A 71,370-nucleotide genomic window follows, 5' to 3' on the forward strand; every position below is an offset into this window, starting at 1 on the left:
TTATGTTCCTGGTGAGGGGTGGAGGGTTGGGCAGAGAATTCAGGTTATCAGGAGGGTCAGAGCAGAGATAGTGAAAATGACTGTCAGGGGGTGCCACCTGCCCTCCCTACAGGGTGGCTCCACCAGCAGCCCTCTTGGTTTAAGACAGTGTCATGACATGGTATGAAGGGTTTGGCCTCCAGCAGCCCCTAGGAAAGGGGCTCCAAAACAGAAGAAACAGAGATGGATCAGAGCCAGTTCTGGAACACAAACACCAGTATATTTGATGTGCACAAATGTGAAAAGGAAGAGATGAAGAGACCAATGAAGACAGAGCAGGCAATGGGCGCACAAACCAGTCGTGTGTCCTTCTGAAGAGCTGCCACAGTTGGGAGACAGTCCCACCCACTTCGAAGGTGGGAGAGCCAGGACCTGCAGCTCCTCCATGTCTGGGGTGGCTTCAGGGTGGAAGGTACTCTCCCTGCCTTCACCATAGCTCAAGGGCTGGACCTCTTTCCTTTCTGAATTCCCTGTGATGATGTCTGCACAGCCCAGAGCTTCATAAATATAGGTTCTCAGGAACTGACCCATTCAGTGCTGCCTCCCTAAGGAGACCCATGCAGAGTGAGGGACTAGGACAAGAGGATTTCATGGGCACTCCCTATGTATTATTGCTGTAAATAAGCATAGGCCATTGTGACTCACTGGCATCAGAGGGGACAGGGCATAAGGGACAGGATGCCTAGCAGACGTCAGAAGCGGTTCAACCATGCAGGGCAGCACATGGCGGTCTATAACTCAGAAATGCTGCCATGTCCAGTGGAGAGAGACCCAGGACACCAGAGGTTCACAAACAGCAAGCAGATTCTTCCTGCCAGCACCCCCACTGACAGAGCTGGGGTGCCTGGGCACTAAGGGATTAGGGCCCTGAAGATACCAAAAAAAAAAAAAAAAAGCAAGAGTTGAAATCAGAGCTACTCCTGGTGATTTCTGAGCCTTCAGACCCTGAACTCATGCCCTGGATCATTGCCCGCCTTTGCTGGGCTCTGTGCCCTATGAGGGACAATAAGAGCCACAGGGCACCTGGATGAAGCAGAAAAACAGTGCTCTGTACATGTCAGGCAGGCAGGTTTACTGTGGGGCCTCCTGTACTTGGGAGTTTGTAGGACCCAGAGAAAAGACGGTGCCAGGGAATGCCCATGAGGCAACATCTGGAGTGGACAGACCCAATGGGCCATCCAAGGGCTTGCTCTGACTGAGAATCATGGAGGCCCTATGCTGGCAGACATCAACAAGCTGACCACAGATTCGGTCGTGGCAGGGGAGGGCAAAGGTGGGTGGTGTGGTCTAAGGGCCCACGTGGGGGGCCTGGAAGGGTGTTGGGGTCCAGAAAACTGGGGTATCACAGAATTAAGGGAGAAGGCCAAGGAAATAATTTCCCAGAGGGAACAGGGAAGCCAGATGATATTTTCCCTCTAGAATCCCTTCCACCTGTAGATAGAAACCTGAATCTCTGGATGCCCCAAAGCCCTGGAATTGGGGCCACAGCAAAATCAAAGGTAGGTCTGGCCCTTGCAGAATGTAGTTCATGCCTGGATTTGAGGAGCCTGGCAGGGACACAGAGGCTGGAAGGTGCCCTTCATCCTGTCCTGGACAGGGTTAACCGCAGAAAACAACCAGCCTTTCTCCCCATCTGGGATACCACTCCTGCCCATCCCCAGCCCACCAGCCCTGGCTCACACCCTGACTAGTGCTGTCTGCACAGTCTAGGTAGAGCAGCACAGCAAGGAAGAGCAGATTCTCTCCACAGGCAGTATTATCGTTTTATAATGATCCATAAAAAGGGAAAGGCAAATTTCTATCTAAGACTCCTAGTGCGTCAAGAGACCACATGCCACAGCATTGGCTGCATTCTGATGGACCTCTCCCTTCAGGGAGTGGGGACAGAGCCAAAAGTGGGCTGGAGTGAGGACTTCACCTGTCCACTGCCAGCAATGGACCTGTCACAGAGGAAGGGGGGGGTGCTGGCAACCAAGATGACAAAGCCCATGAGCATGGCAGGGCTAATACTGCTTAAGGAGTAAGCTTAAAGGGTCAGCCTTGCTGGGAGGGGTGGGAAGGGGGTAGCGCTGACCAGATTTTGCTGCAGGGCTGGGGCTATGGCAGAACCAACTGACCCCCTCCCACTAAGGATGCTCCAAAGACCCTCTCAAAGCTGAAAGGCTGTCTTCTTTTTTTCCCTCACTTATTCTCCATGGGTCTCCCAACACCGGATTCCTGCTCCTCCATCCCCTAGAAAGCTCGATTCCCCCTGACTGGCTTGAAAAGAAACCAGATGCCTTTATCACAACCCTCCCCCCTAAACTGATTTGTCTCTAGGTCCCCATTGTGGATCTGGGGTGGCCCATCTTGGCCTGTGTGTTGGGGGAGGGCATATCATTCAATTTTTGCTGGGCCACTGAGGGGAGGGGGCACAGAGAAGAGCACCGGGGCATTGCCACAGCCCACCAGACAGGTGGGGAGGTGTAAAAGGGGAACTTCCCAGTCATCAGGCCAGCAGAAATAGTGGAGGGAAGGCAGCAATAGGGTGGGCAGGGTCTGTCTCAGGGTTCTATCTCTGGCAGCTGCTGTGTTGATCAGGGAGTTGGGGAGGGGGGCCGGTGGGGATGACAGACATGGATAAAGGGGCTGCTAGTGGTAAAAGCCTTGAAAATAAAAGAGAAAGGGGGGAAACGCCACCGAACACACAGGGATTGAAACCTCCAAAAGCCCAAGGTTGGTGGGAATCCAGCACCAGGGTGGGGGGGGGGGGTTCCCCAGAAGGCCAAGGGAGTGTCGGAGCCCTGGGGGAGGGGAGAGGAGCCAAGGGAAGGCCTCCAGCCCTGGCAGACCAGCACTACTGCCAAGCAGCCTCCTGGCCGCCCAGTCTGTCCTTAGGCTGCAGCTCAGCAGGCCCCCGGGGAGGTATTGGTTGCAAGCAAGCACCTGAATATTGCCTAATGGAACCAGCCAAAGCCCAACTTAAACCACGTGAGAGGAGAGAGGAGGCCTCGCAGCAGCCCAAAGCCTCCTCAGGCCTCCTCAGGCTTCTCATCTTCTGCCCCATTCTCAGAGTCCCTTAGCCAGGACAGGACCTGCTGCTTCCAAAGTCACCCAGGTGGTCAAGTCGCTGCTTAGCCATAGGCCTCTGGCCGCCAGCCTCTGAGCTGGGCAGGGATCCACAGACCCTTCCCAGAGTCCCCGGGCTACCTCGACACCCGCCCCCCACACCTGGCCCCGCCCCCGGTCCCGCCCCCGGTGGACGGCGAGGGTGTGTGCCCTAAGGGGCTGAGGCCAGACCCGGGCCAGGGCTTGTGCTGTTCAGAAGACGTAACCCCACCAGCTTGGTACCTCTGTCCACCGGGTCCATGAGAGAGCCCCGGGCCCCACCCACCAGTCCCATTCAGTCTGTCTTGACGTGGCCGTTGGCCATCGCCAGGGGGCCACTGGGCTCCCCGGGCTCAGCGTCCTTGTCAAAGCGGAGGCGGAGGGTGTTGCGGATGATGAACTGCTCCATGATGAGGGACCCGCAGAACCAGGGCACGGCGTACTCCAGGGTGATGAGGCCCATGAAGTCAAAGTCGAACTGGGAATAGTCCCAGGGACAGGCGTTGAACTGGCGCAGGATGAAGCCGGTGGTGAACTCCCACAGGTAGGTCCAGAGCGTGTAGATGAGGCAGCGCACCAGCAGTGGGCAGCGGCCACGCAGGCGCAGGTACATGCGCTCCACGATGAGGATGGAGGTGCCGTAGATGAAGAGAGCCCACACGCTCGTAACCCCAGGGAACTTCCAGTTAAAGTTCACCACGAACTCCCAGGCCGCCGTGAACATCACCTCGCAGAAGTAGCCGTGGATGGCATACAGGTACCAGCGGGACAGCGCTGTCAGGGGCTCGGCAGATGCCATGGCGCCGAGTGGGGCTGGCTGCTGGGACACAAAGGAGACAGGTGAGGGAAGGAGGGACGGAGCCCTCCTCCTGCCTTCCTCGTGCAGCTCAGGTCTCTGCCATGACCAGGCTGGAGGGGATTCCAAACCTGCCTCTACCTTTCTCTTTGGTTGCCAGTCATATTCTTGACGCTATTTCATGTTCATTACTTTATTCCCTATTCCTCACCTTAGCCAGGTGGGCATGAGAAATGAAAGGAAGAAAATGAAAAGTTCCACTGGCTTCCTCTGACCAGCCCTACTCAAATACTATTGGAAGGAGGTATATCCTACACTCCCTAAACTTTGTTTGGATTATCTGTGGTCAGTGGAAGAGCTGGCTGTCCTGGCCTGCCAGTCACCCCCATTTCTAGGCTACTAGCTGATTCATCTCTTCTTGCACTTCTTTTCAAACAACTCCACATCACTCATATTTCTGGGATCTTTCTAAGCAACCTATCGCATTTATCTTGTGCGTGTGTGTTAGTTAACATATACATAACATGTACTGCGTTAGCCATTTTTAGGTGTACAGTTCAGTGACATTAAGTACAGTCACACTGTTGTGCAACTGTCACCACCATCCATCTCCAAAATTTTTTCATTATCCCAAACTGAAATTCCATACTCATCAAACACTCGCTTCCCACCCCCTCCCCCCCGCCCTGGCAACCATCATTCCACCTTCTGTCTCTATGAATTTTACTACTCTAGTTACCTCTTTTCAGTGGCATCATATTGTAATTGCCCTTTTAAGACTGGCTTATTTCACTGAGCATCATGTCTGCAAGGTTCATCCATGTTGTAAGCATGTGTCAGAATGTCCTTCACTTTTTAAGGCTGAATAATATTCATTCCACTGTGATCTAGCTAGCTATCTAGATATGTCACATTAAAAAACATTTTTTAATGTTTATTTTTAAGAGAGAGAGCATGAGTAGGGGAGGGGCAGAGAGAGAGAGACAGAGACAGAGACAGAGACAGAGACAGAATCTGAAGCAGGCTCCAGGCTCTGAGCTGTCAGCACAGAGCTTGATGTGTAGGGCTTGATGCAGGGCTCAAACTCACGAGATGTGAGATGATGACCTGAGCTGAAGTCAGACGCTTAATCCACTGAGCCGCCCAGGCACCCCCTATGTCACCTTTTATTTATCCATTTGTCCATGAATGGGTTGCCTCCACCTTTTGGCTATTGTGAACACTGCTGCTATGAACATGGGTATACAGATATCTGTTCTAGTCTCTGCTTTCAATTCTTTTGGATTTATATCCAGGAGTAGAATTGCTGAATCATATGGTGATTCTGTGTTTATTTTCTGAGGAATAGCCTTGCTGTTTTCCACAGCAGCCATACCATTTTACGTTCCCACCAACAGTACTCAAGGATTCCAATTTCTCCACATCCTTGCCAGCACTTGTTATTTTCTGGTTTTTTGATGATGGTCATCCTAATGGGTTGAAAGTGGAAGCTCGTTGTGGTCACATTTGTCTTTCACTGCTCCATTAAGCAGGTTTTGGTGTTAGCTTCAATGTTGAAAGGAAACCAGTGGGCTGACAGTCCTCTCTTACTTCTTATTGCCTTCCTCTCCTCTCTTCTCAACCCCACCAGTCTTTAAGGCTCCATCCTGCTTCCCTGAAGGCTGGCCCCCAGATCTCTCAGCTTTCTCCTTGCCCTCCATCAGTGACTGTCTGGATGACTCAATTGCCTCTTTCTCCAGTGCCACCCTGTTTGCTGTTATAAGGCATATGCCCTCTGATCCAGCTAGCTAGTACACAGCTAGCTAGCTGTGTATTCCTTGAGGGAAGGGACTATTTTCCAGTCCTCTGTTCTGCAGCCTTGGCACAGGCGTCTCCAGAGCAGGCAGTCTCTAAACGATGCATGTTTGGGTGTGTGTGTGAGGGGGGTGAGGGGAGCAGTTCAGGGTTGCATCAGGAATGGAAAGGCAGATGATGAAAACATGCATCCCAGCTCTGCCAGCTGCCAGTGGACACCAGGCTTGACACTTCTGTCAAGGTGGGAGATGGGACAGAGGTTAACAAGATGTATATGTAGTCTGCATGCCTGTCTGGGAATCCCAGCCTCATCTTTCAGCTAACACAGACCTAGTCACAATTAATAACCCACCTCAATACCCTCCCTTGTGGATTGCTTTGTGGTCTTCCAAGCACTTCCATTTACATTTTGTCATTGGTTTTTACAAAATTAAGATTCATAGGAATGACAGGTAGTTTAACTCCTGTTTTTTAAGAGAGACAGTTGGGGCTCAGAGAGAGGTCATTTGCCCCATATCCCAGGACCAGTAGATGGAAAGGCTAACACTAGGATCCACATCTCCTGGTTTCTGCTTCAGCACCCATCCCCCTGCACACCACTGCCCATCTAGACATGTGCGCCTGATGGTACTCCCCTCCTCAAAAACATTCAGTGACCCCCCATTTCCTAATGAAATGCCACAGCATCCTTGGCCTGGCATTCAAGACTCACTAGGATCTCATGCCAGCCTACTTTTTCAGCCTTATTCTCACAGGCCAGCTCTCCCGGTCTTCCCTCCCCTCCTTGTAGATTCTATCCGTGTATTTCCTGTGGCCTTTCCTCTCACCTCCACAAGCACAAACCCAGCTTCCAGGTTACCTTCAGAACAAAATCTTTTTCATCCTCCCCGCCACAGTCCTCCTCTCCCCCCACTGAATAGCCATAGCACTCACTCTATCTCTCTTTGGCCCAGATGATTTCCTGTTTTATTATGTTGATAACATTCAGTCCCCATCCAGATGTTTTTCCTGTGTTCTGCACCTCTGTATCCCACTCCTTCCTGAACACTTCCACCTAAATGTCCTATAGGCACCTCAAATCCTTTCCTAAATCAGACTCATTATCTTTTCCCCAAAACTTGTCTTCCTCCTGTGACCCCACTCTGATTAAAGGAACCACCAAGCACCCAGTTAGCAGCCAGAGGCTCCAGTGTCATGCTAACTTCCTCTGCTGCGTCTCCACTCGAACATGAGCTCCCTGAGAATAAGGACCTTGTCCATCTGGTTCAGTACTGCATCCCCACTGCCTACAATAGTGTCTGGCACACAGCATTCAATGAAAAAAAAAGACATTTATTACTAGTTTATAATTGCTACGTAAGTCATTCCAAAACTCAGTGGCTTCAATCAACTCTCATTTGTTACTACTACTTGTGTGTCTGTGGGTTAGGGGATCTTGGGTGGCCTTGATCATGAGACTGCTGGTCATTTGGGGGTTCTGTCCTATCCTTGGCTGGGGTGGCTCTTATCTACTTATCTCACATCCCAGGCACGCTTTCTCATGGCAAGGGCAGAAGCACATGAACGAGCAAGCCCTGCTGCACCCATGCTTTTCAAGACTCTGGTTAACTCATGCCCACTAACATCTTCTTGATCAAAACAAGTCACATGGCAAGGCCACCAAGTCAGCCATTACCTCCTGTCCTTTCCACCACTTAAATATCTTTGAAATCATCTCTTCCTCTTCACTCCTCTTTCTCATTGCTGCTGCTCTGCTTTAAGCTGTCACCATCTCTCACCCAGATGCCCCCAGGTGTCTTCCAGGGGGTGCCTGGAAGGTGCCTATTCCTTTCCAATCCACTCATCACACTAAGAGCATGTAGAGGGCGCCAGGGTGGCTCAGTTGGGTAAGCATCTGACTTCAGCGCAGGTCGTGATCTCACAGTTTGTGGGTTTGAGTCCCACGTCCGGCTCTGTGCTGACAGCTCAGAGCCTGGAGCCTGCTTCAGATCTGTGTCTCCCTCTCTCTCTGCCCCTCCTCCACTGGTGCTCTGTCTCTGTCTCTCAAATAAACGTTAAAAAAAATTTTTTTTAAAGAGTATGTAAAAACAGCAATCTTTCTCAAACACGAATTTGATATTTCTCCCCATGTGGGCCTATTAGTGGATCTTTACCATCTATGCAATAAGGCTCAAACCCCTAGGGATGGCTGGCAAAGCCCTTTATGAGCCACCTCTGCCTCAGATCTTGTCCTCTGGATCTTTTCATTACTGCTTTTGCTACCTGGGGTGCCTTTCCCAACTGCTACGGCCACCACCACCCCCAACCCATGGCCCATGAGCCCATAATCTTCAAGGTCCAGCTTCTCTGTGAAGATTTTCCTAAACACCTCCAATTCCAGAGCTATCTGCTGCCCTGTTTGTCCACCTCTGCACCCAGTTCACTTCTGTGACAACAGTTAGCACTATGCTTTGCTATGCACCAGTGGCCCCTTGATGAACGTTTATTATAATGTTAAGAGGAAAAAAAAGCAGGATTCAAAACTAAATAATTAATATGATTTTGATTTTGCAAAAGCCTACATACATGTAAACGTACAAAAAATTAGCCATAATCATCTCTGGAGGGTGACATCACAAGTGATTTTTATTTCCTTTTTTAAACTTCTCGTATAGTCTAAAAATTTTTTCTACCAAATATGTATAAACTTTTACAAAAATAAAATTTAACTTAAAATTGTTTGTTGTATGAATATGTATTAATCATCTTTGTGCCTTGTATAGAGAAGATATTCAACAAACTTGGCAGACAAATGAACCTTAGGACACCTGAAGTCCTGAAAAATTAATGTAGGCTGTTCTCTCCTGAGCCATCATCACCAACAACAAACCATGCCTCACAGGTTTGAATAACATTAAGTGGTTAAGCCCAGGGGCTCTAGACTCTAACTTTCTGATTCAAACGGGCTGGTACCCTTCACCTGTGGGCTCCAGGGCACGTTACCAGACCTTTCTATAAAACGGTTTCCTTTTTTCCTCAGTTTCCTTATAGATAAAGGGAAAATAACAAGAGTAACTACTTCCGAGGATGACTGTAAGGATGAATGAGCTAATAGACGCTACTGAACTTATAGCAAATGCTCAAGAAAGTGTGGCTGTCACTTCTGGCACAGAGATGGGCTTCCTGGTGAGCTTCTCCCACTTTGAGTGCCACCTCGTACCCAAGGCGGGACATTCTGCCCCTGTCCTCACTAGCGGTTGGGCAGCCTTCCTTGCCAAGCAGGTCAGGTTTTCACCTCCACCCAGAGCACAGCCCAGCAGCCAAGCAACCCTGTGAAACCAATAACCACACACGCAGCCCCTGAGGAAACAAAGGTTGCGTAGAGGAGGGCTTGGCCAGCTTCCAGCCTCTGTGTGGCTGGGGAGGTTTAATGAAAAGGGGTGGGGGGCACTCAGAACTAGCCCTCTGAGATCCAGGCTTGAAAAGCAGGGTGGAATGAAAGGGCCAGCATTCCTGGCAAGCTTCTCACACCCTCATTCTATCCTGAACCCCCAACAGGCTTTTAGACCCCTGGAGTGGGAGAGAACAGATTGAAGCTCCAGGGAAACTCACTGAGAATGAGGAGGGGCCCATGACCCCAGGCAGGCAGGGGTGTGGTGGCCTGGAAACCACTTTGTCTCCCACCCAACTCAGGCCCCTCTGAACTTAGGTCTGTCCACCTGACCTGCACTGGCACCTCTGGCCCCTCTGGCCCACAGGATCCTGTTCATCCTATGCAGCATCCTGACATAACTAATGGAGTCCTCGGGTCAGCACCCCACCTTAATGTTGACTTTAAAACCCTGCTCTCTTTGTCCCTTGGGCTCATCTTTAGAGATGGCCAAGGTTTCCCAGTCAGTAACAGCTCGTGGGGTCCAGTCACACCCCCTGGAAGCAGGTGACTTTAAAGAGCTGGACCTCCAAACCTTAGAGCAGAAGCAAGCAAGAACAAAGGAATAGCCATTAAACAGTGGAAGGAGGGCAAGATGTTGAACAGAAGAGAGGGTGGAGAAGAGAGAACAGGGTGAGTCCAAGGCTTGGATTCCATTTCTGGAACCTTCCCTACCTGGTAGAACATGGGTAGGCAGAGGGGAAGCATACCTAGGCCAGGTCAGGCTGCATCTGTGGGGTTTTGCCAGAAGAACATGCCTAGTCCATGTGAGACAAAAAGGAGAAACTGGACGTCCTGGCTGGAGACAGGAGATGAGGGGGAAAGACAGAGAAAGGGGATGTGAGACAGTGTTATCAGCTGGGATGGCAGCTCACACTGTGGTGGGACAGACACTAACATTAGAAGCGGCATTGGCTTGGGTAGATTTGCAAAACTCCACTCCCCAAACCCAATGCTAATACTCATGGGAGCCATGCTTAAACTTTGAGCTGGGACAGGCTCCCTGACCCTCTGCTGGCCCAACAGACCCGTATCCCTGCCCAGGCCTCCCCCCACCCGAGCCCTTTCCCCACATTCTTCCAGTACCTCCTTGCTCGGCACTGAGATCAGAGACCTGGGAAGGCCTGCATCAGGAAGAACCAGTAGCTCACTGGACATTGGCCTCTTTGTCCTGGTGACAAACACAACCGTCCTGAGAACGATGACACAAAGACAGGATGGCCCAGGAAAGAAAACTCAAGGTGAAGTGAGGAGGAGAGCGTGGGCAAGGATGAAAACAAGAAGGAGCAAAGAGCTGTGGACGGTTTCACATGCAGGATATGGAGAACAACACTCATGTACAAGAGCCTTCATACTTGTTGATAAAAGGGCCTGGGAATACGGAGTTCCAGCCAAGGGCCAGAACTCAGGGTGACTTGGCAGAGCAGGGCACCGCCCCCCCCCCAAGGGGACGGGTGATAGATGACTTTGTGGGGAGGGGGTCAGAATCTTGCTCCCTAGGAGTATCTCACCAGCTTCCAGAACCTGCTGAGTTATTCCCTACGCAGAGAGCACAGCAAGTTGAGAGGGGCGAAGAGAATGCCACAAGTCTGAGACAGGCTGGAGGCAAAACCAGATAAGGCAACTGCCTTTGGTTTTACTCAAAACTCTCATCTTGTTCCAGGAAGCTAAGGTGCCACAACACAATGACCCTGGGAATTTCTGTCCAGAGGAGCATCTTGACAGAAAATCGGGATTCCTCTTACATGCAACCAGGCTGGGCGGGGCTTTGCCTCATTACTAGGCCTCTTTCACCTCATTTACTTCCCCATTCCTAGGCACCAATATTGCTACAGTTCCATGTGCTGGGGAGAGACACAGCCCTTATAGGGGGCCCCTGGGAGCAAGGCAGTGGAGGCGGGGGGCGGTGGGGGGGACTCTGAGTCCAGCCCCCTGATAGGCTCTGTGCTGGAAGTGAGTGGAATCTATGAGGGGTGGGCAGGTGTCCTAACATCTGGGTGAAAGATGCAAGGTCTGAAACCATCCTCACCTTGCACTGTGGTAATCAAGTTGGGAGGGGTGAGGGTGGGAGGAACATATGGGCTTGCTTCAGGGCCAGAAAGGAAACAAGCAGATCTAAATACCTGTGGTCACTGGTTAGCCCAGACACCATAGAGTTCCACCCTTTCTTGCTATGGGCATCCCCCAGAAAACTCTTTGGGATGGTCTTCCTGCTACCTCCCAAGTCACAGTAATCATCAGCCACTCTTCTCAGCACTTACCAGGTATTAACTCAGATAATATTCAAGCCTATTTTATAGATGGGGCAATTGAGGAAGGGGAAGTCTTAATAAGTCTTAAGAATTACAGCTATAAAAGCCAGAGCTAGGATTCAAACCCAGCAAGTCTGGCTCCAGAGCCTTCATTCCCAATCAGCACACTGCACTGCCCTTGAAGCTGACTACAGGCTCCTCTATAGGCACCACCACTTTCTGAGTTTCTGCTTCTGGAAGACTAGGATGTTATATGGAGAGGAAACAAGAAGCAAGAGCAACATGAACCTCTAGGTAGATCATCAATGAAGCCCAGAACAGGTGTCAGAGCCATTGCAGGCTCTCGTCCTATTCTGAGAGGCCAAGTTCTGGCAAGATCCACACAATGATCCTCCAGGGTCATAGCGGACCCTCACAGGACCATGGTAGCAGCCACCCCTGAGGGCCTCAAGGTGTGTGCCATTCAAAGACCTTTCACCAAGACACACACTGGTCCCCGTCAGGCTACCCTGACTGCCAGCCCACCCTCATATTGGCTGGGAATCTCAGACGGCCCAGCCCTGCCATGGACATTCAGCCAAGAGCAGTGACCAGCATCACACTGCCCAGAGAAGCCTGGTGCCTGGAGCAGCACCAGGGAGAGTGTCAGGAGCAACCATTCCACACAAAGCAGCAGGCCAAAGAGGATTTTAGAAGGCCTCAGATGCTAAGCAAATCCCAGCTGGCAGACACAGGAGGACAAGTGGGCCTGGGGAACACAGCCTGGCACAGAGGTTCTCCAGGGCTCAGGCAGTAAAGGGCACCTAGCAGTTGGGGCCCTGAGGCTGGGCATCCTGAGTGTTGCCTGCAAGGCTCTTTCCAGACCTCACTTGGCTGCTTCTGTATTGTTACTCAGATCTCAGCTCAACTGTCACCCCTGAGACCTTCTCTGGTCTCGAATCCAAAACAGCCTTCCCATCACTGACATCATCGTATTTCATTCCTCCAGCACTTTCACTTTCTACTATTTTGCTACTTGTTTGTTGTCTGTCTCCTCCAACTAGAATGAATGCTCCATGAGGGCAGGGGCTCTGTCTTGTTCACTGCTGGGTTCCCAGTGCCTACAACAGTGCCTGGTGATAAGACCCACTAATACTTCTGGCATGGATGAATGAATGAATGAATGAATGGGCCCACACAGGCACAGGCTCTTAAATACTGATAAGGGCAGGTGTAAACAGCTAGCAGCTCAGCCTTTCTCTTCTCCCCTTTCTTGGCAGATATAGCCTTTAAAATTTTTCAATGCTAACATTTTAAAATATCTTTATTATTTTTCCTGATTATAAAAGTAACATGTGCTCACACCTGAAATTTAAACATTATGGAAAGGAATGACCTAGAAAGTAAAAATCTTCCATCACCCCACATCTTAGAGAAAGTCACTGTTAATGGTGTGTTGTATATTCACCTGGATTACATTTAGCTTTAAAAGAAGCAAATCCATGTATCATAGAAACAAAAGGAATTCATAATTCCACCAAACTAGCAGCCATTATCACTTCTCCCTTGCAATTTTTTCTCATGTGTTTATTTTACAAGTTGCTTTAATGTACTTATTCTGTAACCTGACATTTTCACTTATTATAAAATAATCATTTCCCCCAGTTGTTATATTGCTTTTGTTCTCATTATTATAATGGCTATGTGATATTCCACCAGGTGGAAAACTATAAGTTACTTAACTTAGGTGTTCAGAAAAGGGAGAGAGAACAATTGTTTCCCACTCTCACTATTACAATGACACCACAAGAAACATCTTTTTTTATGCCTGTAACAAAAGAATTCAGCCTTTTCCTTCTCTAGGAATATATCCTAAAGAAAGATTTCTTTTTTTTTTCTTAAGTAGGCTCCATGCTGGGTGTAGAGCCTAACACAGGGCTTGAACTCACAACCCTGAGATAAAGACTTGAGCTGACCAAATGTCCATCAACTGATGAATGGATAAAGAAGATGTGGTATAAATATACAATGGAATATTACTCAGCCATCAAAAAGAATGAAATCTTGCCATTTGCAATGATGTGGATGAAACTGGAGTGTATTATGCTAAGCAAAATAAGTCAGAGAAAGACAAATACCACGTGATTTCACTCATATGTGGAATTTAAGAAACAAAACAGATGAACATAGAGGAAGGGAAGGACAAATCAGCTAAAAACAGAGAGGAAGGCAAACCATAAGAGACTCTTAACTATCGAAAACAAACTGAGGGTTGATGGAAGTAGGCAGGTGGGGGATGGGCTAGATGGGAGATGGCTATTAAGGTGGGTACTTGTGATGAGCACTGGGTATTATATGTAAGTGATGAATCACTAAATTCTACTCCTGAAACCAATGCTAAACTATATGTTAACTAACTTGAATTTAAATACAATCTTGGAAGGAAAAAAAAGATAAATAATTCATAAAAAAAAATAATAATAAAGACCTGAGCTAAGAGTTGGACACTTGACTGACTGAGTCACCCAGGCGTACCTTAAAGAAAGATTTCTTAATAACTCCAGAAATGGGATCACTGAACCAAAGGGTACAACAGTCTTAGGGATGATGGTGTAGATTGTCCTGGGGAACTCTGTGTTATGTGGGGAATAGGTCTCTGGTCTGAGTCACCGTGCTCCCACAGTGGCCTCTGTGGCCATCTCTGTGCACCCACCCCACACCCACAGTTCAGGCTTGCACTACCCTAGCTACAAATCAACTTCCTGAAAGAGCCTCCAACCATAAACTGATTTTGCAAGCCCAGGCTGAGTGAAAAATAAATGCTAGCCCTGAGTTTTAAACTCCCACCGGCACTAGAGTCCACATCTACCTACAGCTGAGAAATACCTAGTTACCCTTTGCCCTCCCTGCATGCTCCTGTGTGGAAGCTAAGCCTCCCGGTTCTTATATGCCAGTCCAGCAGCTCCCAATAGCCCATCCAGTCAGGAGTGTAAAAGCACTGGCTCTCCCTGCCCTGTCTTCCAGGGGACTTCCCTGCCTGCTGGTCCCTGATCCCTCACTGGGACTGTTTGCCCTATGCAGACAATAGCCTTTAGGCCAGACCGGCCTTTGGGGCTTGGGAAAGCAGCCAATTGTCTTTTTTTTTTTTTTTTTTAATTTTTAAGTTTATTTACTTTTGAGAGAGAGAGACAGAGCATGAGCGGGAAAGGGGCAGAGAGAGAGGGAGACCCAGAATCCAAGAAGCAGGTTCTAGGCTCTGAGCCATCAGCACAGAGCCTGGCGTGGGGCTCAAACCCACGAACCATGAGATCATGACCTGAGCCAAAGTCAGATGCTCAACCGAGACACCCAGAAGCCCCAACCAATCGTCATTTTCTAAAGCCAGAGGTTAAGGCTGGAAAGAAAGCCCGTATGAGGACAGGTGAGACTCCACAGTTGGGGGTCCCCTGCTCTCCATGCAGTTGTCTGGACTTGGGAGGAGGAAAACTTCCTCCTAACAGGCCAAAAGCAGCAGAGAACTTGCTCCTCTTGACCCCTTGGTGGCCACTTTTATGGCAGCTAAGGCACCACCAATCCCTCACCTCCCAGTGCCCTGGGTGCTCTACCCAAGGCCTTCTGAACTGTTCATAGCATCGGAGCAGAATCTGGAATCCCAGATGAGGTACAGTTCTCATTGCAGAGAGGTAAAGCCCAGGGCCCAAAGCATCCACGAGCCTACAGATAAGAGAGAGAATTTGGGAAGATGTCATCTCCTATGTGCTGGGTGTCTGACATCATTTGTGTCAGCCAATCTGGGTCTGGCACAGTTTTTAGAGGCCATGTGGCTATAAGATGGCTCCAACACATGAAACGGCCTGAAACTGCTGGACATTCCCCTTCTATTCCACAACTATAGCCCTGTGACAGGCCCTTGGACAGAACACAGGCTCATAATGAGAACCTCCAGACCTGTGATGTGACCATGCTGCCGAGGCAGGGAGGGCTGGTGATCCCCGGGGATCCTGTAACATACTCACTTATCACACCCTTGAGTGCACAACTCAGAACAGACATCAGGATCACGGTCCAGGAGTGTCCCAGGTTAACCTTTCTCCTGCTGCCTGGCTGGGCCTCGGTGCCATTCTCAGCAGTGTGGGCAAGCATCAGCCCCAGGGCTCAGCTGATCCTTGGCTAGTGGATGGGTGGCTTCCATGTGTCCCTGGGAATAAAAGAGGAGGCGTTCATTAGCTTCAACTGCCCCAGCTCCAACCCACCAGGCTAGTCGGAGGGGCAGCCTCAAGGTGAACGCTACAATGGCCTGGGCTCCGGGTTCAGTACCAGGCAGTCAGCCCATCCAGGCCACTGGGCCCCTGTCCTGGAACCTATTACCTCCTCTGTGCCATCCTGCTTGCTCAGGTCTGGTTAATCCAGCAATGACAGCCTGGGATGGATCCCAGGCAATTCACACTCTAGGGCTAGGACTTAGGGCTTCTTGCACCATGAGTAAATGTGTGCACATTTGTAAATCTGAGAGGGGGTATAATTTTAGAATCCAGTGCCATTCTCATTTAGCTTCGAATTACACTCTCACCTTCACCCTGCAGTGGTTACATCTTTCTCAAGGGCGGTCAAGAACCCCAGACAAGTAGGGCATTTGGGGAGTCAAGCACAACTACACAGAAAAACAAGCACACCAACAAAATGTGTGCTAGACCCTCTCCCTGCAATAATCCCACCACCCTAATATTTATTTCATTCTATTATATCACTGTGATTGTTGAGGCCCTTCCTATTAACATCAATAACATAAGGGTGCCTGGGTGGCTCAGTCGGTTAAGAATCCGACTTCAGCTCAGGTCATGATCTCACGGTTTGTGGGTTCTAGCCCCACATCTGGCTATGTGCTGACAGCTCAGAGCCTTGAGCCTGCTTCAGATTCTGTGTCTCCCTCGCTCTCTGCCCCTCCCCCACTAGCATTCTGTCTCTGTCTCTCAAAAACGAACTAAAAAAAAAACCCACATTAAAAAATTAAAAAAAAAAAAAACAACAGACTACATGCTGATACAAATCTGGCCCCTGGCCACATACATCTTTTTAATATATACCTAATATTTGAACATTTGATAGATATTCCGGCTTTATATGAAAGTCCTGAAGCTTCTCTGAAAACCCCTTGAGTGCAGCACCATCTGCACGAGACTAAGGACAGAAGTCAGGTGCAGCGTGGCTCTATAGCAGGACAGGGGTGGAAGCCGGGACCATTCCCCCACGGATGGCCAAACAGGCCTCCACAGAGGCGCCACCCGAGCTGGTGCCCACAGCCAGCTTCCTCCCTGCCCATACCTCCCAGGCTCTCTGAGCTCCCTGAGCTGGCAACTTGCAAGGCAGCATGGGAGCCGAGGAGAAGTGAAAGGGCAGAATTCACTGCATGCACAGGTGCTTGTGGCCCAGAAGGCTGTGCACCCCTGGGTCACCAGCCGCTGCACCCCCCTCTTCCTGCACTGAGACAAGTGAAGGACGGAGAGCAAAATGCAGTGGGCTGCTGTGCTCCCTGGCTCCTCCCCCAGCTGCTCTACATACAGAAGCCTCAACCTGCCCCACCTGTCGATCCTCCTCCCTTCTCCCAGCCAGCCTGGCACATACCCATTACCTCAAGGAAAGGGCTTTCATGGGGCATGTCCGATACCCCCTCTACCCCCAGTACCACCATGACCCGTGCCTGGGAGTTCAATCCCACCCACCGGCACTTCCCCTTCCCAGGGGAACTAAGCAGGCCACATCAACAAGCACGAGACAAAACAGAAACAGAAACCAAAGCCCACATCCTGGCAGCACAGCCTGCTGGTCGCTGCAGTCAGCCCTGGGAGCCTGCCGCTGCTGGCTGAGATGCCGCCCTGGCAGATGAAGCCGCTGCAGTCAGAAGAGGCTCCTTTCCGAGGCTGGCCTGGCACCGGACACCTCCTGCTTCCTGGTCTGAGGCTCTTCCACCAGGGAGCTGCTGGGGGCTGGACAAGGAGGCAACAGTCTAGCAGGGGTCCCACCCCTGCCTCCAAGTACACATGTTGTCCCCAGCCCCCGCTGACACTCCCTGGCCCCTCAGAGCAGGTCCCTGGTGTAGGTGGCATGAGGCTCCTTTGTGGACCACAGGGCGTGAACTAGAAGTTTTTGGAGCATATGAATGTGTGAAGAGCCCTTATAGCAACTAATGTGGGCAGAACTTAAAACTCTTTTTCCAGTACATCATCCCTCATGATTCTCCCAAGACTCCTGCAGGGAGGGCAGGAGTTATCACCACCCACCCTACCCCACTCCCACCCCCAGAGTGGATCAGAGACGAAAACTCTGAATCTCAAGACATTAAGAGATTAGGCCAAATCTACACATTTGACTCAAACCCTGGTCTTTAGGCTCCAGAATCACCCCTCTCCCCATACATCATGACTTCAAGCTGCTTCCCATACGTCTGCATGCACCTGTCCCTCATTCACTATAATCTACTTAGTCTGTTCTGTAAGCCGCTTATTTGTAAGCATACAGCCCGAGTCTGTCTGTCCAGCTTCATCAACATGCCCAGGCACTCCTCTGAGACCTGCTCCCTCCTCATTCCTTTGTGAACCCTCCTAAGCCCCCAGCTATTCCATCACTGATGTTCCCACAGGACTTTGAACATCCTTCCATTGAAACATAATGTCCCATCTTAAAGTTATTATTGTCTGTTTCCCCCTCCACATGATGAATTCCTCGAGGCCATGGAATTTCTTTTGGATGGATGGACAAGCAAGGCTGAGAAGGGCCCAGCTAAATGCTTGGGTGATTGCACCATCCAGTGTTATCAACCAAACAGTGATGTCTAGTGTTCTTCCCTAATTTTTAGGCCACCTCATCATGGAAGGGCTCTCTCCCACAAAGCACCATAAATATTGGTTTACAGCAGCCAGGGCTATCTTTGCAAATGAGGGAATAAAGGATGATGTTCACTCTCCTCCCACCTCCAAGAGCCATCACCTGGACAGAGGGGTCAGGACAGACGAGTGGATGCCTTGGGTAGGGATAACAGAGAAGACATGTCACACGAGGAAGGCTAGGGAAGGAACAAATGTCCCAGGCATCCCAGGAGAAACTGCAGGCTCCTATGTGGGCAAGGGTCCAAGCTGAGGCTCAGGTCAGAGAATAACAATGCCTATTCTGTTATTTCTACAATGTGCTGGCACTCTCAAAAGGCACATCCAGTTTTCATGCACATAGCATTCATTTCCCAAAGAGGTTTAACCAGCAGCTGCTGGCAGGAAAGTCCCTCTGCATCATTCTCTCCCCTCCACTATAACTATTTAGGGTAAGCTGGACTTGCAGGATTGAAGCTCTACTTCCCTGACCGGAACCTAAAAACCAAACCTCCCCCCACTCTCCGCCCTCTCTCCATGGCCCAGAACCTAAGACTGGAGCCAGGAAGTGGCAGGCAAATACATCCCTTTGTCCCTCTCAATCTCCTCGTCCCCAGATCTCCCCTCAACCCTAGGTGCCTACAAAGTAAAGAGTAAATGCCCCCCAAAACCCACTGGGGGAGCCCTCTGCTTACTCAAAGTGTCCTGGTTCTTTCTTCCCACGGGATGCAGAATTGCTTTTACTTGTCCTGTAGTAAGACCAGCTCAGAACACAAGCAGATTTGGCAACTTCTGGAGTCAGCGAGAGACTATGTGAAAGTGCAAATGCACCTGTGTCTACTCAGCTCCCTCAGGGGAAGACCCAAGCCCTTGGGCCTGACTGCCATGGAAGAGGTTGGTGTACCTGGGAAACAGGCTGCCCACACGCTCCATTTGACCCTGTCCTTCCACTCCATGCCCCCTCGTTTAGGGCTTAGAGTCTAGGTTTCTCTGCCTGCCGGACATCTCACCAATCTGTCTTCTTCCTCACTTGCAGGCTACTCTGTCCTGTCACCCTCCTCTCCTTCCTTCCTTCTCCCCAACCAGCCCCTCCTGCCTTGCGTGCCTTTCTCCATGTCCCCTTCTAAACAAACCCTGACCACCCATCCCCTACACCTTGGAAGGTGGTCTCTGGCCCTGTGCCCCTCCTCTTTCCTTCCCACCCCACCCCCTGGCCCTGGGTAGCTGCTGCTGCCTGCTGCCTGAAAGGCTGGACAGCTGCTGGGCTCTCTAATTAGCTGCCTGGCTGCCGTCCCAGAGCAAGGCATGTGTTACAGTAAAGAGCTGCCTCACCTCCCCTTCATCAATAATCCCCTATGCAGATCCCATCAGGCAGCAGCTGAGGGGCCCTGGAATCCTGGTCACGTGAGACCAGCAAGGCTTCTCCTGTCATCTGGAAAAGGACAGTCAGTAGCCTAACAGCATCACTAAGTGACCAGGAATTTATTTATCAAGGTTCTCCCTATTACTGCCCATGTCCTTAGGGTATCCCATAGGTTACCCCACCACCTCCATACCTTTGGAGCAATGGGAACCCTGCCCTGCCCCTTAGTTGCCTCACCAGTAGAGGCAGAAAGATGCCCAGTGAGCCTTTTGGAGGATAAGCGTGAGCCCTCTGAACAGCATGACACCCAGTGGCCTGCTTTTCACAGCTTTCTATAGCCAAGCCACCCCCAGAGATTTCTAAACAACCAGAGACTTAGTCCAAGAAGTCCCGTGAAAGCTAACATGTTTATTCAAGGTGTTGTATTCCAGTGGTCAACAAATATTTATCAAGCACCTGCTGAAGGCCAGGCACTGAACTGAGTGTGAATAAGACAATGCTCCTGCCCCCTTGAAGCTCACATCTCTGTGGGGAGACAATGATTAGGCTAGCTGACATGCCGTAATGTCTGATAATATGCCACAAAGAAGGGGAGATGCCTGGTGAGGACAGAGAAACTGGATGTGGAGAGCACGTCTTAAACTTCTCTAAGGAGGTAGCATTTGGGCATAGATGAGAAAGATGCAAAGAAGCCTTTCTTTCTTTCTTTTTTTTTTTAAAGTGATTTGTGTGTGTGTTTGAATGTTTATTTATTTTGAGAGAGAGAGCTCAGGGAAGCAGCAGCAGCAGAGAGAGAGAGAGAGAGAGAGAGAATTCCAAACAGGCTCCACACTCAGCATGAAGTCCAACGCGGGGCTCGACCCCACCACCATGAGATCACGACTTGAGCTGAAATCAAGGGTCAGACACCCAATTGACTAAGCTACCCAGGCTCTCTGCAAAGAAGGCTTTCAAAGCTTTGGGAAAAGCATTCCAGGCACAGGGAATAGTAAGTAAAAAGACCCTGAGGGAGGAGCAAGCTAAAAAACAAGTTTGAGAAACAGCAAGGCCAGAGCAATTAAAAAGTGTAATTAAGGGGTCAAACGTTCCCTGCCCCTCATTGCAAAAGTCATCTGGTGGTCCCTACAGTGCCAGCTGGGCCATGGCAAAGCCCCAGTTGCCAAGGGGACATGCCCAGCACAATTGCCTTGTGGGCAGGGGCTGGAAGGTGCAGGTCCCAGTCAGCTTTGGCAATATATTTATTAACAAATAAAAGTAAAGTTAAATCTTTTGTTGACTGATGGCCTGGATTTTCCACCTGTTTCCCATCAAAAGAATTTAAGTAAATTTACTAGGCCTTCTCTAACCTGATTATTTCACTTTAACAAGAAAGTAAATGTTCCTTTTTAACTCCACCTAGTTTGTTAAGTTTTCTGTCATCTGAAGTCAAGAAAATCCTGACTAACACAAGTAATTTTCCCCCACCTGGAACATACCTTTTTGGCATGAGAATCACGTATCTGAGCACCACCTGCCCACCTCTGCTGCCATGCAGACCAGTGGCTCTGCCCTTGCACACAGTTAGGAGAACTGAGAATAAGGTCAGATGCCTAGCTAGCTGCGTCCCTCTCAGCAGGATGTCTATAGTTTTGGGGGCTCCAAACCTCCCTTCTGGGTGCTGCCCAGACTTTGTCATTTCCCCTTTCACCACACATGACCCTTGCCAGCAACCTAGCGTGCCTTGACTCTCTTCCACAAACTGGATATGGGAAAACTAATAGTGCAAGAACAAGTAGTGCACAACTAGATTGTTTTTCTATAAGCTCTAGAACAGCATTGTCCAATTTGATAGCTACATGTGGCTATTTAAATTTAAATTTACTAAAAATGAATAAAATTAAAAATTGCATCCCTCCATTGTACTAGCCACATTTCCAGTGTTCAACAGCTACATGTGGCTAGTGTCTACCATATTGGACAGTGCAGATATAGAACATTTCCATCATCACACAAAGTTGTATTGAGCTGCACTGCTCTGGAGCTTATCCAGGGTGACCAGAAGGCTGCCAAACATACAGACCTAAAACTCAGCTACATTTTCTTGCTCTTGGAAAAGCTTTTCTTGTGAATAGATACCCCTCTCTTCCTCAGGCTCAGGCCTAGTTAACCATTGTTAACCTAGTTAACCATTGTTAAGATGGGGGGGGTGGGGGGAGGGTGAACCATTGTTTTATGAAAGTCTCTGTCCACTGTGACTTATATCCAAGAACCAGGAGAGGGCTCTTGCTGAATGAGGTCAGCCCCTGCATCTCTGGCTATAACTCAGTCTAGGGGTGCTGCCTGGAGTGTTTAAAAAGTCCAGAGTGTTTATTGGGCACCTCCTGTGTGCCAGGCAGCTTCCACACAGAACCCCTCACAAGTCTGGGATGGAGGCATTAACTCAGATTTACTCAGGAGGGGTTGGGAACTCAAAGAAGTTAAAGGGAGGGTCTTTTTACTAGCACTTTTTTCTCTTACACCACTCAGGAGAGATGGGGATGTATGGACAGGAAATAGGGGACTTCATGTACCCACAGCAATGGGCCACCAACAGTTGACAGTGGGTTCTCATGTCAGCTGCCCCTCCCAGCATATTCAAGTCCACCAGGGCCTTGGGAGAGCTGCCTCCAAGGGTCTGCCCATGAAGGCCCAGTTATTGAAAGACACCACATTGGGGCGCCTGGGTGGCGCAGTCGGTTAAGCGTCCGACTTCAGCCAGGTCACGATCTCGCGGTCCGTGAGTTCGAGCCCCGCGTCAGGCTCTAGGCTGATGGCTCGGAGCCTGGAGCCTGTTTCCGATTCTGTGTCTCCCTCTCTCTCTGCCCCTCCCCCGTTCATGCTCTGTCTCTCTCTGTCCCAAAAATAAATAAAACATTGAAAAAAAAAATTAAAAAAAAAAAAAAAGACACCACATTGAAACCACAGGAAGGCCACAATACAGAAGACAAACCTGAGAAGGTGGTAGGGGTCGGAACACAGACATGTGGCATTTCTCCTGGGCAAAGAAGGGAGGGGCATGAGAAAATTTTGTTACAGAAAGCTATATGAACCATGAGTTCCTTACCTTTGCCTCCCCATGTCCTGGGTAAAAACTCAACATATAGTAGGGACTCAACATCCAAGTGCAGAATGAGGAAAAAGGCAAGGCGCAGGTACTCCATGAGTGAGGGAGGAGGCCCGGCCAAGACAAGACTGAACAGCAGATGCACTGGGGGAAACACAGGAATGAGATGTACTGAAGGAGCTGTGACAGTTGCTGTCTGCTCTACATGTGACCCAATCTGAATGTCCCCTTCATTTAAGTAATGGCCCAGAGGAAAGGACAGCATACACCTGGCTGGGTCCTGACTGCAGCCAGGCACTTCCACCATGAGCGTAAGCCCTGCAGCCCTGGCCCTCCACTCAGCCTCTCGCTGGACAGCTCTATCTACTGTGAAAGCACTGAGCCTTGCAGCATGTTCAAAATATGGCTCCAAACAGCACTTAGGCAAGAGTAATTAAAGGGATGTTATCGCAGTCAGTCTCTCATTAGCCACATAATTAGACTGCTGAAAATAATTAACATTCCTTTTGACAAAGGAAACAGAGGGCCCATTACATTCATTAGGACAACCTCAAACTAGCCTGAGGAAGGCTGAGAAGAGAACTCATCACCTCCCACCTCTGCACAGGACAGAGTCAGCATCAGGTAACACAGACCTGGTGATGAGTCCTGGCTGAGGCCTGGATGCCCCAACGTATGTGTTACAGATAAAAAGTAACACCCACACATATTCAGAGAAGAAAGACTTGAAGGAAATGCATGACTATATCACTATTGCAGGACCAGGGGAATATACCTGCCACCCCCAAGGCCCCAGAAAATGGCAGAAGAGACATTTTCTAGGAAGAGTAAATCCATTACAGCACCAGAAAACAAGGAGTGATATGGGGTCCCTGAAGATGGAAGGCAAATGGGAATAAACTGATGGAGAAACCACAACCCCCAAAATAAAACCATGAAAAAAATAACAATATTAATAGTAACTGACACTCACACAGCATATAAATATGACAGACACTATTCTTAGAACTTTGTATTACTTCATTTAATATTCACAATAATCCTTTGAGATAAAAACTATTACCATCCTCACTTTATGAATAAGACTCAGAGTTACACAGCTTTCTCAAAGTCATGGTACTAATAAGTGCTGGGTTAGGATCTGAACCCAAGCAGGTGAGGCGAAGGGTTTTGTGCTCAGTCAGAGGAGCAGCTCTGGGGGCTCCAAGTTTGGAGCCAGCACACTGGGGGCTCATGAGAAGCCCTGAGTGATGGGTGATTGGATTTGGAGCAGCTGGGCCCCTATCCCACCTCTCCACCCATGTTTGTGTCCTGGAACTTGGGGCAGGGGGGCAAGGAACACCTAGACACCAGTCCCTAGCAGACACATCCCACCCCCTGTTCACAACCAGTGATTGGCATGGAACTAGGGTTCACAGAGTGGTGACTGAAAAATCTCACAATACAAAGAGAGGAACACATAACAAAGACTCACCAAACATTTGACAGAAACCAAAACTGCCAGAAAAGCACCAAATTTGAGAACAGAAGGTATAAAGAAAGCAAAATAAAGTTGACAGAATGAAACGTTTTTAAAGCACAATGAATATCCCCTGAGGGATGGGAAGGGCTACTGAATCCATGAACCAAAATAAGACTGACACCAGAAGAATGATAAAGATCTTACAAGTGAAGGAAATACACCATGGCTAACCCATTATCTGGGGATGAAAGAATAGAGTAACCTCATTAAAATTTTTCTTTATGTATTTCTATTTTTCTAAACTTCCTATACTGAATATATATCCCTTTGAGTACTGGAAAAGTTACTTTTTAAAATGTCTGGTGTGAGGTGGGCGCTCAGTAAGATTTGGTAGACCCTGCCCCCATGTCAACCCTTAGCCCTATCCAGGACGACCCATGATTCACTGCTCCCCAGTCACACAATCCACACCCCCAAACTCCCGGTCTCTGTGCACATAGCTGCCCTCCCAGAGTGCCTTTATCTCTCCTCCCCATTTACCCATATTTGCCTTTTCTTCAAGGCCCACTCAAAGATTACTTGCATTAACAAAAGGTCCCTGAATCCCCCTCAACCCAAACTCCTAAGGGCACCTAATTCTCCAGGGTCATGGGACAGGTCTGGTTGAGTGCCCTATGGGGTCATAGTGCTGACAACTTACCTGCCCTTTACCTTTCAGTGAGTCCAAGTCTGTTCTCCCAACTCTACTGTAGGCTTCTTAAAGACACCAAGAGGCATGAGCCTTCTTTTTATATCCCCCTGTGCCCAAGAGAAGCTGAGAAGCTTTCACAAGAACATGCTTACATGTCAGTTGAGTGAATGACGAATGAATTGCTCTTCCTGGTGGGAGTAGAAGTGGCAAACTATTGTGGAGATTTGGTTACTCAACAGGGTAGGGCCCAGCATGGCACATAGGTGGGGTGCCCCAAATGGACCACCAGGTTTCGTTCCAGACAGCTTTGAACTCCTACCCCTTGCCTAGGATCCAGAAATACCTGTAAATCCAGAGGGTATGATTGGTAAGTCCAAGGTCAAAATGTTGATGAGCAAGATATTTATATGGTCTTAAGGTATCTCCCCACAGATTGCTTACTAGTAGTGAGGGAAAATTAGTAAGTGCACAGTGAAGAAATTGGACAACACCTTAACCAAGAGCTCTAACTTAACACCACATCATAAGGGGCAAATGGCCAGCCAATGCCCCTAGATGTAAGACATTGAAAAAGACGCAACATCACTCATGTAAATCCCAGTCAGGAGTGTATAACCCAGAGTCTAAACATGAGGCAACATCAGACAAAATCCAAGGAGAAAAATATTCTATTTTTTTAAAAATGGGGAGGGGAGGCTATATTCTTCAAAAATGTCAATGTCATGGGGGCGCCTGGTTGGCTCAGTCGGTTAAGCATCCAACTCTTGATTTTGGCTCATGTCATGACCTCACAGTTCTTGAGCTTGAGCCCTGCATTGGGCTCTGCACTGACAGCACGGGGCCTGCTTGGGATTCTCTCTCTCCCTCTCTCTCAAAAATAAATAAACTTAAAAAAAAATTTTTTTTAAGTCAATGTCATGAAAGACAAAGAAAGACTAAGGAACTATTCTAGAGGCAAGGGGACTAAATGCAATATGAGATTCCAGAGTAGACCCTGTACTGAAGAGGGGAAAATGCTATAAAGGACACTGTTGGGTCAGTTGACAAAACTGGAATACTGCCAGCAGATTAGATAAAGCATTGTATCAATGTTCAATTTGCTGAAGGTTATATAAAACAATATCTTTATTCTTAGAAAACCCACACTGAAATGTTTACAAATAAAGGTCCCTCATTTAGGCAACTTAATCTTAAATTCCAAAAAAAAATTTAGACAGAGAAGGAACATAAATGATAAAAAAAAAATGAGGCAAATGTTTAAAAAAGTGAATCTGGATAGAGTATTTGGGTGTTTTGTACTATTCTGGCAACTTTTCTGTGACTTTGAAATTACTTCCAAATAAACAGTTTGGAGAAAAAAAACAACAAAAGAGCCCCTTCCACTAGACAGCGTGTGGGGTAGGAGTGGAGAAGACATAGAGAGTAAATCCAGGGAGAACATCGGTCATCACATGTCTGCACTGGGCACAAATATAACCTTTTGGGACTATTTTTATTACATATGGTTAATATTTTCTGGAGATGTTTTGACATCACTTCTGTCCACAAGCCCACCATAATGAGTCAGGTTGTATTTGTTAAACCACAGCCTTCTAGGTGTTTCACGATATTTCATTCCCCCTGCCCCATCACCACCAAATTTGTAGCTAGTCCTATCAGACTGCCTGACCTTAGGCCCTTAGGCCATATTCCTCCCTTTGGAGATCTCGTGCTGGGTTTCTGGGGTGCATGTCCCATTTCCCACACCCCACCACCATCACCACCACTGGACTCCAGAGTAGACTTTGCTCACAGACACACACACACACACACACACACACACACACACACACAGAGACTCCCTCCCCAGGTGCCCTGTCATAGCTGGGTGTGGTCACCTTTAACACAGCCAGACAGCTGACCCAGTCTCTTTAAGCAGGCTCACTGCAGGCTACAGGGAATCAAGCAAACCATCACATTGTACAAATTCATTTATTAATTCAGAAATTAATATGATCTGATATGCATCTTTTATGGGCAGACTCCTCAATGCTATGTAGGTTGGAGTATGAAAGCTGAAACACCAGAGTGGGGCCAGTAGTTTTTAAAACATTGGAAATATACAATCTTGGAAATTCTACCAACACCAAACACCAGAAAACTAGTAATAATAGTAAATTACACTCCTACAGTGATTTTTACTTAAATGAGCCCCTTCAAGTTCATCTCATTATTTATGCATTCATTCACACATTCATTAAACAATCACTCAGGATCTGTGTTGTGCCACCAGGGGCAGGCAAAGGCCACAGAGGTAAAGGCCCAACCCGGGCCACAGGAAGCTGCCATTCTACATGGCCCTGAATTGCCCAATTGGCCTGTACACATGTGCTTAGGGTGCCAGCCTTGATGGGGTGGTGAAGAAAACTATTTGAAAGGACAGAAAACGAGAGAGTCAAAGAGAAGTTATTGTGACTTTGGTGCACCAATAGATTTTGCTGTTTCTAAAAACATGACTCTATATGATGACTCTATACTGATTTATGTGTAATTATTTATAGGACCATAAGCCCATGAGTGCTAAGGGCCTCTAAAGGTCTTATTCCAGCCCAAACAGTAAGTAGAGGTTGCAATCCTGAATGCCAACAAGGGTCAAGCAGCCAACTCAAATTAGTTAAAACTCAAGAGCTATTAAGAAAGCAGGACTGACAGGTGACTTTTTTGCATGGTTTTAACATATACTGAATTGTCTGGGAGTGCCATCACAGTGCAGTTAGAGGGGATACTATACTTTGTATTCTTTGAAATGTCACCAAGAGCGGCTGACCATCTGGGAAAATCACGTCAACCTAAGCAGCACCTCTCCTGGTATCTGAGTCACCCACACAACACACCTGGATCCTGTGGGTATTTGTGGCTGTTACATTCTCAGTGATTCTCTGCACAGGTTCCAGCATCTGACTTCTTCCTTCTGTTTTCTGTGTAGTTGTGCCTGAGCAATTACATACTAGAATACATGACACTGTATTATAACTAACTTTTCCTTTATTTCTCTGTTATATTACAGTTAGGGCATTATATTGATTTGTTTAAAAAACATGTATATATGTGGGTCATATTATTTAGGAATTTTATTTAGGGTGATCAGAAGGCATTGTAAATATTTGCTAGATAAAAAGGGGGCACCATTCCAGATCATGTGCCCTTAGAAGCAAGAGAAACTATAGTGCCAAGGGGAATCAAGGGGGAAACAGAATTAGGGTGGCTTCAAAAGATAAAACCCACAGAAGAAACTCAATGGTCTCTTACAGATATTGACATGAGGATCCTGAATGATGGGTATATAGACAATGTGGTCAACTGATGGGGCATAAGAAGAAAAGTATTCAATTGGGCACCTTTGGGAAATTTCATCTCCATATTTAATTTAAATTATACTATATCTCAGCATTTTCCTGCGTAGTGACTATAGGTAAAAGACCACAAGTCACCCATAGGGGCCAGGGAAATGATAAATGGTTTAATGTCTGGAGGCAAAGATGTATTTAGAAGAAGTCAAAGAAACAGGTGCCAAGCTTGGTCTGGGGAATATCTTCTTAATGGATGAGAAAATGAGTAAACAGTATATAAGAGGATGCTTAAGGATATTTATGGAAAATGCTACATTGTGAGGAATCATGGACAGGAATAGGGATAGAGAAATGATCTCAGAGGACCTCCAATAGGTTAAAAGGCAGACCAGAAATATTTAGGGCTCAGATTCTGAGAGGGATGGTTATTTAATGGGGGGGGGGGGGGCGGGGAGGATGTGGTCTAAATTCCCATAAGCATGCCCATCGCTGTCAAATAGGGACAAAGGGCTTAAAAAAAAAGATGTCTTTCAATCAAGAGGGGATACCTAACTGATTCATGAGTCGTCCCCATTCTGAGGACACCCAGGGCCTGGGAAGAAAGGAAGGGAGCAGCCTGCCAGCTTGAAGTGCCAAGGGAAGGTCCAGAAGCAAGGCTTTCTGAGCTTGGCTCTTCTACAAACACTCCCAACTCCATTACTTCTCAGTTTCCTCATCAAAAAAAAGAGAGAGAGAAAAAAAAAAAAAAAGAATAGAACACAATGGAGTGGCACCTGGCTGGCTCAATCAGTAGGGCATGTGACTGTTGATCTTGGGGTCCTGAGTTCAAGTCCCACACTGGGGACAGACATTACTTTAAAAAAGAAAAACCACAATGGAACACTTTAGATTCCATCATTGTACATCTTTCTATTGTTTTCAGGCTATTCCAGGAGTGTGTGTGTGTGTGTGTGTGTGTGTGTGTGTGTGTATACACACACACATATATATATATATATGTATACATATATACATATATATATTTTTTTAATGTCAGGTCAAAGCAGATGTAGGGATTTACAAGCATTTGACTCTCACATGAGAAGGTGTATCACTTCCTAGAAGGAAGTAGAGGGACCAGGCTCACTTGGACTCCAAAGAAACATCCAGATGTAGGAAGTGCATCCAGGAACCAGTTTACATGGGTCTCTGAGAGCTGATTCAGCCGACAGGGCATCAGATGTTGAAATGAGCTGCAAACACCCAGTAGGTAGCTCCCACTTTGAGGACACACCAGTTCATGCCAGAGTCAGGGAAGGGGGAAGAGGAAAGCATTCTTGGTTCAGGAGTCATGCAGGGTGTCTAAGTGAGGCAAGTGAGGCAAGAAAGGCCCTTGCCTCAGACACAAACTTCAATGTGGTGCCAACAATACTTACAAATCAAGATGAATGATCTCATAATGCAATATTTTTAAAAAATCAAATTGGTAAACGAAGGCACTGGCTGTCATGTTGGAATCAGGGCTGGGATTAGGGCAAGGCCAGAGGCAAAGGTAATGTGAGGTTCTCTGATGTCAGAAGAGTCTTGCATAACAAAGGCCAGTCCCACCCAGAATGCCAATAGCACCTCTGTGGACTAACACCAAACAGCATTACAATCCATTTTCCAAATTCAGAATTCAGAATCTTTTAGATTTTCTAAGAAGTAGTATAGAACACAACCCATGCATTACGTAATCCCCACAGCAGGGTCTGGGGCAGCACCCTCAAGTAAACACATAAACATTTTTGTGGCCACATCTATGAATAGTCACACTCTGCACAGCAGATAAGTCAGATCAGGTTTTGCCATTACAGGAGTTAAAGAAAAGCTTTTGGTTTTTGAATGTTTTGGATTTTCAAACTTCAGATAAAGGAGTGTGGGCCTTAATGGCATTACATTAGGTCTCTCAAAGATAAAAGGCAGCAGATTAGACCCAACCTTTTGTTAAAACTTGTGCAGAATAGAACACTGCAAAGTCCTCACTGGTGATCACCCAGAAGAAGGTGATTTCTAAAAGTCAGTCAAACTCAGAGCAGATTTACAGCAGCATTTCCCATCAGTCAACCAACTGATAGTAAATCCATTTTGTGTGTAAAACCCTGGGCAGAATCCTGGGAGGTAAAAAGACATACAAGACACAGTTCCAGCCCTCAAGAGCTTGAAAGATTAGTGGGGACAAGAAGGTAAACATAAATCATGATACACTGAAAGCTGAAGGGAGTTAATCCACACCCACAGTTTAAAAATGTCGAAACCATTAGTGGGTGGGAGGGGGGATGGGTTAAATGGGTGATGGGTACTAAGGAGAGCACTTGTGATGAGCACTGGGTGTTGTATTAAATGATGAGTCACTAAATTCCACACTTCAGAAGAGATTCATAAATATGGAGAACAAACTGAGGGTTACTGGAGGGGTTGTGGGAGAGGGGATGGGCTAAATGGGTAAGGGGCATTAAGGAATCTACTCCTGAAATCACTGTTGCACTATATGCTAACTAATTTGGATGTAAATTTTTTAAAGAATAAAAAATAAAATTAAAAAATAATAACAAAATAAATTCCACACCTAAAACTAATGTTTCACCATATGTTAACTAAGTGGAATTTAAACAAAAACTTGGAGAAAAAAAGTGTTGAAACCAAGGTTCAGAGAGGTCTCAGGTCTCGCATAAGTTAGCAAAGTTAGCAACAGGCATTTCATGGCACAGATCAGAATCTGGGTTTGCTAACTGCCCTCCACTGCTCTTTGCCGAAAAGCACATAATAAACTGCCAATTTAGTGATGAAATCCCAAGAGGAGTATAAGATCCCAGCTGAAGTGGTTTGGGTCCAATATACCTTTGCAGCAAAGATGAGGTCTGACTTTGAAAAAGGACTTTGATTTCGGGAGGCAGAAAAGCAGAGGGCCCTCTGGGCAGGGAAACAATATATGGGCAGGGTAGCCATGCAAGAGTATGAGCCTCCTGTAAAGGACATAGAAGGAGCTATTGGGAAAGGGAAAGGGAAAGGCAGTGCATGGAGACCTTGAATGCCGGAATGAAGAACCTACGCTGATGCCCCTAAGGCAGCATTTGCCAACCGTTTGCTTTCCACCTCATGACTTGCCATGACTGCCCACCACCCTTGTGGGCAGACAGAGTGGAGTGGTTTAAAAGAGCATGCTCTGGGCTCAGATTCTTTCCATCTGAATCCTGGCTCTGATGCCAACTGTGTGACCTTGGACAAGCTGTTAGACCTCTCTTTGTTCAGTTTACTCATTTGTAGGATAGAAATAATATAAGTGTCTCTCCCATGAGGGTTAAATGAAAGAGCATGTTTATGGTACTGAAAACAGTACCCTGCATTAGGAGTACTCAGTTAAGTGTTAGCTGTTGTTAACTATTTTTATTTAAGTTAAATTTTTAGTTTAATATGTACTGCAGCTGTATCCTGAGCAATAGTAGCCATGAAGTCACGGGCTTCTCATGACAGTTATGGTTTTGATGACACACATATATCAGGAGGTTGAATCTAAAGTCCTAATTAAGGCACTGAGGATAGCAGGTCTGACACTTCCAAGCCTGTGAGAGGGGCTTCAACAGGACGGCTCAGGAAGCTTGATGTCTGACCCTGCAACTAGGAGGGCATCTGCCTGGCACAGGACCAGCATCTAATCACCACCTGAGGCACATAAGGTGAGAGACACAGACTGGCCATTTGCTATCAGAGGAGCCAAGGCAGACGGCTGAGCTGGGGGTTCAGCCTGCATTCCCAGCTTCACTGCACCAAAGGCCACACGATTTCTTCTTCTGGCTAATGGGGCCACATGCAAGAGAAGGCTGGCACGAGACCAGAGCAGGTCTTGTCCAAGAGGGCCAGGTGGACAGACTGCAGGACCTTAGCTGGAAGAGGCTGGAGGCAAATCACTGGGTTTTAGGAGCTGAGGAAAGAACAATCATCTAGAATAGAAAGGAAAATTTGCTCTTTTCAAGACAACTGGAAGTGACTGATCCTAGCAAGTGGTGGGGGAGGAATCTCTGAGAAACCCATGAATGTGGCCATAAAGGAGAATCAGCACTACATACCTGCTCTGCCCAGGAAGCTGGAAGCCAGCAGACCACAGGCCTGGCCAAGTGAGCCCTTTCCTGTCCCTCCCAGTCCAGTGACAAAGGACTGGACATATTAACTACTGATCTGAGACTACGTTTTGTGACTTAAAGTGACCACAGGACCTTCTACCGCCCAAGAATGACCCAAAAAGTTATGGGGTCTGACTGAGTTTTCATCCCAAGGCCGGGAAAGAATGAATCCCACTGAATAAGCATAAAAGGACAGTGGAAGACAAAATAAAGTCACTTTGTAAGTACACCCCCGATGAGTCTTGTTTCTTTACACTCATTAGAAACATAGCTATTAAAATGAAATGTTTTGTCCCTGTATCAACTGAAACATCAGTTTCTAATTAGTTTCTAACATCTCTCACATTCCCAGTGGTATGGTAACCACCACTGGAAATAACTGGTATAAGGGCAGTAAGGAGTTAAGGGGGAAAGCAAGGTAGGCAGAGGCAGAACCTACCACTGGTTTGGTAGGTTCAGTGGGAACTCATTTGCTCTTCAACCTTGAATACGATTAAATGAAAATAGATGTTGTACCAATGGATAGCAGAATCCAAGGATCCTTGGACAAATGGCATTGTTCAATGAGAAATCAAGATGGCCCAATTCCATGAAGAAAAAAGCTGTGACTCCCTGAGTTCCTAAACTGGGTTTCCAGGCAGAGTGAAGGCAGCAAGAGGAAGCATGTTCTCACTAACACTGAGTCACCTGGAAAGCATCAGCCAAAGTCCCCAGGTCCTGGAGGCTTAGGGGGGGTCCTGGGTTGAAACAGGCCCTGGAGTCTGCCAAATCCAAGTGCAGAATGTGAAACATACACCAATACACAACTTCCCTGCTGCCTTCACTTGGGAACAATTGGAGGATGAGGGGAGTGTGAAGTTTAAGTTTTAAGACAAGATAAAAGGGATGCTCCCCTCAGTTTAGGGGATGGTGTATACAGGGTAAAAAGATGCCACCTCTTAGCTGCCTGACTTAAATGGTCAAAGGAGGAATGACCTGACCCAGTCCCGCTTTACAAGATGGGACTTGCTTCTGCACTGACTTTGTCCCTTAATTTCCAAATTGGCTTCTTTCTCCTTCAACTCCACCTCTGTTCTCCCAGCTCTGACTTCTTACAATTCCAGACCAGCTAAGTTATTTCCGAAGAAAGGACCAAATTATCCAGACTCTACTGGATCAGCCAGCTTTATTGCTGGAGAACATATTATAGAACCTCTCTTCCAACATTCTCATTTTACATATAAGGAAACTAAAAGCCAAAGCACTCACACCATGTGCCCAGAGTCACTGAGCTGAGAGAACCCAAATGCCTGCTCCATTATACACCATCATGCTAACTTTCAAAGAGAGGTAAGCTTACCTCCATGGGCCACCATCTCAACCTTCGTTCCTCTTCCACAAACACCTCAAAATGATAGAAGAGTTCGAATTAACTTGCATGGGCGGGAGGGTGGGGAGGGGGGCGCTGCCTGGGTGGCTCAATCAGTTAAGCATCTGACTTTTGATTTTGGCTCAGGTCATGATCTCACAGTTTGTGAGATCAAGTGCTGCACTGGGCTCCACGCTGACCGTGTGGTGCATGCTTGGGATTCTCTTTCTTCCCTCTCTCTCCACCCCTCCCCAACTCTCTCTCTCGTTTTCAAAAATAAATACATAAACTTAAAAAAATTAACTTGCCTAGAACAAACAAGGATGAAAATGAGGAGAACCACCTCAATGAACTAGCTGGTCACTTTGAAGAGAGTAATCAGTGGCCACAAATACTTTCTCGGAAGAACAGGATAGTCCAATGCTTGGTACGCTTTGAAGAGTATACCTGGGACCTCAGAGTCATTATCAGGTCTCCACAGCTGGAATATAATGATGAGCAGAGGAAGGTCCAGAAACCAGGTTGGAGGATGCGATCTGGAGTCGAGCATCTGCGAAGGTAAGCTATTATGACTAGTGGCAGTAGGGTGACAGAAAATGCTGCCCAGAGAGTCTGTTAAGCGAGAGAACAATTTTGGCATCAAAATGAAATGGGGTTTATGAGATATATTCTTATGCCAAGCAGAAAGTCTGTTCCCCTTATAGTAACTCCCAGGCCATCTGGTCTACTTCCTCAGTGCAGGGTACCAACATCTCTCTCCTTCCTGAACATTCACTGGGATGTTGTTTTTCAAATAAGAATCTACTTCCATCTCCTTTTAACTAGCTGTGTTTACTCCACATCAGCTCTCCTTCTTATGTCTAACACTATCTCCACATTCACCTTCTCCTCAACATTTGTTCCATCCTTTGATCCAAAGCTATAGAATGCAATAGAATCAGACTGATCTCGGTTCAAATCCCAGTTTTGACACTTGCTAGCTGTGTGACACGTGCAATCACTTTATCTTTCAGAGCCACAGTTTTTCCAGCTGTAAAATGAAGATAATTAATAGTAGCTATCTCAATGCTGTGAGAAAAAGAGAACTTATGTCAAGTGCTTAGCCCAAGGCCTGGCATACAGTAAGTAGGGTGGCTGACACTGTTATCGTTCTTGTGATCACTGAAGCCAGCTGAAGCTCCATTTGTGGAATTAAGGCTCAGAGGGCTGCAATTGGCTGTCCAAGGTCACACAAGTGAGCCAGGGAGGGATCCAAAATTCCCTGATTCTGGAAGCCTTTGCCAATCATCAGCTCCTGCACAAACGACATCATTGCCCAATGACCTAGAAATCTGAGTATCTGATCACATCCAAGTACCACAGCTGATGATTTAACAAGCACTCACCATGTGCTAGAAAACGGATCAGGCTTTATGAAAGCCTCAAGGCATCTACAGGTCAGCGTAAGAAAGCCATCTCCTTGTTTGTAACAGGTAAAAACACAATTACAACACAAAAATCTGAAGCTGCTCCTGGTGTTACCCAGTGCCGACAATATTTCTCGTCCATGTTTAAGAGGGTAGTTGAAAGTAAGACCAATGCCCTGGATACCTTACCCCTGGCTTTGGAAAGGCCTCTTTGGGAATGAGAGGAAGGGGGAACCTACAGACTAGAATGGGGTCTGGCCAACGCAAGCTATAAAAAAGGAAGATAGGGGTCGACAATAGGCTAAAAATAGGTCCCTGCCATTGCTCCAAAGAACAGCGATTATTGTCTCTAAGGTGGGCTTCTTGCTGCACCAGGGCCTGTCCCTCCATTGACCATGCAAGCACTGAAACCGTGGGGCCCAGGAAGCACATTTTATCTTGAAGCATGAATCACCCTTCAGAAGTCCAGAAAAGAATCCTCTCTTTGTGGTTCTTCAATCTCCTTCTTGGCTGGCATCCCTAGATCCTCAGGGCTGGTATCAAGGCCTTATGAAAATTCAGGGTGAGTGACCTTTCTGATGGAAACAGACCATTCCAGAAACTCATGTGATGGGTTGCCTCTTAAAAACTGAAAAGAAACAATGAATGAACAAACCAGCTAGAAAGCATTCATCATTCAAGTCCAACTGCGGAAGCAGTCAGAAATGGCTAATCCAGTGTGTTCTGAATGCGGGGCTCCCAAAGTAGAAAGGAATGGCAGCAAGTGCTCTCAGATTATGCCTCCTGATCTATTAGATCTCCCTACACTAGGTAAGGATTTGACAATGCGAGTCTTATTTTTTTAAACTGTTGTACTTCTAAAGGATGGAGCAGCAGGAAGGAGCATTCTGAGACCCAAGTCTTGTCCATGTAGACTGTTGGCCCTAATTTCAAGGATGCTGTCCCTTCTACAATACCAGTCACACTAGAGCCAAGAGCCCTGAAAGGATATCAAACCCTCTGTTGGGGAGCCAGCAGAGTAAAGGATAATGGGGAGCTGGATGTTCAGAAATTGGCAATAGCTTTGGTTACTCCTCAGATTGCCAGACAGGACTGTGACTGACCCCAAAGATAGAAGCACCAACATCAGAGGAGGGTAGAAAGCTACCTTTCAGAGCCATCCTTTGAAGGAGCAGGGGACCAATACCACTCTGTGACCTCAACCCCACGAAATTTATATATAGGAGGATTGATGTTAAAATGAACATTGAGGACAGCCTTAGGGTGGAGGAGAGTGGGAGCCCACACCTGCAGGAGGGGTGTGAGCACAGGGAAGGGAGCAGGCCCTCCTTTTCATCTGGGGATGAGACATTACTTATTCAGCTTCAGCTCTATCTATGGATGTGAGTTGCAGGGGTAAAAGCCACTTCCTTTTCCTTAAATCACAGCAGCATGGAGCATCCCACAGTGCAAAGTCTGAAGCACATGTACATCTAAAACAAACACATGGACACCCAAACTTCATCTTCATCTCATAATGAAAAAATATAAAGTTATTAGGGTCTCCTCTAGTACCTGAGCCTAAAACACCATTAGATCCCAGGAAAGGAAAACTCGCCCAACACAGACATTCACACACAGCCACTGTGCTCTCAGTGTGACTCAGTTTTCCTCAAGGGAAACCATAACCAAAAGTGTTGCCTCCTAGCCCTTTCCCAGAAATCCGCTCCCACTTTACTTTTAAAATACAACGTCTCTGGTTTCTGAGAGGTGGTGGTGGAGAAGGCCTGGCCAGAAAGGCTGTATTTCTTCCTGTTCGGAACAGCAGAATCCCTTCTGACATTCCCTCCTTAGCCAGGTGTTACCACAAAGGGAGCTGAGAGTTTGCCAAGTCAGAAATCACCACACCTTAAAAGGAATGTGCTTGCAATGAAAGAAAAAAACAGAAAGAAAGAAAAGAAAAAGAAAACCCAAACCGTAAATTGGGAGTGAGGGGAGGAGCTAGGAGGAAAGTAAAAGGATATAAATTTGAAAATAGCCAGGCTGTGCAAGGGTTAGATTTCCCTTCCCTCAAGGACAGCCAGATCTGATACGGTCTCTGATAAGACCAAACGGCTTCGCCTTACCGCCCGTACCGGGTCTCAACTTATAACATCAGAGTCCCCAACATCATTGGAGACCCTTCTCAGAGCTTGGAAGGGGACTTCCACTGACGTCCAGGCTAGACACTGTCTAACCAGGAAAAATCCTACTAGGAAGGAGCTCGAAGATACCTGGAAAGCAGAGACAGACAGAAAAACACTTGCGGCCTGTGTGCTTCTGATTAAAAACTACACTTTTAAAACCAACGCTGAGCTTTGTCCATCACAAAAGCTGTAATTTAGCCCTTTCCTGCAAAATGACACCTTTCCCTTTAGAAACAATATATAAGTCTGATACAAATGAAATAAACACAGTACAAGTTTCCCTAATTCATTTAACATCTTTCAAGGACCCAAGGCTCTTAAATCACTTTACAAATTGTAAAACTTCATGCCTCATCGCCTTAAGAGAGGGAGTCAGGGGAGTATCATTTTCCCATCTTACTGTCAGTACATCTGAGGAACACCATGGAATAGCCCTTCTCTCACCACTGGGGGTGGGGAGGTCAGGCCTCCATATCATTACTCTCAGCTCTGAATAAATAGCTTGGAATAAACCCAGTGGGGGGCTAAGCAATAATCAACCCTGCCCATTTAGAGGAGAAAGGTCCCTACAAGTGGGCCGGTGGTGGTCTCTGGTCTAGCACCTGCACCTGACTTCAGCCATAACTTCCAGGGCCACAGATCTATGGTTCAGAGGACTCCATTTTCTCCTGCTACCCCTTACTGGTCTTGGAACCTCCCTTACTCCAGTGCCTCTGAGTGGCCAAAGTCAACACTAAATCAGCTCGTCATCTGGCCTCCAAGGACCTGTTGTCTCCCAGTTACCCATCTCTCTCCCCAAATACCAAGCCTTGGGGTGGAAGGCCAAGCCTCATCCCAGCCCGCCCCTCCATGTCTCTAGAGTAACACGGCCCACCCTGACCCAAATACTTGTATCATTAGCCCATTTACAGGAGCATGCAAGAGTCACCCAACAGTCCAGCCCCCACCCCCACCCCCAGTGCCTTCTGTCTCCACAGGCAAGCAGATGTAGCACTGCCTTGCAACCAGGGGGAAAACTCGACTCTCAAAGGTCTGTCCTTTCTAAGACGAAGAAAGGCAAGGGGCAGTCCTGTCACACATGGAAGCCAGTGGTCATATGCAAACCAGCATGGGGCTGGAGACACCTCATTCCTTGAGACACAAGGTCAGGGACCAGGGATCTGGATCCTGGCCCATTTGTTCTACAGAGAGAAACACAGTATACCACCCTCAGGGGAAGCCATTCAGCCCTCACCTTCACCCCTCTTCCTGGTTATAGCAAAGAGGGAAACCCAGGCCTCCTGATGATCAAAGTCTGAAGACCATTGTTAACAGCTCATTTGTTAGTAGGTGCTCAAAACACATGAGAATTGGCAGCAGAGCCCCCAAGGTTACATTGGCACTGCTCTCTGGGGCCCTGTTCTCTCTCTCCAGGGAGGGTTTGAAGCGGTATCAGAACAACCTGCCACCCTAAACTCTGTACCTGAGGCAACCACACATATCTCCGAGGAAACCTCGGGAAAAGTCCCAGGAAGGGAGGAAAAGGGGTCAGCTTCTGACTGGGCACAGAAAGAGGGAAAAGAAGACACCTGGGAAAGAGGCCAATGTCTCCCTGCCCTTGCCATGAACAGGGCTGTAATGGTCCCCATCTCAATCCTGCATTTCCCACCAAGGACTGGAAATCAGAAAGGGCAAACAGAGAGCTGGCGGCCAGGGGGCTGGGCTGGGGGCCCCAGGGCACTGACTCGGAGAAGGGAGGACACCTAGGTATGCAGTCCACCATCACCCAGTTTTTCCATTCACCCTCGGGAGAAGGCGGCAGGGTTATCTAGGCACGGTTCCATCCCTTTCAGCAAAGTCCTTAGCCTCAGATTCAGGAGGGTCGGTGTTTCCCACTCCCATGCCCTGGCTTCCTAGCTTCCACTCAAACTGGCGCCCCCTCTGCACTCCCGAGGCGGCCTCGGAGGTGCTCTCCTCCCGGAGGAAGGGGGATATCAACCTTCCGGGGCCAGACATCCCCGGCTGCCTCCTTCCCCTCGCACCTCCCCGATACCCCTTTGTTTCAGGCGGGGAAAGTTGCCAACGTGCACCCCTTCCCCAACACGCCCCCTTGTGAGCCCATCCCCCGCAGGGAATCCAAGCCCGGGCGCACCTTCCGATCTGCGGCTCGCTCTCGAGCCGGGGCAGACGCTTCGAAACCGAAAGCAAAGAGGAAGCAGGATCCGGCAGCACCCCCAGCCCGGTCGCCCGGTCTTCCCATCACCGCACCATCCCCGGGCCCCCCGCACTCGGCGCTGGAGCCCCGCGCGGCCACCTCAACGGGCGGCAGAAAGGCCTCTCCGCGGGCTTCGGGGGCACCTACCGGTGCGGGGCCGAAGCTGCGGGCAAGGGCAGGGCAGGGCCGGCCGCCCGCCGGGTGCAGGTGCGGCCAGGAGCGCCGTCTCCCGGGCTCGCTCCCGCTCCTCCTCCCGCGCCGGGACTCGGGGCGCTCTCCTGCGCCGCCGCTCCCCGCCCCCACGCGCGGAGCTCGGGCTCCCCCCGCGTCGAGTTGCCGGCGGTGCCTCCCCCACGCCGCCGGCCCTCCCGCGCCGCGCCTACTCCCGCATTGTATGCCGGCGCCCGCGGTAGCGGCCCGGGGCCCGGGGGGCTGCAGCCGCCGCTGCCCGGGCCGAACGGAGCCCCCGGCGGCGGCGGCGGCGGCGGCGGCGGTGGCACTCACCCATAGTACGGATGCTGTGCAAACTGCACATGCTCGCGTCTGACAGGCGCGCTGCCTCCGGCCCCGCTTAACTCCTTGCTCGCCTGCTAGCCCGCTGGGTCCGCTGCCCCGCCGACCCCGCCGCCTCCCGCAGCCAGGAGTCGGCCGCACCCTGGGCGCCTGGAAGCGCGCCATCGGCCGAGGCCGTGGCGCAGGTGGCTGCAGTGCGGAGCTGCTCGGCCCTCCCGGCCCCTGCCACCCCGCCTGCATCCGAGGTGTCCACAGGAGCCCGGCGGAGAGGACTAACTCGGGACCCTCACCTCCTAGCCTGTAGGAGTTGTGGGGACGGCGCGTGCGACACCCCCTGTGGGGATCCTGCAGGTCTTGGCCACCTGAGCGCCACGGACCACGTGGTGTTGCAGACCTACTCTGTGTTGGCATTGTGCTGCGCGCTATCCATTCGTTGAATCAGCCCTGCAAGGTCATTTTTATCATCCCCATTCTCAAGATGAAGAAACTGAGGCCTGTGGAAATTAAGGAATTTGCCTAAGGCAGAGCCGAAAGCTCCAAGACCCACAATTTGATCTATACTGAAAAGATTAAACACAGGATGTTCTTTCTGAGGTCACTCTAGATTCTTCTCTTGGACGGTGGAAAATAATGGATGTCATCTGGAAAGCCTGGAGATTCTGGATATGGATCTTGGGAAGTGGGTGAGAGGGCCCTGATGTGAGACAGGCCCTTCAGACAGGTCCCAGGTCCCGCAGAAAGACTGAGCAGGAGTAGGAATGTAATTGAACCCCTATGCCAACTCCAAGCCTCAGTTCTGGCACTGGGTATGGCAGCCAAGAGGAAAGGACATTTAAAAAAATTTTTAGGTAATGCCCCCTGGAGCTGTCCGTTTGTAAACAGTCTATCCTAAGGGGGCCAGTGTCTTTTTCTCATACTCACACAGACCTTAGGTGTGCCTAGGCCTGATTTCTCCTAGCCCTCCTAACCCTGTTTTCCCACCTGCCACAGTGACAATAGTTCTCCCAGGCCCAGGGCAACAATGAGTCTTGAAAGAAAAGGAAACTGAGGCGCATCCAGTGGACTTGCCACATCCTGGGTGAGAAGCTGGGCTGCTTTCCTACTATCTGAACCTAATCTGATCCTATTCTCCTAATTGCCTAGTGAGGCCATTGCTCCACCAACTTCCTGTCCCTGGCCAGGATATTCAAAGATCAACAAAGGTGCGTCCAACTAGGGTTGGGCAGTTTGGACAAGGAGTTCTAAGGCCATCCCATACACACCTAGTTCTTGGGCTGGCTGAGTCATTCTTTGCAGAAGGAAAGCACTGGAGTTCGATGAGGCAGAAAGAGTTATATTGGATTTCTCAAGCCATGTGTTGCCAGTAGCAAGAGCTCTTGACTTCCCAAAGTTAGTTTCCTCCTTCCTAAGTATGTTGTGATGACCCAGTGAGATAGTGCATGTACTGTCCTCAGTATGCAGCGGAACTTTGATAACAGGAAAGTGTTTTCTGAAGCGGGGAGGGGGTAAGGCAGGGAGTGGGGAGAAGGGATCAGGGCTACAGCAAGCCATGTAGGCTGTCCCTGGAACACTATCAGAGAGGCAAGAGACAGCCCCCTCTCAGGAACACCTTGGCAAGAAGTAGCTTCAGTTAGTCTGACAGCAAAGCTTACCTACTGAAGAGGGACCTTCCCTGTGCCTTCTTGCCTCCGAAGCCTAGTTCTCCCGCTCTGCTTCTCAGTCTGTGTCTGGTAGTTGACTCGGTTCCCTCCCTGACTCTGGGAGGCAGCATTGCACAAGAAAGCATGATGGGCTGTTAAGGCAGAAGATCTGAATTCCGGGTGACTTACCCATTTAGCACAGTATGTGCAGTGCCTTGTGCCCATAATGTTTTAGGGCTCACAAAAATGTTTACATTTCTTTTAAAATCAGGGACAAAAAATAAACTTTGAGATCAAAGAAAATGCTTTCATATATAATATCAATATTTTAATTTTTAGTGTGGAAGCCATACTATACAGAAGCCACAGTCCAGTTACAGAATCAAAAAGAAGGGAGGGAAAGGAACTAAGGCACAAGACTTGGCATTAGCCAGTCTCTGCTTTATCCAGCTCTCCCATGGATTTAACTGAATGATCTGGGTTTTCCTCATTCCTAAATTAGGAATCATTGCTTCCTAACAAAAATTCATATAATGCCTTACAGTTAACATATCTTTTTCTTTGGGTAAGGCAGCTATTTTAACCCCCATTTTATAAATGAGGAAACCAAGGCTCAAAGAGATTGTATGGTTTGGTCAAGGCCATATTGTTAGTAAAGGCAGAATGCAGGTCAAACTCAGGTCTTCTGACACTCCATCCAGGGTCTCATACGTCTGCACCTAGAAAATGTCAAATAAAATGAGGTACGTACAGGGCAGAGCAATCAGCTCTGGAAGCAGACCTAAAAATAGCATCTGTGGCAATGAGTGGGTCCCCTGGTTTTTCACTCAAGAATGCTGAGACATACAAGCATACATAGTGTTGTGGGAATGAATGGGGAGTGACCCCCAGGTGAAGGTGGGCACAGTAATAGTAATTCTAGTGATTCAAGTACAGATTCACGGTGGAGAGCCATGGGACACAGCAAACCCTGCTGCACTAACACACGGCAAAGGATGCCAGCCTCTCCTTTGCCTTCTTGTCTTATCAAAGCAAGCTGGATTGGAGTCCGGGCTCCACATCCTAGCCAGATATCTTAAGTCTACTTATTTAACCTTTTCTGAAGCTATAAAATAGCCATCTACAAAATAGAAATGGCAATATTACCCAAACCCATGGCTGTTGTAAGCTTAAGTAAGATAATTCAGGTATTTAGCATAGCGTCAGGCACATATACATAGTTAAAAGTCTCTGCCACAGTAGGCAGCTAATAGTAATTCTCTGCACATCTCTCTCTGACCATGAAGTAGGGAAAAAGAGAGTCTTTCAAGTGTCTTTGTAGTCTCTAAAGTGCCTTGATAATGTTAGGTTCTCAGTCATCTTTTCTGAAAGACAAAAACTTCTCTGCCCTTCTACTAAGCAAACCATCCATAAGGTGGTTGCTCTTGTCCACTATAAGTAATTTCCTTGATGACTTTCAAGGGGAACCAGAAAGACTCCTGCATACTTGTTAGAGAGACTTGGTTCCCTGGGGGATGCCCTCTGACCACAAGTCAGGAGAGATGTGGCTCAAGAGGGTGATTTCAGTGGGGGGACTGGGCCCACAGCCAGATCAGGAAGGACCTGGGAGGGAGCCTAGTGTAGAAATTGGAGGCCAATCCATCCCGGAGGCTGGGATAAGAAAAAGATAAGTGAAGTAGGAGCAGAGGAAGCATCAAAGTCAAAAGCAATTTCAAGTTTGGAATTATTTGGACCAGCTTTACAGGAAAGCAAGCTGGGTGAGAGACAACTGGAGGAAACTGAGGCCATCAATCCTCCCTAACAAGCATACAGAAGTCTTTCAGAAAAGTTCTCATCTCAGAAAATACAGTCTTGGCAGTAAGAGAGGAGGTCAAAACAGACATCTGGGGGTTGATAACAGGGGAGTCTCTTTGTAACAGTCCCTTCTGGAAGTAGGAAGGAAAGAGTCATAAAGAGACTAAAGAGTGGGAACCTGCATCATTTAGGATTCTTTGGCTGCAAGCAACAGAAACCGACTTTAGCTATCTTAAGTCTAAAAGGAATTTCTTGGAAGGATATGCTCAGATGATACACAGATTTGAAGGGAATGCTGGCAAAATAGACTCAGAACAGGCTCGAATCAGAACAGCTTTGGGAGCCCAGGTAATAGGAAGTAATTGAGAATCTTCTCAGGGTTCTGCCCCTAAACACTGGACTTCACTTTTTTTAAATCACTTCTGCTCAAGTGTTAGAGCCACACTTACCTAAGTTGAGTCATGCATCCACCTCTTGGCCAGGGGTGGGCCAGCAGGATACTCTGACATAGCTCTAACAGCACCCCACATCATGACTGAGAGGTAAGCAGTGAGAGAGAAATCACAGTGCTGTTCTCCAGAGGAGGAGAAAGGCTGCTGTGCAGCCCCATACAGTAAATGTCCATGCCATGGGGGAAGCACAAGGAATTTACACCTGACTCAGTGTCCCTGTAGGGTTCTTGGCTGTGAAAGAAGGTGAAGAGAGAAACACGTCAGCCCCAAGAAAGTAGCAGGAAGCTCTAAAAGTACCAGGACAGGAAGGCATATGTTACTGAATAAAATCCTTGCCCATGCTGGGGTTGGTATAGAGGTGGAAACAGGCAGGTGTTTTATGGATTTGCCCAACTCTGAGCTCTGCTCAGGAGTGGGTAAACTGTGATAAGGGAAGCAAGTGCAAAAGATTGTTATGGGTGTCCTTGAATGTTTACAAAATGCCTCTGAAGTGGGGAAAGGGGTACCAGTAGCAAGGGGAAGAGGCATTAAACCCCAGGGAAGTGGTCAAATTGACTGCAGGTTTATCAGAAGTTTTGCTATCCATGTGTCTGTGTGGGAAAGGGGTATGAACTTTCACAGAGCTCTCAAAATAACGGGTGTATTCTTACTTTGGGGATATTTAAAAGTCGTGTCCTCTCCTTTTTTACTCATCAAAAAGAAAATGCAATAGATAAGGACTATGCAGTATTCATGAACACCTTGAGCCTGAAAATGAAGAACTCACCATTCTATGATAATGTGAATTCATCCATAAAGCATTAAGACATTAATGTGTGTGCACTAAGACAGCCCTGAAAATTAGTGCAGTTTCATGAGATTAGCAGTAAATTAGGGGGGAAAAGGCCAATGCTAAAAGAAATCAAAGTGAAAATATGAACATACATTGAAACTACATTACTTCATACTTCTAAGTGGTGAGTTTAACTGTGAAGGTTGTAAATTTGGTGGTGGGGGCAGCAGGGTGGTGGGGGGAGCAGGGATGAGATAGAGTTCATTATGAAACTTTGGAATCATGGAGAGAGCCACCCCCACTCCCCAGCTGCTCTCATTTCCGACTCAGCAGTCAGCCCAGGTGCTGGGCAAATTGGAAAGAATTTCTGCCCTAGAGATTAGAAACCAAACGCCAAGCTGGTCACCTCCCCTCGTGCCTCCCTTTGCCAGGATACAAGGAGCTTAGTCGTCTGAGGAGGGACAAAGGGGTATTGTTAAGGGGAGCCTGCTTATGAGAAGGCTTTGCAACTAAAAGCTTTTATGCCGCTATCTAAGCCATTCTGCCAGGGCGGGGGCACGGGTGGATACTGTGTGCCTGTCCCGATCACTGTATCAGTTCAAAGAGAAACTTCAGCCAGACACAGTGATTGCAGAAGGATATCTTGGGACTTGGCAACACTAATAGGCTAAGAATTTCTATCACAACATGTCATCCAAGTCCCAATTCTGGGCCCCACTAGGTCCTGGGATGGGTTAGAGTGGGAAAAATTTTCTTTTTGTAGATCTGAGGCAAAAGGTTCTGCCTTAGGAGCTGGCTGTGAGGCAGCCCAGCTTGGAGGTGGGGTGAAGGTGGGGGTGGGGTGCGCAGATTGCACCACCAAGGGTCAGATAAAACCTGTTTCAATTCTTTTTACCCTTCTTGTGTTGGCCCTTCTAGGAGGACTCTGCCATCTTCAGGAAAGGCGGTGTAAGCCTGAGAGGCTGATGATCCCAGGGACTCGAAGTTGTCTGGGGAATTAGTTCAATTAGGCATCCTCTTAGTCTCAGATGCTAATTAATTAATAAGTATGTATTTAGTGTTTTCTCTTTCCACAACAGTGCCGTTGTGAGGACTGAACCTGGCTTCAAGGAACTTGTTATTCAAATTCAACAACCATTAATGTACCACGCACTGTGCTAAGGATTAGGGTCATACAGGTAAAAAGACTGACACCTATGCATATGGGTATGAGAACAATATAGAATGGTCTATAACAAAGCACTATCCCATGCTCCTAGCTTTAAATTCTGTGCCTCCCATGATGTGGAGGCTCTGCTTATTTGTGTTCCATGATGGAGCTGTTTCCATAACCTGCCTTTATCTCTACCACACTCTGTAAAGGAAACTCTGACTTTGGCTCAAAATTGTCTGATATTTGCGAATTTACACACTTCTCTCTGTCAGAAGACTCTTTGCCCCTCTTTCTTGCCCACAGCTTAGGTCAAGATTTGCTTGCTCTTATGTCCTTCAGCAAAGTACATATCTGGGAAGGAAGCAATGCCATCTTTGGTGGACTTTTTTTCATATCTGTGGGAAGTTATGTCAGATATCTAGGGTTGTGACCGCCCCCCCAGGGAATACAATAGTAGGGTCTAGGGACAGGGAGGGAAGAAGAGTGGGGTTTCCAATGAAAAAAAGGAAGAATACAGAATTGCTGAGTGCTTTGTCTGGAACTGCATGTCCGCAATCAGAACACATAGGCTGAGGGGTGCCTGGGTGGTTCAGTCAGTTAGGCATCAGACTTCGGCTCAGGTCATGATCTCGCAGTCCGTGAGTTTGAGCCCCGCATCGGGCTCTGTGCTGACAGCTCAGAGCCTGGAGCCTGCTTCAGATTCTGTGTCTCCCTCTCTCTGACCACCCCCCCCTTCATGCTCTGTCTCTCTCTGTCTCAAAAATAAATAAACATTAAAAAAATTAAAAAAAAAAAAAAAGAACACATAGGCTGAGAAGGGAACTAGTTGCTCAGAGGCCTTATCTTAACCCAGTACATGACTTTATGGGTGCTCGTATGATGGGAAATTAATACTGTAGCCTATCTCTGAGCTTTTACTATTTAAATCCAAATTCTTGTTCTAGGAAGACACTGTGCCCGGTGGGTCCCACTCCCTGGCATAACTACCACTTGACCACCAGGCTAAATGGAGTTGGATGATGTCCCAGAAATCAAAGAAGGTCAAAGGAAGGGTCTGAGGGTCTCTGGTACTGCAGTTAAGGAGTGTGGATGAACATGGGTAAGTGTGGAAGAGTAAGAAGTGGTGGAGAGAAGGAAGAGGGACTTTCTCCTTGAAATCATTCACCATGTTGCTCCCACCCAGAACCTCATGAAGTTAGTCCTCTGGATGACTTCCAACTAGCCACATGTCCTTTCTTTCCTCAAGTGGAGAACATGGCTTAAATACATCATTTCCCTTGCAGGATGTAAATGGGCTTGGATTAGAACTAGGTCCAAGTTAACTCTGTACCCAGACTTGTGTCTGCTCCTTGAAGACCTGGATGACTGCCAGACCACGAGAACATAGTGTGTAATAAGAATCCAGTAATGCTATTGTGGTCATAGCTTAATTGCTCTGAAGAGGTAATGGGGATCCAGGCAACATCAAAAGCATGTGAGTCCCCTCTGATCTGAGCATTGATCCCCAATTCTCCAGGTGTCCACTTGCTATATATTCCCTCAGGGCTTTTACCAGTTCAAGGCAGTGACTCAAGGGGTTGGTATAAAACTTGAGAGATGGGAAGATATGAGGACACATTCTGGCTCATTGACTGGCAGACTGTGGCTTTATTGAGTTAGTTGTCAACTTCCCTGAATCTCAGCTTTCTGCATTACTGATGAGATCAATACTTTAAAAACATTTTAAAAGCTTTATTAGAAAAATGATTCATACTCCTTGTAAAACATTCACATAGTATGGAAAATAACAAGGCAGAGACTAAAACCATTACACCAAATTTCTACATCCAAAGATAATCACTGTTAATGTTTGGGAAAAACATCTTCCACTCACGTTTATGTACATATATATGTAGTTATGTATATGTACAGTTTTACATAAAATCCTTCATATTATATACACTTTTCTTAACTGACTGAGCCACCCAGGTGCCCCTTATATATACACTTTTCTAGAAATTATTTCACTCGACATTAAGAAATGACTATCTTGGGGCGCCTGGGTGGCGCAGTCTGTTAAGCGTCCGACTTCAGCCAGGTCACGATCTCGCGGTCCGGGAGTTCGAGCCCCGCGTCAGGCTCTGGGCTGATGGCTCGGAGCCTGGAGCCTGTTTCCGATTCTGTGTCTCCCTCTCTCTCTGCCCCTCCCCCGTTCATGCTCTGTCTCTCTCTGTCCCAAAAATAAATTAAAAAAAAAATGTTGAAAAAAAAATTAAAAAAAAAAAAAAAGAAAAAAAAAAAAGAAATGACTATCTTTCCATGTCAGGAAACATAATCCTCCAACAAATTTTAATGTCTGCATACTTGATTTTCTAGATAAATCATAATAATAACTAGTAGGTCAGAAATGATGGATATTTAGGTTGTATCTTTCTTTTTTCTGTTATTTTATTTTTTTAATTTACATCCAAATTAGTTAGCATATAGTGCAACAATGATTTCAGAGTAGATTCCTTCATGCCCCTTACCCATTTAGCCCATCCCCCCTTCCCACAACCCCTGCAGTAACCCTCTGTTTGTTCTCCATATTTAAGTCTCTTATGTTTTGTCCCCCTCTCTGTTTTTATATTATTTTTGCTTCCCTTCCCTTATGTTCATCTTTTCTGTGTCTTAAAGTCCTCATATGAGTGAAGTCATATGATATTTATCTTTCTCTGACTGACTAATTTCCCTTAGCATAATACCCTCTAGTTCCATCCACATAGTCGCAAATGGCAAGATTTCATTCTTTTTGATTGTCGAGTAATACTCCATTGTATATACATACCACATCTTCTTTATCCATTCATCCATCAATGGACATTTGGGATCTTTCCATACTTTGGCTATTGTTGATACTGCTGCTATAAACATGAGGGTGCATATGTCCCTTCGAAACAGCACACCTGTATCACTTGGATAAATACCTAGTAGTGCAATTGCTGGGTCGTAGGATAGTTCTATTTTTAATTTTTTGAGAAACCACCATACTGTTTTCCAGAGTGGCTGCACCAGCTTGCATTCCCACCAGCAATGCAAGAGATCCTCTTTCTCTGCATCCTCCCCAACATCTGTTGTTGCCTGAGTTGTTAATGTTAGCCATTCTGACAGGGGTGAGGTGGTATCTCATTGTGGTTTTGATTTGTATTTCCCTGATGATGAGTGATGTTGAGCATTTTTTCATGTGTTGGTTGGCCATCTGGATGTCTTCTTTGGAGAAGTATCTATTCACATCTTTTGCCCATTTCTTCACTGGATTATTTGTTTTTTGGGTGTTGAGTTTGGTAAGTTCTTTGTAGATTTTGGATACTAACCCTTTATCTGATATGTCGTTTGCAAATATCTTCTCCCATTCTGTCGGTTGCCTTTTAGTTTTGCTGATTGTTTCCTTCGCTGTACAGAAGCTTTTTATTTTGATGAGGTCCCAATAGTTCACTTTTGCCTTTGTTTCCCTTGCCTCCAGAGATGTGTTGAGTAAGAAGTTGCTGTGGCCAACGTCAAAGAGGTTTTTGCCTGCTTTCTCCTCAGGGATTTTGAGGGCTTCCTGTCTTACATTGAGGTCTTTCATCCATTTTGAGTTTATTTTTGTGTGTGGTGTAAGAAAGTGGTCCAGGTTCTTTCTTCTGCATGTCACTGTCCAGTTTTCCCAGCACCATTTGCTGAAGATACTGTCTTTATTCCATTGGATAGTCTTTCCTGTTTTGTCAAAGATTAGTTAGCCATACATTTGTGGGTCCATTTCTGGGTTCTCTATCCTGTTCCATTGATCTGAATGTTTGTTTTTGTGCCAGTACCATACTGTCTTGATGATTACAGCTTTGTAGTATAGCTTGAAGTCCGGGATTGTGATGCCTCCTGCTTTGGTTTTCTTTTTCAAGATTGCTTTGGCTGTTTGGGGTCTTTTCTGGTTCCATACAAATTTTAGGATTATTTGTTCTAGCTTTGTGAAGAATGCTGGCGTTATTTTGATAGGGATTGTGTTGAATATGTAGATTGCTTTGGGTAGTATCAACATTTTAACAATTTTTTTTCTTCCTATCCAGGAGCATGGAATCGTTTTCCATTTTTTTGTGTTGTCTTCAATTTCTTTCATAAGCTTTCTGTCGTTTTCAGTGTATAGATTTTTCACCTCTTTGGTTAGATTTATTCCTAGGTATTTTATGGTTTTTGGTGCAACTATAAATGGGATCGATTCTTTGATTTCTCTTTCTGTTGCTTCATTGTTGGTGTATAGGAATGCAACGAATTTCTGTGCATTGATTTTATATCCTGCCACTTTGCTGAATTCATCAATCAGTTCTAGCAGTTTTTTGGTGGAATCTTTTGGGTTTTCCGTATAGAGTATCATGTCATCTGCATCGAGTGAAAGTTTGACCTCTTCCTGGCTGATTTGGATGCCTTTTATTTCTTTGTGTTTTCTGATTGCTGAGGCTAAGACTTCCAATACTATGTTGAATAACAGTGGTGAGAGTGGACATCCCTGTCTTGTTCCTGACCTTAGGGGGAAAGCTCGCAGTTTTTCCCCACTGAGGATGATATTAGTGTTGGGTCTTCCATATATGGCTTTTATGATCTTCAGGTATGATCCTTCTATCCCTACTTTCCTGAGGATTTTTATCAAGAAAGGATGCTGTATTTTGTCAAATGCTTTCTCTGCATCTATTGAGAGGATCATATGGTTCTTGTCCTTTCTTTTATTGATGTGATGAATCACATTGATTGTTTTGCAAGTATTAAACCAGCCCTGCATCCCAGGTATAAATCCCACTTAGTCGTGGTGAATGATTTTTTTAATGTATTGTTGGATCTGGTTGGCTAATATCTTGTTGAGGATTTTTGCATCCATGTTCATCAGGGAAATTGGTGTATAGTTCTCCTTTTTAGTGGGGTTTTTGTCTGGTTTTGGAATCAAGGTAATACTGGCTTCATAGAAAGAGTTTGGAAGTTTTCCTTCCATTTCTGTTTTTGGGAAGAGCTTCAGGAGAATAGGTGTTAACTCTTCCTTAAATGTTTGGTAGAATTCCCCTGGAAAGCCATCTGGCCCTGGACTCTTGTTTTTTGAAAGATTTTTGATTACTAATTCGACTTCTTTACTGGTTATGGGTCTGTTCAAATTTTCTATTTCTTCCTGTTTCAGTTTTGGTAGTGTATACGTGTCTAGGAATTTGTCCATTTCTTCCAGATTGCCCATTTTATTGGCATATAATTGCTCATAATATTCACTTGTTATTGTTTGTATTTCTGCTGTGTTGGTTGTGATCTCTCCTCTTTCATTCTTGATTTTATTTATTTGGGTCCTTTCCTTTTTCTTTTTGATCAAACTGGCTAGTGGTTTATCAATTTTTTTAATTCTTTCAAAGAACCAGCTTCTGGTTTCATTGATCTGTTCCACTGTTTTTTAGTTTCGATAGCATTAATTTCTGCTCTAATCTTTATTATTTCCTGTCTTCTGCTGGTTTTGGGTTGTATTTGCTGTTCTTTTTCCAGCTCTTTAAGGAGTAAGGTTAGGTTGTGTATCTGAGATCTTTCTTCCTTCTTTAGAAAGGCCTGGATTGCTATATACTTTCCTCTTATGACCGCCTTTGCTGTGTCCCAGAGGTTTTGGGTTGTGGTGTTATCATTTTTATTGGCTTCCATGAACTTTTTAATTTCCTCCTCAACTTCTTGGTTAGCCCATTCATTCTTTAGTAGGATGTTCTTTAGTCTCCAAGTATTTGTTACCTTTCCAAATTTTTTCTTGTGGTTGATTTTGAGTTCTATAGCGTTGTGGTCTGAAAACATGCACGGTATGATCTCAATCTTTTTGTACTTGTTGAGGGCTGATTTGTGTCCCGGTATGTGGTCTATTCTGGAGAACGTTCCATGCGCACTGGAGAAGAATGTATATTCCGCTGCTTTAGGATGAAATGTTCTGAATATATCTGTTAAGTCCATCTGGTCCAGTGTGTCATTCAAAACCATTGTTTCCTTGTTGATTTTTTGATTAGATGATCTGTCCATTGCTGTGAGTGGGGAGTTGAAGTTCCCTACTATTATGGTATTACTATCAATGAGTTTATGTTTGTGATTAAATGATTTATATATTTGGGTGCTTCCACATTTGGTGCACAAATGTTTACAATTGTTAGGTCTTCTTGGTGGATAGACCCCTTATGATATGATGCCCTTCCTCATCTCTTGATACAGTCTTTATTTTAAAGTCTAGATTGTCTGATATAAGTATGGCTACTCTGGCTTTCTTTTGTTGACCACTAGCATGATAGATGGTTCTCCATCCCCTTACTTTCAATCTGAAGGTGTCTTTAGGTCTAAAGTGGGTCTCTTGTAAACAGCATATAGATGGATCTTGTTTTATTATCCATTCTGATACCCTATGTCTTTTTATTGGAGCATTGGGTTCATTGACATTTAGAGTGAGTACTGAAGGATATGAATTTATTGCCATCGTGTTGCTTGTAGAGTTGGAGTTTCTGGTGGTGTTCTCTGGTCCTTTCTAGTCTTTGTTTCCTTTGGTCTTTATTTATTAGTTGTTGTTGTTGTTGTTGTTGTTGTTGTTGTTGTTGTTTTCATCTTTTCTCCCCTCAGAGAGTCCCCCTTAAAATTTCTTGCAGGGCTGGTTTAGTGGTCACAAACTCCTTTAATTTTTGTTTATCTGGGAAACTTTTAATCTCCTTCTATTTTGAATGACAGACTTGCTGGATAAAGAATTCTTGGCTGCATATTTTTCTGATTCAGCACATTGAATATATCCTGCCACTCCTTTCTGGCCTGCCAAGTTTCTGTGGATAGGTCTGCTGCAAACCTGATCTGTCTTCCCTTGTAGGTTAAGGACTTTTTTTCCCTTGCTGCTTTCATGATTCTCTCCTTGCCTGAGTATTTTGTGAATTTGTGTATGATATGCCTTGTTGATGGCTGGTTTTTGTTCACTCTATTGGGAGTCCTCTGTGCTTCCTGGATTTTGATGTCTGTGTCTTTCCTCAGATTAGGAAAGTTTTCTGCTATGATTTGCTCACATAACTCTTCTACCCCTATTTCTCTGTCTTCCTCTTCTGGGACCTCTATGATTCTGATATTGTTCCTTTTTAATGAGTCACTGATTTCTCTGATTCTTAAATTGTGCTCTTTTGCCTTAATCTCCCTCTTTTTTTCTGCTTCATTATTCTCCATAAGTTTGTCCTCTATATCGCTGATTCTGTGTTCTGCCTCATCCATCCTTGCCACCGTGGCACCCATTTGAGATTGCAGCTCAGTTATAACATTTTTTATTTCATCCTGACTAGCTTTTACTTCTTTTATCTCCATAGAACAAGATTCTAATCTATTTTCAACTCCAGCTAGTATTCTTATTATTGTGATTCTAAATTCTGGTTCCGACATCTTACTTGTATCTGTGTTGGTTAAGTCCCTGGCTGTCGTTTCTTTCTGCTCTTTCTTTTGGGGTCAATTTCTTCGTTTCATCAATTTGAAGGGATAAAAGGAATTAATGGGGTAAAAAAATTTTTTTAATTAAAAAAATTAAGGGGCGCCTGGGTGGCGCAGTCGGTTAAGCGTTCGACTTCAGCCAGGTCACGATCTCATGCTCCGTGTGTTCGAGCCCCGCGTCGGGCTCTGGGCTGATGGCTCAGAGCCTGGAGCCTGTTTCCGATTCTGTGTCTCCCTCTCTCTCTGCCCCTCCCCCGTTCATGCTCTGTCTCTCTCTGTCCCCAAAATAAATAAACGTTGAAAAAAAAATTAAAAAAAAATTAAAAAAATTAAAATTAAAAAATATTAAAATTAAAAAATTAAAAACAAACAGACACACACAAAATTGAATAAATGATGCTAGATCCTAGGTGTGCTTTGGTCTGAGTGTTGAAAGGGGCTTGATAGATTAGAGAAAAATGGGAAAAGAAAAAATAAAGCAAAAAAAGAAATCATTTGAAAATTTGAAAAAATGAATACACTGAAGTAGACTAAAATGAAATGATAGAAGTAAAACAGAATTTGAAAAAATTTACACAAAGGTAGAAAATATAGTAGAAAAAATAAAGAAAAATATTTTTAATAAAAATTAAAAATAAAAATGCATTTTTTCTCTTTCTGTAGTCAAGAAAAAGAAAATAAACAAAAAAGAGGAAGAAAAAGAAAGAAAATTGAATAGATGGACTGGCGAACAGACTGAAATACAACTGTAATTACTTTGTTTTCCCCTAGAAGTCAAACTATGAAGCGCTTTATAGTCCATAAACTAAGCAGGTGGAGAGACTTGTGTTCCTGAAGAGTGAGGTTGGCCCAGTTGGGCAGGCTTAGTGTAACAGCTCCGTTCTCCACTAGATGGCACTGCTTAGCTTGCTGGGGTGGATTGTTGTGGCGCTTGTAGGCGCATAGGCACATGCGCGGGAGCGGTGAAAATGGTGTCACCCTGCAACTCAGTCTCTAGTATCGGAATTCTGTTCTCCCTGATCAGCAATCACGCACCCATCCTTTGTCCTCAGCCTCCGTCCACTCCCCGCTTTTACACAGTCCGTGACCAAACCCCAGGCAGCACTTTCCTCCTGAGTTTTGTCTTAGATGTGGCTGTTTTTCCCAACCCCTTAGTTCTGAGGGACTGCAGCTTTGACCTGTTCTGCCCCTCTGCAGGAGGGTCTCACCAAGCAATGGCCAGGTGCTGGCCATACCCAGGAACATTTGCAGGACTGTGCTGCTGCCGATGCCCAGAGACTGTGGTTGGGTGCCAGCCACACCAGAAAAAGTTCGCCAGATAGTGTAGCAGCAGCATTTCAGGGATTATGGAAAATCACAACACACATATGGCACCAGGCTTCACCCTTAATGACCTTTTTCCAGAACCAGGGAATGTGGTTGTTCTCCCGTGTCCACTGGGGCTTTGCCTTTGGGGGGCCCACATAGCCTCTACCAGGTGTCCTCCCAGCAGGGGAACTGCCTATCCCTGTGTGGCCTGAAGAACTGCAGACTCCACTCTGCTCCTGGGGATTCACCCTTCCCACCAGAGCACTACCAGGTATTGAGTTGTGGAGTTGCAGACTTTGCGCTCCCCCACCCCCTCTGTTTATGGTCTTAATGGAATTTAAACCCTCTCCTTTCTCCTTTCTCCCTTTTTAGTTCAGTCCCTGTGGCTGTTTCCACTTTTCTACTTTGTCTCCAGCTGCTTTTGGGAGGGGGTGCTTTTCTCATATTCTCCCCCCCATCTTCATCCTCTCTCCCCATGCAAAAGCAGCTCCCTGCCCTCCGCAGCTTCTTTCTCCCCCAGTTCACCTCTCTGTGCCATGTACCTGCTGAATTCTGTGGTTCAGGTTGTGCAAATTGTTGTGTTAATCCTCAGATCAGTTTTCTAGGTGTGTAGGATGGTTTCTAGGTGTGTAGGTAGTGTTGGTCTGGCTATATTTCATGGACGTGAGACACACAAAAAAACTTCCATGCTGTTCCGCCATCTTGGCTCCTCTCCCTCTTTATTCTGTTATTATTGTTGCTATAAATATGAGGAACAATACAGTCCTTCTAAGCATCCTTCTCCTAACACAAATTGTAAGAAGTTTTGAGTGGTATAGCTCAAGAAAGGACACAAGAATCATAAAACTATGTCAGGGAAAGCAGAGATTTGGAGTTGAGGAAAAGGTTCTAGAAAAATTTTAGTGATCTTTACCTTATAAATACCTTCTAATCTTATGTGCATTACTATATATGTATATTATCTTCCACTGGCTTGAATAGCAAGGATACTTAGGAAATTTTCTTATTCTGAATATTCCAATGGATTTATTTCAACACTAAAATTTGCTTCCCAAAGAACCATGCTATTCCCAAGAGTGCTTCCTACCCCACTCTCCTACCCCTGAGAGATCCTGAGTCCACACAAGAACAATCCCCTATACCCTGTAGGAAAATTCCTGCTGTCAGGATCAGACCATTCCAAAGCCATCTGAGAGTTTCCCCCAGTAGCCAGTGGAGCAACATGTAGTATTTGGAAGGAACAACAGTCATGTGTCACCCCTAGAGCAATGCCTGTTGCTTCTAATCCTAGGAATCTGTATGTTCTGCTCCATCACCGACCTCCCTTCATGTGTCTGAAGCCTGTCAGCTCTATCTGATTCCTTTGGGTGGGGCCCACACTGCAATAGGGAAAGGACTAGCATTCTGTCTTCTAGACCTGGACCAGGAAATTCAGAACCTGGAAAAGTGGAAACTGCTTTTTGGAAAAGGGCACTGTCCTGTCACTTCTATGGAATCTCCAAAACTCACTTTTCCATGAGCAAATCTCCCAGTATGTGCATTCCCTTGGTACTCTGAGTTAAGCAGTCTGGTCCCAGCTCCCTGTCTCATCACTTTATCTGTGGTGGAGCAAAGATGATCCTTAACCTGCAGCTTGGACCTTTGCAGAAGACACTCTTCCTGTTCCCTGCTCTTGTGGCTCTAGGTGAGAGATACCTGGAACAAGTGCCATGTTGATGGTCTATGCACTGCTGAAGCCAAGTGTTCAGAGCTGGGAATGGGAGAATGTTCCTTCCATCTTTCTCTCCTTTACCTTCATCTTTTAGTACCACTAAGTTTTCTAATCCCCTTCCCTGAAACTATGCAAAATTGAACAGGAACAAAGTATTCAGAGTTTAAGGTTTAAAGTCTCCACTTTAGACAGAAGTTAAAGCCCCATAATGGGGCACCTGGGTGGCTCATTCGGTTGAGCATTCGGCTTAGGTCATGATCTCCTGGTTGGTGAGTTCAAGCCCCATGACCCGTTCACTGCTGTTGGTGCAGAGCCTGCTTCAGATCCTCTGTTTCTTTTTTCTTTTTTTTTTTTTTTTCACTTCATCCTGTTTTTTTGTTTTTTGTTTTTTGTTTTTTGTTTTTTTTATATATATGAAATTTATTGTCAAATTGGTTTCCATACAACACCCAGTGCTCATCCCAAAAGGTGCCCTCCTCAATACCCATCACCCACCCTCTCCTCCCTCCCACCCCCCATCAACGCTCAGTTTGCTCTCAGTTCTCAACAGTCTCTTATGCTTTGGCTCTCTCCCACTCTAACCTCTTTTTTTTTTTTTTCCTTCCCCTCCCCCATGGGTTCCTGTTAAGTTTCTCAGGATCCACATAAGAGTGAAACCATATGGTATCTGTCTTTCTCTGTATGGCTTATTTCACTTAGCATCACACTCTCCAGTTCCATCCACGTTGCTACAAAAGGCCATATTTCATTTTTTCTCATTGCCACGTAGTATTCTATAGTGTATATAAACCACAATTTCTTTATCCATTCATCAGTTGATGGACATTTAGGCTCTTTCCATAATTTGGCTATTGTTGAGAGTGCTGCTATGAACATTGGGGTACAAGTGCCCCTATGCATCAGTACTCCTGTGTCCCTTGGATAAATTCCTAGCAGTGCTATTGCTGGGTCATAGTCAGATCCTCTGTTTCCATCTCTCTCTCTGCCCCAACCCCACTTGCGCTCTCTCAAAAATAAATTAAAACATTTTAAAAAAAGGTAGTTAAAGCCCCATTAACCACCACCTTTCAGGGTGGCCAAAGCATGCACTGGTCAGACTGGAAGGGAACAGATCTGGCCATCGGCATGGCTGGGAGTAGGAATGCTGGTGCTCAGGGTTGTTTAAGAAAACAAGCCATCCTGACCACTAGATGGCGCTGAGAGATAGCCTCCCTGTCCTGGCTAGTGGGGGGTCACATTGGGAACTTTGTGAGGGAAGACAGGTTATATCATCTGGACTAACCCCCTTTCATAAAGAGGAGCTGGCAAAGAAGGTTTCCAATAGGATATGAGACCTGACACTCGTAAAATCCCTGAGCCTGAGCACAATGATCATGAGCACCACAGATGAAGGCTTGATTGATCAAAGCAGATAACACACCAATTGGTTTCACACTAAATCTTTGGGGGAAGGAGGGAGGAAGAGCTGAAATGGTTAGGTCTTCTCATTCTGTTCAGGTATTTTGCATCTTGCCATCTCTGTGAATTCTGGGGCACTTATTGGCATGCTCTTATAGCAACCGCTCTGCCTGGAAGGTGCCCTGCAGGGAAATGCATGTGTCTCTGAAGCAGAGGACTCCAACTCCCAGCCATAGATAGCTCTCCACCCTACACTGCAAGCCTCTTCCAGTCAAGTGAAGCAACCAGTCAGCAGAGGGGAGGTCAAGGGGCACAAAGAGACCCTCCACAGTCCAGTTTGCCCAGACTGAGTCACCTGTTCCACCATGCTCTCCCTCCCCTACTTCCTGGTCCACAGTGGACACTCACCACGCATGTACTGAATGGATGAAAGCAGAACCCTAGCTCACCACACCTCTCCCATGGTCTGTCATCAGCTGAAGGGATAATAATAATGGCCAGCATCTGCTGAGTACTTACTATATGCCAGTATTCAGTTAAGTGCCAGAGCTGGAATTTGAACTCTGGAAGTAGAATCCCCCAGAGCCAACACAATGTCACCTTGAGAACTCAAATGTCTAGAGTTGCCACACACATACTGCAGAAAAGGGGCCAAGGTGCTACAACAGGCTCCCTGACTGGCCTGAGTTCCCCCGGCTTCTTAGAACCCTAGAGTCTCTTCCCACATGGGCTCCTTAGACTTCTGGAGAAATGCCACTTACTTGAAGGTCCCTGCCCATCCCCTTCTACCCCCATGGAGAAATAAGACGGTTGGTTTAAAACCTTAATGTTGTAAGTTCTAAAATGATCTAGAATCCCACATAGATGACTGGATTTACCCAGTTCTCATTCCCTGAGCTCTATCAGCTCCCAACTCAGCTTCCCTTTCCCCCTCCCTGCCACCTCCTCTTTTCCCTCTCCACCCTCATCCTACTGAGTCCCTCTCTGCCTGGCTCTCTCTCACTTGGTGAGCTCACAGCTGTGCTGGACAGATCCTTTTGCATTGATATGTGTTGTCATGACATCAGTTCTACCCTGCCTTCCCCTCTGGGGCTGTTGTTGCTGTCTGAGAAGATCACTGGAGTGTTGGAACATGGTGTATGACAAACCAGTCAATTCCAGGCACCGTATTGGTCTAAGGATCATGAAAATACAGACCCCTGAGCTTGCTGATCTCAATGCTCAGGGCTTCGTTCCATGTTTTTAATCAGTGGCCCCAGGGCTTTTTGATATAAGGTCAGGTGGGGAATCGCTGCCTTCCTTCTCATTGGAGTCCTTCTTGACCAGGCCTTCCTTCCACCCATTGCTCTTTGTGAGCTTCCAAGTCCCTACTCTTTGGGCATCTTGTTAGTCCTTTATACCTCCATTCAGTAACACTTACTGGGTGCATATGCCAGATAGTGGGGCAGACCCTATCTCCATCTTTCCAACTACCCTCTAAGGAAAGAATACTGATTCCTGTTTACAAATGAAGAACCTCTTTCTTCCCTGCTCTCTGCCTGGCTCTGTCTGGCTGTGTCTGGCTCTGGAGCCCACAGCTGGACTGGATAGATCATTTGCCATGCTCCCCACTGGGAAGACCCAGGATTCAATGACAGGCATGTCTGGTTTTGAAGTCTGTGCCCTGAGTTCATTGGTCACATTTGCCACACTTTGTTTCTTCACACAGTGCCTGAAAAATGGTAACTACTCCGTAAATATTTGTTCTTGAGTAACTGAATGAATAAATGAAAGAAGAGTCCATGCCCAAAGTTAGGACACTCCCACCATCCAACATACACATACACACACACACACACACACACACACACACACACACACACACACACAATACAGAATTCTGCCTCTGGACTCTCATTTCCTTCCTATCCTGCATCTCTCTGCATGTCTGATCACTGCTCTCCTACCTGAATTGGACAATGACCCTGAGCCTTTCTGACCCAGCCCCTGGTTGCTCTAGCTGCTCCCAGAGATTCAGCAGTAGGATCACCTCCTGACTTCTTTGTAGCCCAAGAGCTGCCAACCTCTGCCCCTGGCTCCTGAGGTAGAAGGTTGGACAAGGACCAGCCCCCGGGATCCTGGGACTCTGATGTCCCTCCCCCTTCTCCTCTCCCTCCCTTTTCCCCTTTAGTCTCCTACCAAAAACAACCGAGAACAAGGCCCTGAAGGCAGAAGACAGGGTGGTTGATTTGGGAGAATTTCAGTGAAGCAGGTAGGGCTTCTTTGGAGTCCAGATCCCCACTCAGAGAAAACAAGTGGTGTTGAGAAGTGGGATCTCTAGAAAGCCCAGGACATGGGAAGATGAATTGTCAAACATTTTGCTAGTTCTCCTAGAGTTATTCCTTCTCTCAAACCATGTTTCTTATCTATTGCAATCTTGCAACAAAGAGAACTCCTTGAGATATCACCACCTCTTGACCTAGTACAGTACATATTAGCAACCTGGGAGAGTATCTCATAAACATTATACCTCTAGCAAATATTTGTTCAAAGAATGAATAACAAAAGCTACCTTCTATACAGAATTTGCTACATGCCAGACACAATACTATCTCATTTAACCCTTCCAACAACCCTATGGGGCAAGAGATGTTATACCACTTTACCAATGAGGAATTAAGCACCTGCCGCAAGGTTACATCAGCACAGATGTGGTAAAGATGGGACTTAAACTGATGATGTCAAACCACATGGTGTGTCTGTATATACACTGATCTCCTCTAACCCTTGGAGTGGTTAGTTAGCATCGAAAGTATTCTAATCAGGAATCTGTAGTCTAGAGGGTGATTACATAAGCACTTCAAATGGCATCAAAGCCTACACCGGTAGGCTGAATGTGCTTGAGGTATGCTAGAGGTTTCCAAAGTAAGGAGTTAGCCAGAAAGAGGATATGGGCTCTCACATGAATAATGTGTAAAAACCAGACCAGGCCAACTCCCTGACTCCCTTGAAGCAAGTTGTAGAAATTTTTGTGCCTGCTTGCTGATGTCTGTATAATTGACAGAATTTTGGCCATTTTTACTATCCCACCTGTAAGAGGTTATAGAAGAGGAGATGAATGGTCTCCAGTCACCTCTCATCTCCAGGGGCCGTGAGTATAGGATCCTGTCAATTGCCAGAGGACCAAATTGGTTCAGACATGTTCACAGTGAGTGGCCACCAAGGCCTCATCCTCTTCTCAGAAAAGTAAAAGGAGATCCTCAGCTTCAATGGCCCAACTGAGCCTTCCACTCAGGGCACACGATGGCTTTCTTCCTCTGTCTGCTGTCAGGCCACTATAATAACAAACTAATATCAAACAGGAATGAGCTTTAAGTGTCATGAGTGCCGCTTCTGCATGGACCCGTAGAGGGATCTGGGGCCTTGGAGACTTTCAGGCAGGCTCCCACCAGCCTTCCTGTTCTCCTCTAGTTCCCACTACAACACCAAATATGGTACCCAAGATGGCTTTTCCTTACTTCAGTTTTGCAAATTCCCCTCTGTTGTAATGATTCTCTCATAATCCTGCCTTTTCCTCCCCAGTTTACAACAGGACGTACTGAGGCAGGAAGCAAGGAAATGGTTTATCCAAGTTAATAGTTGGGCATCTAATAGAGTACCTGGAACAACCTAAAAGTCAGTTATCATGAATGAATGAACAAATGAATGGGAAGGGGGGGGGAGAGAAGAATATCAGCATCAGCTGATGTTACTGTCTGGATGTGATCAGTGGCCAGTTTGACTGTTAGTCTCAGATCCATGGAAGGCTAAGTAAAAGGTGACTTAAGACAGAAAGATTGTTGGGGTGCCTAGGTGGCTCAGTTGGTTAAGCGACCGACTTTGGCTCAAGTCATGATCTCATAGTTCGTGAGTTCCAGCCCCACATCGGGCTCTCAGCTCTCAGCTCTCCATTCTCAGGGAAGAGTTGGCTTCAGATCCTCTGTCTCCCTCTCTCTCTCTCTGCCTATCCCCCCTTCCCCCTCAAAAATAAACATTAAAAAAAAAGACAGAACGATTGTGGGGAAAAGATAGTGTCTTGACATCTCAACCCTTAATTCCAGGGTTAAGTTAGGGGTAGGCCAGCCTGGAGGTTCATAGAAATTCATCTAGGGATGGGGTGGCATGGGGAGGGCTGCGGTTGAGGGTGACAGAGGAGCCAGGTTTCCCTCACTGAAGCTTTCACAGCTGCCTCTGCTGATTGGAGGCCAATGGGGGACGTGGAGGAGACACCAGAAGCCCAGCCAGGGTTTGGAGGGGAGGTGGACAGAATCTTCCTGGGCTGCCAGCATCGGGTGGCTGGAGCCAGGCAGAGGAGGTGACATCAGCCAAGACGGCTGGTGGGACAATCCCTAGCATTAGATGGGAAACTCTGCCCTGCCTGTGACTTTCCCTGCTAGCGTGGTTATTGATTACCTGAAGCCGCTGAGGAATACTAGGCTCTAGAATTGTGGGAGTCACCCTCTCCCTGGGACAGAGGAGGGGATGAAATTATTCTCTAGGCATCCATTCTTTCTGGTACTAGGTAGGGACTAATAATAATAAATAGAAGAGCTATAAAACTCAGCTATAAAGGACATTGTTGGGACAATTGGGGAAATTTTAATATGGTCTGTATGGTAGATGATAGTATTGTATTAATAAGTTTCCTAAGTGTGATAATATTAGGAGGAGAACATCCTTGTTCTTGGGAAGGTACATGTTGAAATATTCAGGGGTAAAAGGTCATGATGTGCACAACTCTCAAATGGAAAAATTATATATTATAATATATGTGATATATAATATATTAGAAATATGAAATATATAATATATAATATATAACTTAAATAGCACCAATATATAATGTAATATATTATAATATATATTATATATGTGTAAAGACAGAAAGTAAACATGGCAAAAAGTATATGGATGTTTGATGCACTATTTTTTGCAACTTCTGTCAGTTTGAAATTTTCAAAATAAAAGCTGGGGGGAAAGTTTGAGGGAAGGATAGCTATCACTTATTGAACAATGATTGTATTCCAAAATGTATGTAACTCTATTATCTGATTTAATCCTCAAACCAACTCCAGAGAGAGAGATCATGCATATTAGAGAAAAGGAAACCGAGTCCCAGAGAGGCTAAGGAACTTGCTCAAGTTTACAGAGCCGGTATTGAAACAGAGCCCAAAGGAAAGAAGAGGTCACAGGGAGGAGTGTGGTTGGGAGACCAAAGGCTAACACTTTCTTGAACCTTCCTGTGTGCTAGCAGTGTTTTAAAATCATCCATGCATATGAACTCATTTAATCCTCCCTTTTTAAAAGCTTTGTAGTTCGTGATAAATCACTTGACTGGTGTGGTGGGAGGGAACAAAGGGGCACTCAAAACACACTGAAAGAAGTATAGGTTGGTGGTGCAGCCTCCTTTGAGGGTGATTTGGTTGCATCTAATGAAATTTAAAATTCATATTTGTGTGTAGAGCCAGCAATTCCACTTCTAAATATTAAACCATAAAGATAGTCATAAATGTGGACCAAGAAGTATGCACATAGATATTCACTGTAGCAAAGCATTTCCAAAGATTGGAAACATCCTAAATATCCATCATTAGGAACACTAGGGGACCCCTAAAAAATAAAGCATCTCTAAGTGTGCTGATGAGTCAACAAGAGTCAAGAAATGGTAATGTCAAGAGGGAAAAAAAGCAAGGGATGTTTCCTTAGTGTTGAAAGGGGATATGAATACATATATATGAACATATATATAGTTGACCCTTGAACAATGCCAGGATTAGGAGCACCAACCTCTATGCAGTAAAAAATCTGAATATAGGGTTGCCTATACTGGCTGGCTCAGTTGGTTGAGTGTCCGTCCGACTCTCGGTTTCAGCTCAGATCATGATCTCACAGTTCATGAGTTCAAGCCCCCCACAGGGCTCTGTGCTGACTCTGCAGAGCCTGCTTAGGATTCTGTCTCTCCCTCTCTCTCTGCCCCTCCCCTGCTCGCTCACACACATTCTCTTTCTCTTCCTCTCAAAATAAATGAATAAACTTAAAAAATTAAAAAGAAAATCTGAGTATAACTTTTGACTCCCCAAAAACTTAATTAGTAGCCCACTGTTGACTGGAAACCTTACCGATAACAAAAACAGTTGATTAACATATAGTTTGTACATTATATGTATTAAATACCATATTCTTCCAATAATACTATTTTTTTTTTTTTTGGTATTTCTAGGCATGTGGCTCATCTGCAAGTTTTTTGAAGTTGTTGCAAATTTCCAAAAAACATTTACAATATATTTATTGAATAAGATCCATGTATAAGTGGACCTGTGCAGTTCGTATCAATGCTGTTCAAGGGTCAACTGTATATATATACAAACATATGAATGCATATGTATTTATGAATGCTTTATAGATAAAATATCTTGAAAGGAAATTCTGTGTTTGGGGAGGAGTGATCTGGGGGACAGGGCAGGGTGGGAGGTAGACATTTTTCATTGTTAGCCCTTTTATATTATTTGAAATCTAATGTTCATGAAGGTGAATGAAAGCATGAATGAACCAATGAATCATCCTTAACAAACTCCAGAAGACTTGCTTTTGAGCTTCCTTAGGCATCTTCCTGAGTGTTGAAGGGATAGCAGAGGCCAGTGTCCCACAGTCTGGGGTTGACCTATCTCAATTCCCAGGAGCTATGAATCCATTTGCAAGTTCAGCCCTGGAGTCCCATTGGCCCAGTTGAACTTTTGCCCTTGGCCTCCTAAACTACTACTACTGGGACCAGCTTTCTATAGTATCTGGGCTCTCAAAGTTGTGCAGGAGAATTGCCTGGGGAAGTTGTTAGCTGGGTAATCTGACAGCCTCACCTCCAGAGATTCAAATTCAAACTTGGGGTGGAGCCAGAGGATCCTTCGTCAAGGCCCGGAGTGAGTTTTCCAAGCCCCTTTGCAGAAGTGGGTCCTGGTGGTGATTGCCTCGGTTCAGGCCTGGACAGAGAGCCTGCAGGACTGGCCAAGAAAGCCGTTTGAAACGTGGCTCCTTTCCTCCTATATAGTCTCCATATTCATCTTCTTTACCCCAAACCCGCCTAACCAAAAAAGTCGAGTGTGCCAATCCACTCTGAGTGTAGGACTGTACCGGTGCGCTAAGGGACTGCAAGCCCTTGTAGAACGAGGGTATGAAGACTGCTCCAGCTGCCCAGCAGGCAGCGTCCGGTTTGCCTTTCTGGCTCCTCGGCCTGCTCCTTTAACATAAATAATGCATAGACAAACGTACATAAGCAAGCAAAGTACACTCGGGGCCACGGTGACTTTTTTTTTTTTTCCCAAATTACAAATCATAACCTGGGTCTGGCAGTGGGACAGCCTGTTGGAAATAAGGACTTCTGCTCTAAATATCCGGGCGTTACAGTTCTCACAGATTGCCAGCAAATGCTGGAACCTCCTTTGGGGGGTGAGGTCTGGTCTTGCGCCCCGTCCTGCGAAGGTCCCAAGCTGGCCGGGCGCTGAGCACCTCCCGGGGCTCCCGGCCGCCCTCCGCGGCTGGTGCGGTCCCTGCGGAGAGCTCGGAGGGGGGCCGGGAGACCCCGCCGCCCCTGGGACGAGCCGGGCGGCGCGGAGAGGTGGGAGGCTGGAGCCTGCTGAGGTCATTTCCTGTGCCTCTCCGCGAGCCGCCCGAGGAGCCGCGCCGGCGCTCGGCCTTTAAGGAGCGGCCCGGGAGGAGGGGGCGCGGCGCGGCTCTGAATGGGGCGCCGCGAGGCCGGGCTTGGCTTTGTGCGGCCAGCCCGCGGGCACCCCGCCCGGCCCCCGCCCCGCCCACCGCGACCCCTGCTGCCGCGGAGCGGAGACCCGGCGGTCGCCGCGGACTCGGGCTAGAAGGACGCAAGGTCAGCGGTGGACGCGCGCGGAGGGCGCCCGTGTGCCGGGTGGGCGGCGGGAGCGTCCGCGAGCTGGCGGGAGGGTCCGCGAGCTGGCGGGAGGTGAGCGGCCGCGCGCGCCTCGCAGGCAGGGACGGGCTTGGCGGTGTGCGCTGGCGGGGAGGTGTTTGGCGGAGCGGAGAGGAAGGGCTCCCTCCTGCCGGAGGGCGATTCCAGAGCAGGTGCCTCCCCGCCTGGCGCTGAGGGCGCTGGCAGCCGTGGTCGGACTCGGGGGACTCGCACCAGGCGGCGAGGAGTCGCCTTTCCCGGGAGGAGCGGGAGTTTGGGACCGGCTCGAGCCGGTTGCCCCCGGGAAGGGCCCTCGGGCGCACTTGCAGGCGTCCCACTGCGTTGCCGAGCGCTCTCTTGCCCTCTCGCTTTCCGCCTCCCGCCCTCCTCCCCGCCTCGTCTCAGGTAATCTCCTCTGTGGTTTCTCGGTAGTTCTCTTAGGGATTCTGTTGGTCCGGCTGGACTCCTAGAGGCAGGTCAGCCAAGCAGAAAAGAAAACAAGTTGGGCACCGAGTGACAGCAGTAGCTTTGTGTCCTAGGAGCCGTAGTGACTTTATCACCAGGGACCAGGAAGCCTTAATGGGGGTAGCAGAGGCAGTGAAGACCCTCACCTGGAAGTAGAATCCGCCCCGTGTGGGTTTCCTCCCTGCCAGGACATCTCCGTAAGCTTTTACTGTGAGTCCATCTCATAAACTCTTTTGGACAGAACCTTAGTTCCTGGCACAGTTTCCACTTGAAAGATCATTTTAATAACAATTTCAATGGAAAAGTCGTGGATTCTTTCCTCAGGCTTTTTGGACTGTCTTCTATGTTCCAGACTCTACATGTGGTAACGTCACTTAACTAACATCAGTTACCTAGTGTTTCTGCATACTGTTATCCCCATTTTATAAAGAAGGAAACAGTCTCAGAAAAATTGTGATCTGCCCAAGGTTATATAGCTAAAAAGTGGAAAAGGCAAAACTCAAACCCAAGCCTCCTAAATTCCTAAGGTGGGGTGTAATCCATTATCAGCTACCTTCCCTCTCATAGACTGCTTTGGAGGCCTGCTCAGAGCTGGGTTATGACAGGGTACCTACCCCCTGTGGTCTCAGACTCATTGAGACTAACAACTGAGTTGAGAAAATGTGGGGCCCCTTCTGCCCTCCTCAGAAGTCACCAGCTCCCCGGAAGAAACATGTACCTCCTACTCTGCCCCCATTGTGCACTCCTCTTTACTATTCCCTTCTCTCTGTGAGGCTGTGTTTCCATGTGGGGAACTCTGTGCCCCTTTTGGTTTGAAGAGTGTTGTATAGATGCTGTACATGCTGAGGTTAAGGTGCGAGGATTTTCTCAGTCCTGATCTGGGTGAGTTCACAGCAGGCTGGCTGCTGAGCCACCATCCGGCATTCTCTGGATAGCCCAGCTGAGTCTTCTCTGGATAGCCCAGTTGAGCCGTCTCTCCCTTCTGTCAAAAATGAATTCGAAACTGACCTCCTCCGTGGGAAAACAGGCACTTATTGCTGGCTGGAGTATGAATTAGAATAGTCTCTGAAAAGGCAATCTGGACAATTTGGCCATTTAAAAACGTGTTCTCACTTAACGCTACAATTCCATTTCTGGGATTTTATCCTTCAGATATACTCTTATGTATATGAAATGACATATATTTGTTGCAGCATTGTTTATTTTAGCAAAAGTTTTCAAACAACCCAAATGTGTGTTAGTAAGGGACTCTTGGGGCACCTGGGTGGCTCAGTCAGTTAAGCGTCTAACTCTTGATTTCGGCTCAGGTTATGATCTCACAGTTCATGAGATCGAACCCCACACTCATGGTGTGGAGCCTGTTGGGATTCTCTCTCTCCCTCTCTCTCTCTCTCTCTCTGCTCTTCCCCTGCTCTCGTGCATGTTCTCTCTCTCAAAATAAGTAAATAATTTTTTAAAGTTATAAAAAGCTTTATAAAAAAAATAAGGGACTCTTAAGTCATGTAATAGCTACACAGTAGAAAACAATAAAGCTGTTAAAGAGAATGGAGGGCAGACGGAGCAGGTATATATGTTGATACAGGAAGATCTCTAAGTTATAGGTTAAGGACAGCGTGTAGAGTGTGCTACCATTTGTGTTTGTGTATGTGTATGCAACATGTATAAGAATGCTTGTGTCTACACTGGATATTTCTGGAAGACACAAAACCCCATAACACTGTGGCTGAGGGACAAGGTGGGAAGAAGCCTTACTTTGTACCATATACACTTTTGTTCAGTACTCAAAAATAAAGAGATAAAGGGGCACCTGGGTGGCTTAGTTAAGCACCCAACTCTTGATTTCAGCTCAAGTCGTGATCTCATGGTCATGGGATTGAGCCCTGACTCAGGCTCCGTGCTGAGTGTGGAGCCTGTTTGAGATTCATTCTCTCTCTCTCTCTCTCTCTCTTTGTCTCACTCTCACTGTTCCTCCCTCACCCCCACTCATGCTCTCTCTCAAGATAAATACATAAACTTAAAAAAAAAAGTGGTAAAATAATCTTTAAAAATCCCCTCACCTCTCTGAGGTAGATCTGGTAGTGAGCACATGTATGAGCCACATCTCCTAGTACGCCGAGGCACTGTTGGTTTGCCTTTTCTTTGTTGATAGTAGCTATCAATATGGAGTGCTGTGTGCCAGGCTTTCGTGATATCTCCTTTAATTCTCAAAAAAATATGACCTAGTGTGCCTATGAAATTGCCATTTTTTGAAGGTCAAAAAATGGTTAAATGTTGATAATTCCATGATTCAACCTAATATTATTTCCCTCCTTTTCAAATATTACTGCTCTCAATTTCAAAATGGAGCTGAGGCTCAGAGAGTTAGGCAAATGGTTTAAGGTCACATGATTAATTAGTGCCTGAGCCAGTACTCAAACCCAGGCTTGTTTGGCACCAGGAGAGGGGATCGGAAGTACTACACTCTGCTGTTTCCCTTTACTGGTTTTGTTCTCAAAGGATGCTATTCGTGATTGTCCTAGTCCTTTCTGGTATTTAGATCCCCGAAGGCTGGAACATGCTCACCTTTTCCTGTCTCTTCCAACATTGTGAAATGTGCTGCCTCAGCACCCAAGAGTAAAACACAAATTGTTGGCTTGATCAGATGACATGGTGCGGTCAGAGGGAGCTATGCCCCTGTATGCACTCACCCTCCCCCAGCTCTGTCCCCAGAAAAGGGGCACAAAGCTCTTCCTTTCCCATAGTTGGGCAGGTAGTCAGTCTAGTCTAGCACTTGTAGAAGATGATGGTAGCCTACCACTAGCAAGTGGAAATCACAAAAGGTGCTCACATTCAGAGTGAACCATAGTGAGGTGACACAGGAGAGCCCAGTGGAAATTGTACCCAGAACAGAGTTCCTGTTACCTTCTGAAGCCTCCTGCAGTGGCCTCTGCCCTCTTTCCTTTAGGCTCTTATATTGACTGGTCCTCTTTGTAGGGAAGTTCCAGGATATTCAGACTGTAGACCTGAGCCCTACAAGCCATGGGATCTTTAATTCATCTTTATGTCCCCAACCTTGCACGTAGAAATCACTTCACAAAAGTTGGTTGAATTAAATTTAATCTCAGCATTTTGTCAATTTCTGGTCAAATCCCTAAACCTTCCAGAGCCATCTCAGGTCAAGTCTGTGTTTTCTCTGATACAGGCTCAAAGTCTGAGGTCACCTAAGGACTCCCTGTGCCCCCTTTTCATCACCCATCCTGCACGCAGCCCCTGCCTCTGAGGCATGCTGCTCCAGCCTTGTGGCTGTGTCAGCCCAGGATGCTGGAGGACTTAGGGAGTTCCAAAGCAGGAGTCAAGGCTGTGTGGTCACTTGCTGGGCAGTGTAGCCTGCTGGGCACTAATAGGAATCAAGAGAAGTGGATTTCACAAGAGTGGCCGTGAGTCAACCATTGTAGTTCGGGGGAGGGTGCATGGGGATTTATTGTACTGTTCTCCCTACTTCTTGTGTATATTTGAAGCTTTCCAGACTAAAAAACAAAGAGAACAGTTGAGCTGGGTTTTGTCCCTTCTCTCATTTCCCCACCTATTTTGCCATTAATGTTCTATCTGTGTTAGGCTAGCCGGGTAGCATGAGACTCCACCACCATTACTGAAGCATCTTCACGGAAAGAGGATGTTCTGTATGCTGGGAGATCATTCTTGGCCCAGCTTTGACACTGCTTAGCTCTATGTCTCAAGGCATGGATGCACTGGGTTTTCTCATCTATCTGTTCATTGTGAATAGTATCACTTGTCCTACATCTCAGGGATATTGAGAGGATAAGGAGAGAAATAACTCCTATACAGTGCTTTGGAAAGTTAAAAACTGTTCTTTAAGTTAATTTCTGCTCCTCATGGGAGGTACAAGTACAAGGTGACCAAGCAGGTGAAGTTCACTGTACTGGTATTTTGCTTTTATGTTTTGCCTCATGTTTTCTAGCTGCCGCGGCAACCACCTGCTTCTGTCGGAAGAGCCTCTGGGCCACGCGCTTGGCAGCAGGCACCTTGCTCCAGTTCCCTTTCGAAACCCCGTAGCTCTCCTCACATGCTAAGACAAGCCCAGCGCAACTCTTTCCGCGCCACCCCCCCCACCCCCCCACCCCGCCCCTGACATTAGCGTGCCCAGGGCAGGGAGAGGTTTAAGCAGAGCACTTGATCTATTCGAAAGTGTGATGTCATAAGATGCTTGATTGGGAAAGCACTCCCTGCAGTCTAGAGATAATTTCAGATATCAGGACCAGGCAGAGGCCAATGATATGTTTTATTTCCAAGCTCCTGGAGATTTTGATGATTGGTTTTCCACTGTCCTCTTGGAATCTGAGCTGTAGTTTGACAGTCAATAAGAGGGTGCCACAAAAGAATTAAGTTTCTCCTCTCCCTAGGTTTTACTTGTGTGTTTTTACTGCTAATGCTTAGCCCCAAGCTAGGTTGCAAGACACTCAGGTCCTATGTTCAGATCTACCACTTTTTTTATTTATACGAGGAAGTGCCACCCCCCCCCCCACCCCCTTAAAGGACAAAGCAAATCAAACATGAAGCCTCTGGCCTTCTCTGGAGGCCCCACAAGGTTGTTTTGTCTTTTCAGCTGTGATCTTAGCTCAGAGAAGGTCATGTTTTGTTTTTGCCTTTTGTCTTCCTCCCCGTTCCAGTCGGTCCCAGTCTTTTGAGGTGGGGATTGCTGGGAGGTCACAATGTTGGGATTGTTTGGGATGACAGTTCCGGGAGAGCAGGGCTGAGGTCATGCGTTCAGTGTTCTGAGCAGCCCAGAACCGAAAGATGCAGACACTAGACTCATCAGTGTTTAATTGTTGGGCCTTTCTCTGCAGGTCTACTGACGCTGTTTTTTAAATGAAAAGTCTGGATATAGGATAAATGTCTGTGCTTATGAAGGTTATGGTGTCAGGTTATGGTTTGAGACCAGGATGCCCTGGAAACTCTTGAATACAGGTTCACCCTAATATCCTACCAAGGATCCTGCCAAGGATCCTAAAAGGTCCTGTAAAATATTTCTCTCATTCTTAACAATCCAGCTCACTCTTTGTGAGATCAGAATTCTTTCAAGTTTCTGGATGTGTAAACAGCAGAGTTGCTAAGAGCAGGAACTTTGGGACGAGAACTCCAGCCCCACTACTTACTAGCTCTAGAACTCTTTGTATAAGTTATTTAGCCTCTCAGTTCCTCAGTGTCCTCATGTGAGAGTGTAGACAGTAGTGCCCACACCTTGTCTTATGTGTTGTCATGAGGATTAAAGAGGCCACACTTGCCTGGCATACACTGAGAACCCAGTAAATGATAGCTATTTGTGGTATGAGAAAGATCCATGTAAAAGTCAAATGTGAGGTGGGAAGCAGTATTGGTGGTTAACACATTAAAGACAGACT

General features: G+C 46.7%; 2 protein-coding genes across 26 annotated transcripts in view; one reads left to right on the top strand and one right to left on the bottom strand.

The window, feature by feature from the left end:
• Positions 1-237: 237 nt before the first annotated feature.
• TMEM229B (transmembrane protein 229B) lies at positions 238-40,280 on the bottom strand. 17 transcript variants are annotated; one of them, XM_040477465.1, is made up of 5 exons: positions 24,824-24,955; positions 15,373-15,554; positions 10,212-10,296; positions 9,836-9,924; positions 238-3,943 (listed from the first exon to the last, which is right to left on the bottom strand). In XM_040477465.1, exon 5 carries the CDS (start codon positions 3,923-3,925, stop codon positions 3,422-3,424), a length of 504 nt encoding a protein of 167 aa, XP_040333399.1. In that variant the 5' UTR covers positions 3,926-3,943; positions 9,836-9,924; positions 10,212-10,296; positions 15,373-15,554; positions 24,824-24,955; the 3' UTR covers positions 238-3,421. The 17 variants fall into 17 exon arrangements, 14 of the variants coding, with proteins under 14 accessions (XP_040333399.1, XP_040333400.1, XP_040333393.1 ...); XM_040477466.1 differs by having other exon boundaries at positions 238-3,946; XR_005790992.1 differs by lacking the exon at positions 238-3,943 and adding an exon at positions 5,292-5,949 and having other exon boundaries at positions 24,824-24,960.
• A 25,043-nt stretch (positions 40,281-65,323) lies between these two features.
• Positions 65,324-71,370, top strand: part of PLEKHH1 (pleckstrin homology, MyTH4 and FERM domain containing H1) — a 53,640-nt gene continuing 47,593 nt past the window's right edge. For 3 of the 9 annotated variants that reach the window (XM_040477469.1, XM_040477475.1, XM_040477476.1), the window contains exon 1: positions 65,324-65,467. The gene's annotated coding sequence lies outside the window, so the exon portion shown is untranslated. The other 6 variants (XM_040477472.1, XM_040477477.1, XM_040477470.1 and 3 more) reach the window with 5 other exon arrangements.

The sequence above is a fragment of the Herpailurus yagouaroundi genome, unplaced genomic scaffold (assembly GCF_014898765.1).
Source record: "Herpailurus yagouaroundi ecotype Mexico unplaced genomic scaffold, PumYag 141, whole genome shotgun sequence".
Lineage (NCBI taxonomy): Eukaryota > Metazoa > Chordata > Mammalia > Carnivora > Felidae > Herpailurus > Herpailurus yagouaroundi.

Coding starts and splice junctions, on each gene's coding strand:
- TMEM229B (XM_040477459.1), bottom strand. CDS start 15,030: ATGAGAACTGTACCTCATCTGGGATTCCAGATTCTGCTCCGATGCTAT. Junction 3,944..14,937: donor AGCACCCAGGGCACTGGGAG/GTGAGGGATTGG, acceptor GTGTCCCAGCAG/CCAGCCCCACTCGGCGCCAT.